Source organism: Humulus lupulus, chromosome 9, assembly GCF_963169125.1.
Source record: "Humulus lupulus chromosome 9, drHumLupu1.1, whole genome shotgun sequence".
NCBI lineage: Eukaryota > Viridiplantae > Streptophyta > Magnoliopsida > Rosales > Cannabaceae > Humulus > Humulus lupulus.
The window spans coordinates 3462918-3535006 of NC_084801.1; the positions used below are offsets into that span (position 1 = coordinate 3462918).

The 72089-nt window shown below is 32.4% G+C and overlaps 2 protein-coding genes and 4 long non-coding RNA genes across 6 annotated transcripts in view; 5 read left to right on the forward strand and 1 right to left on the reverse strand.

Moving 5' to 3' along the window:
• Window positions 1-13902: 13902 nt before the first annotated feature.
• LOC133802067 (uncharacterized) lies at window positions 13903-15389 on the reverse strand. Its single transcript, XM_062240302.1, has 3 exons — window positions 14737-15389; window positions 14320-14462; window positions 13903-14234 (listed from the first exon to the last, which is right to left on the reverse strand). Exons 1-3 carry the CDS (start codon window positions 15387-15389, stop codon window positions 13903-13905), a joined length of 1128 nt encoding a protein of 375 aa, XP_062096286.1.
• Window positions 15390-30278: 14889 nt separating this feature from the next.
• LOC133800819 (uncharacterized) lies at window positions 30279-31371 on the forward strand. Its single transcript, XR_009876626.1, has 3 exons — window positions 30279-30331; window positions 30474-30514; window positions 31216-31371. It is a non-coding gene; the product is annotated as an uncharacterized LOC133800819 (long non-coding RNA).
• A 7570-nt stretch (window positions 31372-38941) lies between these two features.
• Window positions 38942-40369, forward strand: LOC133801729 (uncharacterized). Its single transcript, XR_009876926.1, has 2 exons — window positions 38942-38998; window positions 39934-40369. It is a non-coding gene; the product is annotated as an uncharacterized LOC133801729 (long non-coding RNA).
• A 6632-nt stretch (window positions 40370-47001) lies between these two features.
• On the forward strand, window positions 47002-48553 carry LOC133801697 (uncharacterized). Its single transcript, XR_009876914.1, has 3 exons — window positions 47002-47116; window positions 47701-47771; window positions 47880-48553. It is a non-coding gene; the product is annotated as an uncharacterized LOC133801697 (long non-coding RNA).
• A 2097-nt stretch (window positions 48554-50650) lies between these two features.
• LOC133801251 (uncharacterized) lies at window positions 50651-52195 on the forward strand. The gene is made up of 4 exons (XM_062239430.1): window positions 50651-50958; window positions 51043-51148; window positions 51240-51882; window positions 52006-52195. The coding sequence occupies exons 1-3, from the start codon at window positions 50681-50683 to the stop codon at window positions 51879-51881; spliced, it is 1026 nt and encodes a 341-aa protein (XP_062095414.1). The 5' UTR covers window positions 50651-50680; the 3' UTR covers window position 51882; window positions 52006-52195.
• Window positions 52196-71620: 19425 nt separating this feature from the next.
• LOC133801692 (uncharacterized) overlaps window positions 71621-72089 on the forward strand; it is a 930-nt gene continuing 461 nt past the window's right edge. Inside the window, exon 1 of the long non-coding RNA XR_009876912.1 lies at window positions 71621-72089. This exon is cut by the window's right edge and continues 101 nt beyond it. This is a non-coding gene — a long non-coding RNA (uncharacterized LOC133801692).

Genomic DNA, 72089 nt, shown 5'->3' on the forward strand with positions numbered 1-72089 from the left:
TATATATAAAGTATTTGGATGTAACCAAGTACGCGATTTAGATAGTTCGGACATAACCGAATTATCAAAAACATAAAGTATTTGGATGTAACCAAATACGCGATCTTAGATAGTTCGGACATAACCGAATTATCAAAAACAATGTATTTGGATGTAACCAAATACGCGATCTTAGATAGTTCGGACATAACCGAATTATCAAAAACAAAGTACTTGGATATGACAAAATACGCGAGCTTAGATAGATCGGATATAACCGACCATCAAGAACCTAAAACATTTGGAGTTACCCAGATGTGCAAACACAATAGGTTTGGAACAAACCAGCCAAATTATCGATCGATGATAAATGGGAGCCTAAACCTATTGCGAAATCTGTCGAGATCGAGGCTGGAATATCTTAAAGAAAAATAGTTTCGAACTCATAACCTCGGAGGCAAAATACTGAGGATGAGGAAAAGTGACTAAAAAGATAACCAAATCATTCATATTACATACCATATAAGTACTTTCGAGTTCATGGTTAAAGTAATATCCGACCTTGATAAGTAACGAGGTCGGAAGCGGATAATTCGAATAAACTATGCATGAATGCATCGAATTTCGAGCCCAAGTCAAAACTATGTTTGTATGAATAAATAAACATAACCGGTTCATCAATTTAAAAATATGCAAAAATATTTCGAGCCAAGAAATGTAAAGCATATAAAAGAATGGTAAAAGAAATTGTATCAGCCCCGTGGGCATATATTAAAACAGTTACAGAAATAAGGGGACGCAGCCCCGATAACTGATCTCCCCGAGGTCAGATTCAAGAGAGAGGAGTCTCCTTGGCCTTCTCAGCATCAGTGGCACCGGACCCTCAGGACGAATAGCATGGCTATCCTCCTGAGCTTCCTCCGAAATGGTGCCCGGAGCAGCCTTTTCCTTCTTGAGCTGCTCAGCCTTCTCCTTCTCAAGCCGTTCAGCCTCTTCCTTCTCGAGCCGGGCATTCCATCGTTCAAGAAGCGGCGCCTCGTGGGGACCCAAGAAGCTGGTGTCCAGCTCTTCGTTATAAGCCCACATCCGGTACATGGCTGAGTCGACCGCCTTTTCCTTCTTTTCTTTGTACTCGGCAGTAAGGCGAGCTTTGACATCCTCTATGAATTCGAAGGTGGCGGCCTTGTCCTCTTCGAGCTTCTTATTGGTCTCCCGAAGCTGGATGTTATCTTTCTTTTGCTCCTCGAGTTCAGTTTTCAACTTTTCGAGCTCCTTGGCCATTTCCTCGCGCTCCTTAACCACTGCCTCGAGCTTAGTATTCGCCGCCTTCAGATCGTCGTTCGCTCTAAGGTGGAGGTCCCTCTCCTCTTGAGCATGAGTCTTGCTCGAGTGGATCTCGTTGTTCAGCTCGTAATTGAGCTGGGCAGTGAAGGCAAAAGCCTGAAAAAAGGAAGAAACCTCCATTAGCCTCAGGACGGAGTGAATGTAAGCAAAAGGAATATAGAAGGATACTTACCGCGGCAGTGTGCTCGATACTCTTCTCGTACAGGACAGTGCGATCTCGGGTGCCAGTCAGGCACTGCCACTGAGGAGCCTCGAAACTGCCGTAGCTCTGGCCGATCCGGGACATGACATCCGAAATCAGCGTAGATCCATGAGGTCCGGCAGCGTTATCCACCACATATGAGTCCATATGGGTCGAGATGGTTAGCTTCTGAGCTCGAGAAGCAGAAAGTCTCTTGGCAAGCTGAGCAGAAGACGTTTGACCCGCCACAGGAGGTTGGGATTCGACCACGACAGGGATACCATCCTACGAGGCCGGTGCCATCGCAGAGACGACGGCCTGCGAGGAAGGCATCGTCGTGGGGGCGCTGATCTGGACAGTCGACGTAGCAGCAGAGCTCGAAGCCGGCGGGGGAGGAGGAGGCATTTTCTTAGATCTCTTGGAGCCTTTCCCCGGCTGGCTGGTCTTCACCGACCCTGCTCTGGGGCGTTTGCTCCTCTTGGCGCCTGCATTGTCGATAAGGGCGTCGAGGTCGGAGTCCATCTCGCCTGCACAAGTCACAACACTGAGTCAGTAAAAGAGAAATTTATAGCAAGTAATTTCGGTATCAGACACAGAGTGATATGGAGGAAACCTAACTGGAACTCTCCCCCGAGCTCGAGCTTGGGGACCATGAAATTCCCCCGTCTTCAGAGGAGGCGGGGGGAGTGCCTTCCCTATAAGTAGGGGATAACCTCGAGAGGTCCCTATAGTCATTGGTCCCGTACTGCACCGCTATCCCATTCCACACCTCGTCCGTGGTGTACATGGTATCATATTTTCCGAGCCCACTATCAAACCTATGGACACAGTCTTCTACCCAACTCCATATGTAGAAGTGGTATCTATCCTGTGGGCACGAGACTAACCTATTGGGCCTGTGTTCTAGTAGTGTGAGGGACCACATCCTCGAGGTAGGGAGGACTTTACCTTCATCTGAGTCCGAGCTCGAGGCTTCATCATTGGCCTCATTCCCGGACCGCGGACTCCTCAGACGAACTGGGAGTGTTGGCCTCCTCTCTCTCCTCGGAGGAAGGGCGCCTGTAGGCAGGGGCACCTCCTCCCAACGTTCGTATTTTTTATTAGACCAGTCAGAGGTTGACTGGCCTTCTCCCAACAACCCACAGGCTCGGAGCTTGCCCTCTTGAAGAAGATACGAAAGAGACCTCCTGCCATAAGGAAGTCGGAGCAAGGCCTCTCTGTGCTCCCCCATTGCCTTGGTGGGGGAGGGACGCTTAAAATTAGCTGAAAAGCGAAACACATTTCAGCTAAGTACGGTCTTAAGGGCTAAAATTCCGAGCTAAAAAAATAATAATAAAAGTAACAAGAGTACTTACGAATCCGTCTGAACGATCGATGTCGAGACAGGGACAAACCGTCTGTCCAGAAAAAAGCCTTTTTGGAATCAGGAGGGTGGTTTGGAAGATCTTCAAAAATCTTCGTCTCTTTGGGGTAGCTCGAAAGATAATAAAAACCATCTCCTCCCCAAGCTCGGGAGGGGTTACTTTTCAAACAAAAGAGATATAAGATCTCTTGAGGTGAAGGTCCTTCCCACCCCAGCTCGTGGAACAAGGACCTCAGGGCAGACAGCACCCTGTATGAATTGGTGTTGAGTTGGAATGGAGCCAACCCAACGAAATCAGTGAAGTCTCTGAAAAAGGATTTCAAGGGCAGCAGAGCTCCTGCCCTTATATGTTCCTGGCTCCAGGCCGAATATTTCACACTGACGTCGCGACCCCCAGGGGCGAAACAGCTCCGTTCATGACTAGCCGGAGCTCGACACTTCAGGGTGTCCAACGAACTAAGGCCATGGAGGGCCAAAATGTCAGTTATTTGGTCGGCGGTGGTAACCGAGCTCTGGTAGAACTCGGCTTCGAACATCTCTCTCCGAGGCTGCAAGGACGAAGGTTCCGCCATTAAAGAAAATTGGAGTTCCCCTGGATGATATGCAACCGTGACTTTTAACGTAGGGTCGAGGGGAATTGGCCTAGGTCCTAGGTTGGGCTCCGGATAGATGGCCTCCCGAAGAACTCTTCTCTTCTTTTCAATGACCTCGTCTATCTGACGGTGATAGTGGGCTCGAGTGTCCTCTTGCTTACGCGCAAGCTCGTATTCTTGTATCCGACGCTGATTCCGGACGAACAGTGATTCTGGGCTCGGAGATTTAGGCTCGTAAGGGATGGCTCGCAATGACCCCCATCGTCTTTCCAGATTCTGTGACATCTAACGAGAAAGAAAAAATGGTGAGGGCCATGCATGCAAGAATCACGACCTCGATGGTATGAGCTCGGGGATTTAGGAACAAGAAATTAATTATTGAGACCCTTACTAAAGAGTCAGAGCGTGTGTTCCACGGGAGAGAAAATGAGCGTGGAAGATTTTTTGAAAATCCCGAAATTCAAGGGAAAGAAAGGTGGCGGTTAGCCAGGAAGGGCATTCTCGGTTTTCGTGCATTTGTCAAGGACAAGGGTTTTTACCCGAAAACTTATTAGACAAGAAACATGGCCTAAAATTTTCAAAACCCAGAAAATTGAAACTTTGCTCAAACGTTAAAACTGGATATAAACCAGTGATGCGAAATCCAGCAGGGGAAGTCTAGGAAACTTGAAAGCCTATCGAAGTGAAACCCCCTATCTTATTATGCTAAGAACATAAACTAGCATACACAGCAAAAACAGTATAAAAAAAAACAGAAATGGCATACTTACACAGTGATGGTGATTGCAGAGAAATCGTCGACTGAAGAAGAGGTTGCAAGAAAGAACTCACTGACTCGAACAGACCAGGATTTCTTTGTTTCTTGGGTCGAGAAAACATGCGCAGGACAGAAGCTTCTTAGGAGAGTCTGGTTTTCTGGTTGTTTTTCTTTTCTTGCTTACGATGAACAAACGTGAAGAAGAAGATGAAGAGGGTCTTGTATATATAGGTGGAAAAATGGAATTAATCAGGAGCGTCGAATGAAATCCTCACTAGATCGAACAGATGGGGATCAATGACAAGAAGGTGCCGAAAAGTTGTCAGACGGACGATCGTGGGCATGTTTCCAAGGTACTCAAGTGCCTAAAGTGAGCAATACCCAGCTGACGCGTGTCCATTTTCAAAGGTGTGACGGTACAGTTCTCAGAGAAAGTAGTTCAAAAGTTTCCTTCTCTTAGGATTCGAACAAATACTTTTGAGGGGGCAAGATGTTATACCCAGATTTCGAGCTATAGTAAATATGACCTCGAAAGCTGAGTTCGCAATAAATGGTCTCGTGAGGGTTAGGGCATGCTCTAGGATTGTAAATCGAGCCTACAAAGTACGATACACGACCTCGAGTATCGTGACCTCGAAATGATCTCGATCTCGAAAGGGAGCTCTGAGAGCACCCTCATCTTCAGGAACAACTTCGGAGCAGGGGTCTTGAGCTCGACGTACTATCTCGAAAGCCATGTTAGCTCGGGAGATGTCACTGGCTCAGGCAATGATGGGAAACTTGGGAGGCAAGAGCCTTAGAGATACGCGATCGCCGCTTTGAATATCAACAAGTATTATAAACATGAGATGTAATCCTCATTTATTAATGTAAATCCCCAAGAATCGTGGGATATTATTTAATCAGTTATGCGTTTCCTGGTCTTCAGGGACGTTTCCTTTTATATCTGATTATAGGCATTTAAAGCCATTTATTTTATTCACAAAAGAGTAACTACTCAAAATATGTGGGATAGTATTCTGCATCCTTCTCTATAAATAGAGAAGCCATGCACCATTGTAAAGGACCGAAATTCTGATCCTTGAGAGAAAACTCTGGAGAATTCATGCTAAAGAATTTTTTTAGAGATAATCTTGAGATTAATAACAGAGACTCGTGGACTAGGCAGATTTAACTGCTGAACCACGTAAAAAATCGTATGTTTGATTTGTTTGTTTCGTTTGGCCAATGTCATTTATTGTTTTTGTGCTCTTCTTTTATCTGTTGACGAAAAACGGCGTCAACAAATGTCAAGTTTCAAATTTTCAATTTCTTTTGCGAGTTCACTAAAAAATCGTTTTCGTGAAGTATCATCCACTTTTAAAAATCCCAAAAAATATTCTTCCATTCTTATTGGACTAGTTGAGATATCTACACACCTCAATATAAGAGACATTTGTTCTTGATGACTTAAATCAGGAGTACAATCAAGTATAACTGAAAAATATTTTACTTCTTTGACTTTTTTCAAAATTGTATTTTTCACTTCACTCGCTAATAATTGAATCAACTCATTTTGAATTCTATGTCCCAAATAATGATTATGAATTTCATTATTTTGAATACGTCGAACATGTTCTTGCATAATTGGATCGAATTTAGCAATCATGTCAATTAAACTAAAAAAATTTCCATTGTTCTCTTGGTAGATCTTTTCATTATTTCCACGAAATGCCAAATTATTCTTTGCTAGACTTTTTACAATAGCAATTATTCTTACTAAAACATTCCTCCAATGTTCCTTCTCCTTATTAATTCGTTCTTGCACACTTTTATCTATTGTTTTATTATTTGCAAGTCTCAATTCTAAGTCAATCCAAGCATTCATGTTAATAATATGCTTATTACTTGTTTCATGTGTTTTAAGCCTAGCACCAAGATTTTTCCATTCCTTAATTCCTTCATTGCCTAATTGATTCATATTATTAGTATAATTAGAATGAAATAATTTGCAACAAAAACAATACACCTTGTCAAAATCCTTAGAATATACCAATCATCTTCTATCATATGTTTCTCCATTCGATAATTTTCTCATGTAATAAAAAGTGGAAAAATGCCTAGAATTTTCATCTTTTGGAAAAATTATATCATTTATTCTAATTGGACCTTTTTCTACTAACAAATCTCTTAATTTAGTATAAATAATTTTTCACTATCCGGGATCATAAATATTATAAGAAACATCACTACTCAAATTATCTTGAACATCTTTTCTTTCTATATCAACTTCATTTTCATTAATATTTTCTTGACCATCTTCATTAACAATTACATCATCATTCTCATTCTCTAAGTTCTTTTCTACCATAATTTCCTCATCTTCTAGTGATTTCAAATTATTTTTTTCAATTGTTTCACTACTCAAATTCAATGCATCATTCTTGCTACTTAAAATAAATATCAAGAGCTCCTTTTTGTGATTAAACTAAACTTTCTATTCTTTTTTTCTTTTTTAGTTCCTCATAACCTGAAGCATGTTTTCGATTATACATATTTTTTCTGACTCTAAAACTATTACATATAGAATAAGCAAACTAGCAAGCAAATCAAAATAATATAACAAGATAGAAATAACAAAACAACAATAATAACAATATAAAATATTATAAACAAATGAGTAAGAATGATATAACCTAGAGGCTGGAGATTTTTGCTTTCTAGCAAAATTATGAAGAAAGATTTTGATTCTTGAATCCAAATGCTTAAAGAAAGAATGCAAATGAGAGAATTTCACTTTTAGAGAATATATAAGAGAAATAAAATAGTGTATTATGAAAATTGTAATAGGAATATATATACACAAATATGTTAAGGGTATATTAATAAAATTAAATCTATCAATTACCAAACCAACGGTATAATTTGAAATGTTAACCTATAATTAATAACAATTTCTATTAACAAGAAAAAAATAATGTTAGAATATATATATTGTTATTACATTGGAAATGAAAAATAAAATAAAATAAAGTCAAAAGAAGTTAATCAGTACCTAATTTTTCTCACTAAACTGTATAACTCATGACTCACCACTTTAAAGTTTAAAAAATACTTTTTTTAAAAAAAACTTCATGAGTTAATCGTGTACAATAAATATCTTAAAATTTTAAATATATTTAATATATGTATATGATGGTATGAAAAAATGGGCCTCTTATATTTTAGGCCTTAGGCAGCTGCCTCACTAGCCTTGAGGTGAGGCCGGCTCTGGACACCCATTTATCCTAGTTATACAAAATTTCAGAAAATGATCCAGTTTTGTAAAATTTGACCCAAAAAAGAAAATCAGTCTTGTACAATTTGAAAGCTAATAATTTGGTTGTACAATAAATATATAAAACGAATTATTCAAAGAATGTTTAAGAATTATTGACGGCAAAATTACTCAAGTAGGTATTTATCTGCAAGATTTTGTATCTACTTGAGTAGTTTTGCCGCCATAATCTCATATTTATACGTGGAAATTAGATCCTGTACCCATTTTAAATGATCCACTTTAATTTTTACCCACTATTTTTAACTTTTATTTTAATACCCAAATTTTCAATTGATGTACCCATTATACCCCTTCAATTACATGTTTTTTTTTCTCAAACACATTACAATTATAATGTATTTCCAATTTAACTATAATATGACACATATAATACACATTACAACAACACTTAGAATCATGTGCTCAAATAAGGGTAATTTGGGAAATCTCATGATAATAATGGGTAAAGTTCAACTAAATATATTTAGTGTCTAATTTTAGTTAACTACTTTTAAAATTGGGTAGTTCTCAACTTTTCCCTATTTATACATGTATGTAAATATAAATTACATTTTCTTTGGAAGAAATAAAAAAAATTACATTAAATTAGATGCATCAAAATTACATTTATGGGCTTGTTTGTTAAACAAGATAATTGTCATTTATATTAAGTGGTACATATCACTATTATGCTAAAGTGACAGGGAAGGGGACATCAATTTATTGGCATAGAAAATTTGGTATGACACTAATATTCTATTTATATTAAGGCTTTATCTTAATGAATAAAATGAGGTTGATATTGAAGGGTTCAACACATTTGATTTGAGACACACATAAAAGATTTTTCTTTTTAAAAAAAAAGAAGGAAGAAACCGTTCACCACACATAAACTTATATATAATTGATGATATACATTCTTCTAGACGATAAGATAATTGATTATTGGTTGAAATTCTTTGATCTCCTTCTCTCATGTCAATAATTATTACAAAGGGATTCACATACCTTAAATATCCATCCGCCTTATCTTGTTCATACACAAACACATTAAACACATTGTAGTTGTGTAAATCTATTATTATTTAATGCAAAACATATATAGAAGTGAAAAGAATGTAAATTAATATGTTCAATTAAGAATTATCTATATATATAAAGGAGAGCTTCAAGAATATTATGTGGCACTCTAAAATCTCTTCAAACCACTCTTTTTATTTTATCATTTAATCTAATTTTTTTTATTCATTTTCTATTTTCTAAAATATCTTAATAATTGAAAATATCAATATATATACATATTAATTTGATTAAAAATTTATTTAGTTAAATATCTTAACTACTTATTTATTGATTTTCTCATTTAATCTAATTTTTTTATTCATTTTCTATTTTGTAAAATATCTTAACAATTGAAAATATCAATATATATACATATTAATTTGATAAAAATTTATTTAGTTAAATATCTTAACTACTTATTTATTGAAAAATACTAAAAAAATTAATTAAAAATTACGTAATAATTTTCGATTATCTATACATCTATTTTTCTTATTATATTATAATTATGTTTTTTTATTCCAAAGTGAAACCCTTCAACAAATGTAACAGAATTAACCAAATTAATACACATACTTATAAATACATTGATTCTAATATAGTCATACGTAATTAGTTATCCAATAATAATAGCATGAAAGAGATATCAATGAGAATGGTCACATATGGTTTAACTAAACAGTTATCACAATTAGATTTTATTATATCATTTTATAATTAACATTTTACAATCTAAAGTATCTAATTCTTTATTTTCTTTAATATTTTATTAATTTTTTCAGTTTTAACCCATAAAAGTATGCCGTTACAAAATAATATGTTGCTTTTGCAGGCAGTTTTCTTCCTTAGAAAGAGAACTACCTTGATATTGGTAAGAACATATAATACCCGAATATTAATGAGAATTAAAATTTATTATCGGGTGTTGAATCGCTTGATGCTGTCATTTTTATTTAAAATTCTAATTATTATTGTTTTCACTAAAGAAAGTAAACTCTGAGTATATCGATTTACACTATATATATGAATTTTAAAGAACCTACGTACCAAATTTTCAATTTTTCTTTTCGCTATGTAATTCAGTAAATATTAAATCTATATCTTTATATCTATATCTATATCTATATATAAAGGAGAGTTTCGAGGAGATTATGTGAGACTCTAAAATTTATTCAAAGCACTCTTTCTATTTTCTCATTTAATCTAATTTTTATTCATTTTCTATTTTCTAAAATATCTTAACAATTAAAAATATTAATATATATATATACATATTAATTTAATTTACTTAAATATCCTAACTACTTAATCATTGAAAAATACTAAAAAAAAATAATTAAAAATTACATAATAGTTTTCGGTTCACTATATATCTATTTTTCTGATTATATTATAATTATGTTTTTATTCAAAAGTGAATAGTTTTACAAAATATTATAATTATTATCATCAATCATAAATATTTATAATTGTATTTTTCTCTTATTTGATATTTTACTAAACTTGTGAAAATTAGATATTACTAATGGCATTCTTTGGATTTGTGATTTGTTTTCACTATAATAAATAAATATTTTATAGATTGTAATTTTAGTGGACATTCCCGCAGCAACAAAAGATGCGGAGGTTGATGTGAAACACGAAAAATTCTTTTTAGAAATAAGGAACACATTATGAATGAAAAATAATATAACTAAAAATAAAATAATGCACAACAACAAAAATAATAAATGTTTATTTAAATTATTTATGTTTTTTTAATTTAAATGTAATAGTTTTACAAAAATATATATTAACAAAATGTATAATTTAATTTAAATTTGATTTATTTCAACGATATATATTTTGAATTTAAATTTGATTAGATATTCATATAAAGAACATGTTGTACGAGTAGGGTGAAAAAAAATTCATATCATAGCAATCTCCTAAAAGTATTTTAAAATATGTATATTTTGTAATAATTACAAAAGACTGCGCGAAGCGCGGTTATGTTTTCTAGTAATGTTATATTTGGAAGCTTTTTATATTTAAGAGAAAAGAGTGTTGTTAATCACCTTAAATACTCAACACACTATGAAACTTGTATTTAATATAATATTTGACACCGATATTAAATTATACCAATTATGGTATGCCATATATATATAAAAAAAAATGTGGACACTAGGAACTAATTGCAGCTAATTGTCCAAAAATTAAATGATACTTCAATTTCCACGTGTAGGGTTCATGCATTGATTAATATTGCTAGTAAAAAAAATTATTTCTAATGATAGCTAAATTTTATTTTTCTATGGCATTTCGTATGTTTGGCCAAACAGGCCATGCATAACTTCTCCCACATTTCGTGCAGAGGATATTATTAGCAGATTTCCTCTAGGTCAATACAATTTGTAAGCTTTTTTTTTTTTTTTGTACCAAAATTAATTCTGCAAAAAATAAATGGAGAATTCATAATGAAATCATTTTTACGATTGCAACACTTGGTTCTTCATTTTCGATAACACAAACATGTGAACTAGTTAGATAGATTTAACTACTTAATCATTTAAAAATATTGACATACTTGTTTTCATTTATCTTATTTAAGCTTTATTTTTTTTTTGACGAAAAACTATATTTGCGTTCGCAGTCTCCAATCCAAATTATTTTTGTAAAACATACACATGCAGAGGACTTACAAGGATTATGGTAACCACCGACTTTTTATTCTTACCCGCCATATTCTTATATCTTTATATATATTATAAATATGATTTTAACGGAAGTTTTTGGTTTTCATTAGATTTAACACTTTTTTATTGTTTTCTAACACCGTTAGTTTTAAAATTATCTAATTAAGGTAAATAACATAAAAATAAAAATAAAAAAGTAATAATGAGTCATAATAATTTCTCATCACATATTTTAACATTTCACATTAAAGTATTTAAATTGCTCTATCAATTATGTTTTGAAAACTATAACCCAAAATTATTTATGTGTTTAAATTTATTATTTTCTTTATTTTATTAATTATTTATTTTGTCACTTAATGTATTTTTTTTTATTCAATTATATATATGACATAAAACATGAATATAAATATTTCTTATTTTTTCGTTTAATTTTTTTAATGAGTAATTACATATTTTAATTGTTTTAGCCACTAATATATATTATATATATAACTTTTTATTCACTTTATTCATTTTTAACTAAATATATAAAATTTGATCAAATAAACTTCTTAAATTTATAGTTTTAATTTAGAATTTCTTAATATTTTATTATATTGAATATTTGTTTCTAAAAGAAAATTAGAAACAAATATTTAATTTCAAACTAGAATCACCATATATAATATATAAATCAAAATATAAAAAATACAAAAATTTAAATTATTAAGAACACTAAATTTCAAACTTATAATCAAATAGTTTACTTTAAAACTAGAAAACATAACATATAAAAAGTGTATATCTAACAGACTCTTGGTTGAATAGTTTATTTTAAAAATAAAACTATCATATTATTTATTTATATTTAAACTATAGATTATATTTTGGCTTAATTTTTTTAATATGTCTGTGTCATTCTTTTATAATATATAGCATTATTTATTAATTTGAAATTTATATGCAATCCTAAGAACTTAATAAAAATAATTAATAGTTTTTTTTAATAAAACTAAGCAATCGTGCATTACAAATTTGCTTGCATCTAGTATATTAGACCACTTGAAAGCTGCAAAGAAAGTTATAAGGTACCTTCAGGGTACTAAGGATTACAAACTCATGTTCAGAGAAACCGACAACCTGGAAGTAGTTGGCTACTCAGATTCAGACTTTGGTGGTTGTACTGATTCACGTAAATCAACCTCTGGTTACGTGTTTATGTTTGCCGGTGGAGCTATATCATGGAGGAGTAAAAAATAGACCTTGACTGCTACTTCTACTATGGAGGCCGAGTTCGTTTCGTGTTTTGAGGCTACATCGCATGGTATATTGCTAAAGAGTTTCATTTCAGGCCTTAGAGTTGTAGACTCCATATCTAGGCCATTGAGAATGTTCTGCGACAATTCAGTTGCTGTATTCATGGTTAAGAACAACAAAAGTGGCAGTCGAAGCAAGCACATCGACATAAAGTACTTAGCCGTGAGAGAACGTGTTAAAGAAAATAACGTGGTCATTCAACACATTAGCACTGAATTGATGATTGCTGATCCTATGACGAAAGGCTTGCCACCCTCATAAATTCAAGGATCATGTAGTGAACATGGGACTTTGTTCCCTTATGTAAATTTATTGTACAAACTGAAGTTATTATCAATGAAACTCTTATATTGATGTTTTCTCATATTTATGCGCATTTTAATTTATGTGAGAAATTTTTATAGGACTTGAATAAACATAGGGTTTGTTCGTTTAAATACACAGCCACATAAATTACATTGTTATGTAATAAATATATTGTAATACATGGAAGATAATACTCGCCATAAAAAGAGGACCTATCACCATGATTCATGTGTTTATTATCTAACAGGGATAGTTATCGGGCCTAAGTAATACATTAATTTAAATGCTGACCAAGTGGGAGAATGCTAGAATATTTATTTATATGGTATATAAAATCAATTTGTTACAACTAATTTATTTAATATATCAAAGTCAATATTTTATTTATTGACAAATATTTTTTTTATGTGGTAAATCAACAACTTTGAATTACTACAAAAAACAATTACAAATAAAAGGCAAAAGCCCAACAATTAATTACAAGCTCTTAAAAGAGCCTCCACCCAATCTTGATCTACCCTATTGAATTTGTTTAAATTCATGTAATGTAATCTCACACACATAGTATGTATAATATTCTTCACAATTAATAACATCAATTGTCGGAAGTTTTTGGTCCCAAAAAACACTATTTCGACTATGCCAAATGAAATAAACCATAGCAGAAACAATGCTGAAAGAAATCTTCCTTCTTCCTTGCGACAACTTCTTTTTCACCAGCCACTTAAAAGATTTGTAATCACTTTTAGAGAACAAGAGGAGGTCATCCACAAAGCAAAGATGCATGAGCTTTAAACTCTTGCGTCTCGGATGAAATTTAAACTCAGCCTCCTTAGCCACCTTGAGCATAATCCTTGACAAACACTCCATTCCTATAACAAACAGAAGGGGGGAAATTGGGTCGCCTTGTCTTAAACCTTGTTTAGCTTGGAGGTAACCATGAAGAGTACCATTCATGGAGAAAGAAAACAGAGGAGTGGTAACACACTCCATGATAAGGTTTACAAATTTTTGAGGAAAGTTTAGAGCTTCAAGCATCTCTCTAAGAAATTCCCAGCAAGCATATCATAAGCTTTTTGAAGGTCAATCTTGAACAAACAAGCTGACTTTGCACTTCTTCTATCATATCTCCCCAAACCATGTCTTGACAAATCATAATATTATGTGCAATTTTTTTTCCTTTAACAAAACCACATCGATTCTCTGAAATGATTCCTGTAAGAACTTCCTCTAATCTCTTGCAAATCATTTTAGAAGCTATTTTATAAATCACATTGCAGCAAGCAATGGGTCTATAATCACTCATAGATTCCGGGCATACCGATTTAGGAATCAAAGTCACTATTGTAGCATTTATCTCTTTAAGTAATCTTCCTGAGTTAAAAAATGACAGAACAGCTTAAGTCATTTCATTTCTTGTTATCTCCCAAGTATCTTTAAAAAAAAGCACTACTATAACCATTTGGTCCCAGTGCTTTATCATCAGGAATTGAGTGCAGGGCATCTTTCACCTCTTCTTTAGTATAATCTTGCAATAACCAATCAGCTTGTCTTTGAGTCACCATTGGCCCTTCTTGAAAAATTCTCTTGTGAACTCTGGTTCTATTAGTAACACAAGATCCCAACAGAATGTTATAAAAATCTAAAAAAGCTTTGATAACACCCTCTTGATCATCAATCTATCTTCCAGTCTAATCTTTGATGGAGTAAATTGTATTCTGCTGCCTTCTTCTTTTAAGACTTGCATGAAAAACTTTTGTATTATCATCTCCACTTTTTATCCAAGCTACCTTGGCTTTTTTTACTAAGGTAACTAATATAATTTCTGTGAGACTCTACATAAAAGTGTCGAGGCCTAATTTCAGCCTCAATTAACTCTGCATTTCCAGGGTTTTGCTGCAAGCTTTGTTGAATCTTTATCATATGTTGATAGCTTTCATGTTCTTGAATCTCAACATTTCTCTTGCCTTGTCTATTCAACACTTTTAAACAAGATTTGAGCTTCTTCAGGTGAGAAACAAGACAAAACATAGGATTACTAATTGTCCTCACCTTCCAATTCTTATTCACAGTATCAATAAAACCTTCCAAGTTCTTCCAAAAATTAAAGTACCTAGAAGGCTTTTTACTATTTTGCATATTCGGGTAAATAGAAAGGAGGCCAGGAGAATGATCAAACTCACCTTCAAGGAAGAAAGTGACCTCAGCTGTAGTATATTTGTCCATCCACTTATGATTTGCTAAAAATCTGTCCAATTTTGCATAAACCCGATCTTTGCCTTCTTGTTTATTATTCCAAGTGAAGAAGTTTCCATTGAATTTGATATCTTCTAAATCACAATCTACTACACTATTCTGAAATGGAATCATCTCATTGGCATTATCCCGGTATTGAAGCCTTTCCTGAGTACTCAATACCGAATTAAAGTCCCCTCCAACGATCCAAGGGAAATTCGTACCTTTTGATAATTGCACAAGATCTTTCCACAGTTGGTATCTTCCTTTACTGTCATTGACTGCATAAACCATTGTTATAGCAAAACAGTCCCCTCTTTTCGGCTTTAACACATAGTGGATATACCAACTAGTAGCCCCTTTTATATCGACATCGAAACTATTAGGATTCCACTCAATGATAATCTGTCCATTAGGATGATGTAATGACCCAACTACTCTAGACTTTGGACCATTAACGAAACCTATACATAGACACTAATCCCTAATAACACTTACAAGTGAAAAGATCATAACTTTATTAAAAACTTGTAAAAACAAATGTTAAACTTACATAAAACTCAAAGTAGGATATGGGATCCCATTGTTTTAAAATCAAAACATAACATAATTGTATTTAAAAGAGATTACATAAATAAGTGCGGAAAAATACACATAAAACCATAAGTAAAGACTTCATCCTCGAATCGAAACTCTCAGCTCTTTGAATCCATTCCGCCTCAATACACATTCCCCAAGCTTCCAAGAACCTTTCCCGCCACTAAAGCTATTTTCCTGCACATATAAACAGAAAGGAGTGAGCTTAATGCCCAGCAAGGAAAATCTAACATATAATCATATACATAAATTTCATAATGTAACATAAAACATATCATAACACTTATGTCACATACATACTATAATAGCCATTATTACTTGGGGTTCCATAAACTAAACAAGTCATATGCCCGTTAGATTAGTGGGACTTGCTAGCTAAGCAAGTCATATGCCCATAATCTATTTGGGGCTTGTTAGTTGTATAGGTCATATGCCCAAGTCTACAAGCATACTTAACATAGCATTTTACATAACACATATTCATAAGATAAGATAACAAATCATATAACACATAAATCCTATCCTATTTTCCTTACCAAAATAACCGGGATATGAGAACTGATTTGGGACCTTGGAACACTCCTAAAAACCATTTATAATAGGGTGAGTATATTAAAGAAAAGGGATGAAAGTGATGAAGGAACTATACTATCAAAATATACATACCAAAAACCTTGTGCTCAAGAACTTAGATTTCCTAACCAAGAATAGGAATAAGGTTAGAATACTGAGTAGAAGACTATGAGAACTTTAAAGAAAATAATACAGAATGGACTAGAGTTTGGGATACCTTGAGTACTTCTATGACCAATCTAAACCTTGAACCAAAATGTGAATAGAACCTTACTTCCCAAGTGTTTGGTAAGCTTATAGTGATCAAGCTTATAATTCTCAACCCAAGTGTTTACACTCTCACACTAACCTAGCAACTTGCAGCCTCTGAACTTAGCTTAATAGATGAATAAATGGCTGGGTACTAGGTCCTATTTATAGAGTGTAGGAATGAAAAGATCTTCATTTAACTTGAATAAAAATAATGGCTTTTTAAGTGAAAAATGTTTGAATTATCGTTCAGCAGAGGCTAAAGACTCGTTTAGAAAGATGCTGGACTTATTAAGAGGTTAAGGATTTGAATGAGAACATTTTTGAAAACTTTCAAAAACACACTGAAGGACCCGATATATCACCTGGGCTAGCATGCCCGAGGCAATCGTGCGACTTTTCGTGTTTTTCGTATCTTCGTACTACGATATATCGCCTCCTATAGCTGCGATATATCGCCATACGCTGAATATTTAAACACGAAATTACACATTTTTAGCTTAATTTGAATTGAGTAAACAATCTTGACTAAGCCTTCTAACGTTTTCATAGCTGCTGACTGACCCTAGGATATTCAAATTTTAACCTTAATAAATTTATTCCTCAAAATACTTAATCATTATTAAACCTATACATGACATGTGCTATTATCTTATTGGGTCTTATCTAAATGTTATAATATAATAAATATTACACTCAATATCAGTCATATTAATCAAACCTTAGGTTAAAATTAATATTCCTAAACTATAAGTTAAACTTAGAAAATCTACAAGTGTACTATGAGTGTCCAAATAAATCCCGGTCTGAACCAAAAATCCACAGTCATAAAGATAATACTATTATTACTATTATATTACTATCTAACTTAGCTAAGTAAAGTTCTTTGGAATCTATAGATGATGAGCCAAATTATTAGTAAAACACTAGCCCTTAAACATTTTAGGTATAAGGCTCCTATTCTACGAGCCTTAACCTTTGTCTCAAGGAGCCCAACAAATCCTATTTGTTTGTTATGAATCATCTTCATAACACCAGTTTTCTTAGAGGATTTGTTGATGCCCCTTACATTCCAAATAAAAATTTTATCCATCTATTGGTGGAGGGTCTCCCCCTCAATCAATAATGGACCTCATCTCACATAACACCTCTCCAACCTCCACTTCATTAACAGAAACATCCTCTAACACATAAAAAGAGTTCCTAGTCTTCACTTTGGGTGGGATAGCTATCATAACGTTCTTCCCTTTAACTTCCTTGAAATCTTGATTATCTTCTGTTGCAGTTGTTGGTATCTATTCACTCTGAACCCCTGAAGCCTCCTTTGGTTTCCATAGCTTCCTACTTTGCTCCACAATTTTCACTTTCTTACACACATTACTGGTATGACCTATGCCCTTACAAATCTCACATTAATCTGGCTTCCATTCGTAAGAGACTTCGATATAGATCATCTGCCCTTTTTCATCTTCAAATTTTATTTGAGTTGGAAAGCCTTTTGAAACATCTATCTCTATTAAAACTTGAGCAAATTGGAGCTTATCCCTATTCATTGTAGCCTGGTCTTGCTTGATCATTCTCCCTAAAGTGCTTACAATTTTTTCCATTTATCTCTCTCCCCGGTATTTTAATTTAAGTTGTCTCAATTATACCCAAACTGGAACTTTCCAAACAACCTCTTTAGTAAATCTCACATCAGGATCCCAAGCCTTCATGATTAATAGCTTCCTATCAAAAAATTGATACCCCCCCTTAAGAATTCGATCTCTTTCCTCATCCGATTGAAATCTGACTAGGAAGATGCCATGAGTAAGTAAACTCACTCTATCTATATTCTGTTGCTTCCAAATTCTCCTAAAAAAATCCTTCAATCACGTGTATTGGGGGATTTTCTCCTAACACATAACACACAAGTGCAAAATTCCAGTATTGAATCTCATCAATTATATCTTCTTCTATGATTTTAGCATAGCCCCTACCTCTCCCATAACCTCCTTTCCAAAACGCAGAACAGGGAAAATCGAAGGAGTATTACCTGATCTGGTCTTCGCTGAGCTAGCCCCCATTACTTTTACAAAAGATGCTTGAGTTCCTGATCTCTGTATCAGCTCTTTCTCAGTTGAGTGTGGAGATAACATTATCCCCTCACCATCATCACCAAGAATCAATTTCATCACAATCATAGGTACACCAGGAATTGAATCAAGATCATGTTCAGAGTCTGAACATTGCAATTCCTCTAGTACCAGGAGTTAATCCATCTTTTTCGTTTTCTTTACTGGATCCGACGAGCTCAGACCTTTCTTCTTAGTCTTCAGAGTTTTGGCCGCATTTTTACGAAGTCTAGGTCTCCCTACCATAGCACAACCCTAGCAGAGCGTAGAGAGCCCTTTTATCTTCTTTTTTTTATTGACAAATATTCTAATTAATGGTCAACATTATTGTTATCCAATTTTGTTTGTTACCCAATTTTGCATATCTCAATCTGTGGCGGAGACTTTGATGGAATGTCCCACTCTATAAATATAGAGTACCGGTCCCCAAGCTTACTACTCATTATTCTGTCTTTCAGTAACTCCATCTAAAAGAGTTAGTGAGAGCTAGGAAGCCCGTGTACTCGTTCTAATTTCTCTTCTTTTCTTTTATAGATCTAGAGTTGTAGATTAAGATTATCAATAGCAATGCTTGGAGGTACATATATTCGATCATCTAAATTTTATAACAATCTATTTATTCCGCATTTGGATTGTTATGCATCTAGATTAAATTTTAATCCAACATATCGCTCATGTTTCGAGAGAGGAGAAATTCCTCATCCTTAATATTATAGAGGCGAACACCACAATTACCATGGCTCTGCCACCAGCTGCAGAAGAAGTAGATGGAAAAAACACAAGGACAACAACAACTATGCTCATCATTACCACAAGAACCACTGATTAATTTTTATTCTTACTCTCCATCTTCAGCTTCATATATATATATATATATATATATTGCAATATGTGTGATCAGTTTCTAAGACACTACCATTCTAGAATGATATCAAGGACATTAATTATTTCCATATCATTTTTAAAAAAATGATAAAATAAATAATTCTGTCCACATATATATACCTTAATAGTATAAGTTGTCTATTCCTCATTATTATTATAAGGTCATTAATTATTAATGCATGGGGACTAATTGCATGTATATTGTACAAATAATGGACCACTTTTTATACCTCAATAATATAATTAAGTGGTCCATTATTATTACTAGGAATGGACCACTTATATCTTTTTTATCATTATAAACCAAAAAATTAGGAGAAATATTCGGAGAAATATGCTAAATGATGGTTGGAATTGAAAAAATATGCCTCTATTTTACAATATTGGAAAAGTATTTTATAGCTCATCTTTTAATCTTCCTTGCGTCTGTCAGGAGATGATGATTCCATAATATTGGATAGAATTTATTGATAGATTGTAGATAAGATAGCAGCAGGGATAAAGTGCAATATACCTGGACAGAAATTAAAGCTCTCCTTAAAATTAAGAAATAGCTAATAAATAGAGATCTATATAAATAAATACCTGGACACCTTGCTTACATACATATAATCTCAACGTAATAATATGTATGTAGAATAATAAATTACTATACTCAACGTAATAAGTTTCATATGGTTCATAATATCAAATTTATATTTGTTATTCTTATCTTAAGTGTGAAAATATGAAAATGATGAATATTAGTGGATCAAAGAACACCTTTTCTTTTTAATAGGATTGATTCCATGGGAAGAAAATTCTTGTGACGTACTCCAAATCTGCCATTTGAAATTAATGGTGTGGATGTATATGCAAGAGATTATGAAGATAATTTAGATCAAATAATTGATGATAATGCACATTAATATGATTATCATTAATATGGATAAAATAAATCAATTAATAAGTTTGCAACCTTCCTAAATATTTATACACACAAACCAATTAACTTTAGTTATACAAACTTTCAAAAATATCCAGTCTTGTAAAATTTGCCCCAAAAATAAAATGAAAACAAAAATCTTGTACAATTTCAAAGCTAGCTAAACAATGACTTTATTTGAGAGATATTGTAGACTTTTATGTGATTGTGGGGGTCATTGTAAGTGTAGATCTCATGTCTCCCATTGGGAGAGGTGGGAGACATCTCACCTCTCCCAATGAGAGACATTGAAAGCTGTCCAAGCACGTAGACTTTCAATGTCTTCCATTGGGAGACGTGAGATGTCTCTCACCTCTCTCAGTAGGAGACATTGAAAAGTCTCCCAGTTTTTTTTAAATAAATTAATTAAATGAAAATATAATTAATATTAATTTAAAATGATTTAATAATTAATTAAAATGAAATTGATTTAATAATGAATATAATTAATATCTTCTTCTTTAGGTTCTGATTTTCCTGCATAATGTCCTGAGTTTGCTGCAAAATGGTGTCCATTTCAGGTGGCAATTGCCCGGACATTTGAGAAGTTGATGAAGATGCTGCCCTCTTTGTGCCAATTTCCCTCAACCTAGGAAACCCCCCAAACCCTTTCTTATAACACAAGCATGGCCCAAGGACATCCGTGACAATGTCCATATCAGGCGGGAACTGACCATCGACATTATCGCCGACACAAGAAGCATCAGATGATACATGCGCCGTACTCTGCGATGCTCGACGCTCAGTCATCTCAGTCTACACGGTAAAAACACATATATCACATTCCAATATAACATTATTTGAAAACCTAACTTAGAAATTTTTAATATAACTACATATAAAGTATAACTTTATTATCTATCTGCCAACATCCTATCATTAATGACTGCAGACCAGTGATTGCAAAAGAATGTAATTAATTTTTTTCTTGTATCAGGGAGCAAATGAGCTAAAGTTAACTAGGTCATGAAAATTCATATCTAAATCACAATAATGAAGATATTTTTGATATATACACTAAGAATAGTTTATTCCATTAATGAGGAATTTAGGTCTCTAAACACATACATGAACAATATTTGGTTGTTTGTAATGTAGATATGGATTTTCATGAACAAAATAACTTAGCCCATAAGCTCCCTAGTATGGGGATAACATTAGCTACGTTCTTTTTTTTTTTTTTTTTTATCTTAGTTCACAATCATTAATCATAAAAATATTGGCACATAGATTATAAAGATTTAATTGTTATAAATTTAATTAATAATTAATAAGTAATTACTGATTGACACCAACCAATTAATAATTAATATTTATTAATTATTTACTAAACTTTTTTAAAGTTAAATGATCATAATTAGTTAAGGTTAGGCAACTTACATGTTTTGTTGCCGCTTCATCGCTAATCCATTTATCCTATTTCTTGTGGAGCTGCTTGAATGTGTCGATCATGCTCGGAAACTGGCCAGTAGACGGGTTGATCTAAAAAAAAAATTATTAAAACATTGTTACCTTTATAATATTTTCGTAACTGTAAAGATATAGGTTATTATAATTTACGTGATCATAAACATGGACAACGATGGATTTGGAACCGTGTCCTCCTGGTATGGTCATTTTTGTTCGAGCCTCTTTATTTCTCTTCGATATACGCTTCAAACAGAAAATACTACTCATAAATCTAGATTGTAATTTTATAATTAAACATTAATGTAAAAAATAAGGTTTACATGCTGAGAATCAGGATGCCAAAAATCGCATAGAATTGCCCAATCAAAAGAACTAATTGAATTATAAGGTTTCGACTTCGCTCTCTTGTTGTCCACCTCTCCTCCAACCTCTACCCAATGTTTCTTCATCGTGTAGCGCCAATCACTCAGATGCTTTTGCATTTGTCTTACCATGACATCGTTGATTACTGGATTGTCTTGTGGATAAATGAATTTGTCCTAAAATCACAATTAAAATTGGAATTTGTTAAAATATTATGAAGATAGAAAAATAATTAATAGTGAGTTATTGAAGATTTACAAAATGCTTACAGATAACCTCTGCCGAATAACTTGGAGATCAGCTGGCGTTACTTGTTCCAAAGCTAGTGTAGTTGGGGGTATGGTGTCACGCATATAACGAGCCATGGAATTTTTGAACCACTTTCCGAACGTTTGAATAGCTTTTCCAGTTTGTGCATCAAACTCTACTTTCAGATGGCTAACTTTTTTGGTGACCAGCTCCTTCTCGATATTGGTACCGTAATAAGCTCCCCTGCCCCTCTTGGAGCCACCACCAGTGTCATTGCTTGGTTCGGTCATTCTACATTAAAATATTCATTAATCAACTAATTAAAATTATTTATGTCTATTGCTTTTTGTTATAAAATTAACATTTTATTACTTATGGTCTTTCCCAACCTACCTTATTTCGACCTAGTCATTTGGCCAAATTCGTGTAACTAAGTATGATTAGCGATTTAGATATTAAAATTTTTGGTTAAGATATAAGGTTTCACTAGAAGGTTTATTGTATACTTTGGGATCCCAAAAATATAATTTAAAAGTTTATTACAACAAAATATTTACAACCAGCCGATCTAAGCGGCAAAACAAGGTTTAACCCTAGTTCCTCTCCTTCAAACCTTGGCCGTGGCGGTCGAGCAGCTGCATATATACACATCGTCACCTAAGCTCTCCAACTCAAGGATGGTCAAACTTTCTTTTGCCTTTACCTGCACCACATAGCACCCGTGAGCCGAAGCCCAGCAAGAAAACTCAATATGCTCATGAACAAGTAATAACATGTTGCTAAATCATTATAGGCATGCCTAGCAGTAACAACCCTACTCATGCATGCAAGCAGGTACAAATACATGTTTGTGAAGTCCTGCGCTTTGAGTAGATGGCTAATAAGTCTCTCGCTCCGAGGTAGATGACTAATAAGTCATTTCTTGACTAGTTGACTAATAAGTCACTCTCTAAATAGATGACTGATAAGTCCATCTCAATCGGATAACTGATAAGTCTATCCCGGTCAAATGAATAATAAGTTCATCTCGGTCAAATGACTGATAAGTCCGTCTCGGTCAGATGACTGATAAGTCTATCCCGGTCAGATGACTGATAAGTCCATCTCGGACAGATGACTGATAAGTCTATCCCGGTCAGATGACTGATAAGTCCATCTCGGTCAGATGAATGATAAGTCTATCTCGATTAGATGACTAATAAGTCCATCTCGGAGGTCCCATACCCTCCTAGCCATGTGACGTGTAGGTCACCTTAGCCTTTCTGGCTCTGGCTCTAAGTAACTAGCCCTTAGATTAGACAAGTGCTTTTAGTTTTCATCGAACTTGAGGTCGATCCGGCATTGATGCTCATTTGAGTCATTCAATGCAGATGTCGATTAGATATAATCTTTTCGGGTTGCGTTGAACACGCTAATATCGTCCTTGACTCATAAATCAATGCTATACGACTAGTGCTCAGTACTATTGTTGATCTTAACTGATAAGTCACAACTTTACAATCAATACTGACACCAATGCCGATGCCTGGCTAATAAGTCAGTGCTTCCTCAATGAGGTAATACAAACAGACATATATCATATGTCAAATATTCAAATATAAGTTATTTAGCATGCTCATTTAGTAATCAAAAGCATAATTATAACCATGCACAATTACAGAGACTCAAGCTCTAATCAATCTCATAATCCACATTCATGCCATGCCCTAATCTCATGTATCTTATGCATTTTCAATGCAATCAATGTCCACATATAGAGCACTCGACATGCCTCACAAATAACCATGCATGTCACATATGGGGTGCAGTTTTCTTACCTTTGGTCCAAGCACAGGTTACCAATAAATGAGCCATAAGCACAATCCTTACTCCAAGCCTCTAGTGATAACCTAGTCACAACCATAAACGGTGGTCCAATGAGTTCAAGTTCTAAAACCAATCCCAGAACCAAGACTTAGCCTCCAAGACATCACATCCCATTAAACCGGGTATTAGGAATGATCCCGAGGCCTAAGGTTTGAGTTCCCATGACTAAAAACCCACTTTGGTCACTTTTCCTCTTTTGAGCCGCCCCAATCATTAGAGCCGCAGCCCCACTCAAGTCAGGCCCAAAAACTCTTCTCTGACAGCAATTAGAGCCGCAGCTCTACCCAATAGATCCGCAACTCAAATAGCCCATCAGCCCCAAACCACTAGCTTCTTCAAGCTTGAGTCGCAGTGCCCAAGAACAGAGCTGCGGCTCAACCTCGAACCCAGCCAAAAACCCTCAATTTCTTCATCTAAAAACCTTTCAAAAACATATCCAAACATCTCCAAAATCAAAAATCAAAAGTTCCCAAACATCCCCATGATCCAAAACCAACAAAACCCAAGTCTCAAATCACCCAAAAACACATCAAAACACAAAATCCAATTCGAGCTTAAAAACTTAGAACTTAAAACTTGAATTACCTCCGATTGAGTTGTTTCCCAACTAAATCCTCCGGCTAACAAGCTTCTAATCTTCCCTAGGATCGCTATGCCTCGATCCTCGCTTGAATTCGAGTCCTAGAACTCAAGTTTCCTTCAAAAATGCGATTGGGAGATGAAAGTGGAACTTAGAGGGAGAGAGAACGTACATAACGTTCTTTTTATTTCTTTAAAAGGTTACTTCAAGCTTAAGTAGCCTCAAACAAATCCTAACGCTCGGGGTCCCGAAAACATCCCCGGAGGCAAAATAGTCAAAACCTCCAGAATTTCTCCCCTGATCTTACTAACTCCCAATCTATCATCAAATATTAATTCTCATTACCCAATAACCCGGTAATGCTCTAAATACCCCATTGACTCACTCAGAGTCAAGAATAAATCCCGTTGTGACCGTCCCACTAGCTTACCTCCTAGGATCGTCTTGTGTTGGGTAACCCTGACATAACTAAATAATAATATAACACCACACACATATCACATATATACCAAATATGCCCCAAATGGACAAAATATGAAAATCACCAAATTACTCAGAAATGAGTTCACATGCATATTTAATACACATAGACATGCATATTATCATTTAATAACATAATAAATCAATTATGGCCCTCCCGGCCTCCTAATCGAGGTCTTAAACGTCATTAGGAAATTTGGGGCATTACATGTTATTATCTGTTCATGAGCATAATGAGTTTTCTTACTGAGCCTCGGCTCACGGGTGCTATGTGGTGTAGGTAAAGGCAAAAGAAAGCAGGACCATCCTTGATTTGGAGAGCTTAGGTGACGATGTGTACAAATGCGGCTGCTCGACCGCCACGGCCAAGGGTTTAAAGAGGAACTAGGGAAAAACCCTATTTTGCCGCTTAGGTCGGCTGGTTGTAAATATTTTATTGTAATTAATCTTTAAAATATATTTTCGGGATCCCAATGTATACAGTAAACGTTTTAGTGAAACGTTGTATTTTTAACCAAATTTTTTAACCCTAAACCGTTAATCATACTTAGTTACACGATTATGGCCAAATGACTCGGTTAGCGAGCCTATCACTGTTTAAAGTGCACAACGTAACGATCTTTGGGTAGTAGGGCGTTACAAATTCATTCTTTCGTTGTAAGTTACTCAATTACTTTCCACTGCCCTACAAATGATATTTTACTTTATTTCGTACCATGATATTTATGGTTGTTTCATATTCCAAATGTCTTTGATTACGATTTTAATAATGATTGGATGAAATATTTTATATTATGTGCTATATATAAAATGTTTTATCTTTCTTGTTTGCACATACTATATGCTTATTGAAATGCCTCTAAGAGATTGATACAAAGAATGTCAAATTTGTTCTTGTTATGTAATTGATTTTGTGTTTATATTTTGGTTTAAAGTTCTTAGTTTACCTAATCTATTTTTGTTAGAATGCAATGCACATTAATATTCCAAGCTTATTTCTCTCTACTATCAAACTCTCATCATAAAATTTGGGCTCCATAATCTATTTCCTTTGTCACTATTACGTACATATGTTTGGATAAATAAAATAAATTAAATGATAAAATAAATAATTAATAAAAGTAAGAAAATAATAAATTTAAACATATATATAGTTTTTTTTTATTATAGTTTTGAAAATATAGTTGATAGAGTAATTTAATTAATTCAATATTAAGTTTTAAAGTATGTGATGAGAAATTATTATGGCTCATTTATTATTATTTTTTATTTTTAATTTATTTACCTTATTTAGATGACTTTATTAATTTTTTTTAGTTTATTTACCTTATTTATATGACTTTAAAACTAACAGTGTTAGAGAACAATAAAAAAATGTTAAATCTAATGGAAACCAATAATTTGCGTTAAGCTCACATTTATAATATATAAATATATATATATACTAGTTAAAACCAACAATGCAATATATGTTTATTTAGTTTTATTTAGAAAATATTTCTATTTATTTTTATTCTGTTTTTTTATCATATAATTTTAAATAAATAAACTTTGTCATATATTATAAAAAAAAATGATATAAACATATTAAAAAAACCATTTAACAAAGATTTCGCTAGACACAAACTTTTTATATATAAATATATGATGCATTTTAGTTTTAAAATTATATAAATATTTATATTAGAAAGAATATGTATGAATTCTAATATAATAAAATATTAAAAAAAATCCAAACTAAAACTATGAATTTTATAGTTTTTTTTATCAAATTTTAATTACTTAATTTGCAATATTTTTAAGCCAACAAAAAGTTATATTTTAGTATATATTATTTAATTAATGGCTAGAGAGCAATTAAATATAAGTAATTTCTCACTAAAAAGAAAAAAAGTATATTTATGTCTTATTTTACAATTACACACTTGTGTAGATAAACAAAATAAGTTAAATAACAAAATAAATAATTAATAAAAGAAAGAAAAAAATGACTTTAAGCACATAAGTATTTTTTTGTCACATTTTTTAAAACATAATTGACATAGTAATTTAAATACTTTAATATGAAAATTTTAAAATATCAAATGAGAAAATATTATAGCTCATTTATTACTTTTTTTTTTAAATTTATTTACTTTATTTAAATAATTTTATTAATTTTTATTGTTATTAAAAAAAAAGATAAAATAGATAATTCTCTCCATATATATATATATATATACCTCAATAATATAAATGGTCCATTCCCCATTACAAACAATGGACCACTTTTTATACCTCAATAATATAATTAAGTGGTCCATTATTATATCTTTTTACATATCTCATCGGACGCGTGGATCCTCTGACCATTATTATAATAAATTCTGATGATAAGAAGATATATAATAAACCAAGAAATAAGGAGAATTATTCGGAGAAATATGCTAAATGATGGTGGAATTGAAAAAATACGCCTCTATTTTATAATATTGGAAAAGTATTTTCCCCTAAATAGAATACTACAATGTCAATTTTCCTAAGAAAAAACAAAACTGATTTTGATACATAACTGTGTGACGTGACAATTGAAGGAAATAAAAACAATAAGTGCTGTGACTGACAATTGAAGGAAATAATCATGGGACATGCGATTTTTATTCATTTTGCAAACAAAATAAAAAGCAATTCCCACATGCTTTTAAATATGTGGATAGTACAGAAGCAAACAGAAGAAGTAGAAAAGATATGACAAAAAATTTGGAGCTTATTGCATAATTCCATGAAAGACATAAGTAATAAGCATTGTAGAATAACAAGTGTTTTAAATAGGACAAAGATTTTTTTTCCTGCCCCTCTTTTTTATTTCCACCACATATGTACATATCTATCTGATATTTTCATTTATTTCCAATTATAGAGTTTTTTTTTTCTTTCATCTGCTTTTATTTTTGGACCCTTTTAAATAATTTCCTAAAAGAAATATTTAAGAAAAATTATATTAAAAAATTAATTAGGTACAAATATCAACCTCATATCTTTATTTCTTAATATTTATAAATAATGTTTTGATAACTAGTATTTTCATTATTTATTAGTAATAACTTGTGTCTAATTACTTTTTTGTTGTAATTAATGGTGACATTAAATAAGAAATAAAATAAAACAGTGTATCTGTTGTCACTAGAAAATTGTCAAAAATATGTGTCTATTTCGTTTCTTCATATTGATGATTGAAACTATTTAGTTTTGTAATAAAGAAAGGTAAAGTACTATTAAGTGTGTGTACATATGTTTGATTAAAAATATGCCATTGGCATTTGACATTTAGTAATCTTTGGGAATAGATGGAACCAAAGCATTATATAGTTTTGGACTATTGCATTAATTACACATATCATGGCCAATTAAATAATGACACCATTTTTTTTATAGAAAAAATCATGACCAGTGACCATGGATATATTATTTTCAAGTGCTATAAATACAATGTTAGGGTGTTAGGAACTGATACAAGTGAGATCGAATCCTATACATATTATTATATGATGAAAATGGAGAAGAGTACTAAGAATACTAGTGTGGTGATGATGATGAGCTATGTTATAGTTATAGCTCTTGTGTTTCTTCCATCCACTAGTTTTGCAGGTGGGCGAGCTCTGAATAATCTTCAACTTTACTCCTCAGATCATCCTGGACAGGCACAGGTCACTCTCGTTATCGAACCTTCTCTTTCGGATATATTACTGAAAGAAAGTTCAGAAAAGGATCCTCAATGCATTGGTAAATTTTGCGCGCCTTGGTCACCTTGCCAATCTGGATGTGTATGTGTTGGAAAGACTGGTTTCGGAATTTGTGCTCCAATTGGATTCTAATATGTATTCTATGTATTGTCGATTGACGCCTACATATATATGAAATAATGTCAATCATATATATAGTGCTAGTAGTAATGAATAATAATGTTACACATGATATGATGACATGAGCAGGCATATTTACGTACGGTGTAAATATGCATGCATGTTATTAGTGTAACTTAATTTATGTATGCCTTTAATTCCTTGATAAAATGGAATGCTATTATTAATTAGTCTTGTGTTGTGTTTTGTACGATTTACTTATTATCCAAACTATTACTTCTTTCAAATTTGTTTGTTTTTTTTTAGTCTTGTTCACTTGTGTAAATTTGTTAAGATTGAGTGAGTCTTAGTTTAAGGTGTTAGTCTAACGTGAATCAATTTTGAATTATCACTACAAGAAAATTAGGCTCTAGTGACGACATTAAAATTTTCGTCGCCAGAGGTAATTCAAGAGACAGGTGCGCATATCTTTCCTATTTCGAGCGAAACTAAATAAAAAACCCCCAAAAACTTATTTTTCCCCCTGTAATTAATCTTTCCTCTTAGACCCCATACCCCGAACAACCCCAAACCTCACAAACCCGAAACCCCACTCTCTCCTCTCAAACCTCAAACCTCAAACCTCAAACCCCAAACCTTCGATCATCCTCTCGGCATTCACATGTATATATATATTTATATAAATATTTTCGATAGGCTCGATAGTGGCTCGATAGGGTTATGTTATAGCTTAATAGAGCTCGATGACAGTGTTTACTTAGTTTTCTTACCAATTGTTTTCACGTGTAGATGCAGATGCCGAAGTTGCTTTCCGTTTCAAGATCATGACTTTCCTGGCCGAGTCACATATAGGGTTGGTAGTGTTAGAATATTTATTTATATAGTATATAAAATCAATTTCTTACAACTAATTGATTTAATATATCAAAGTCAATATTTTATTTATTAACAAAATATTCTAATTAATGGTCAACATTATTTGTTACCTGATTTTGTTTGTTACTCGATTTTGCATATCTCAACTGATGGAGAGAATATCTCAATTTGTGGCAAAGACTCTGATGGTAGGGCTCACTCTATAAATATAGAGTACCGGTCCCCAAGCTCACTTCTCATTCTAACTTTAAGTAACTCCATCTAAAAGAGTTAGTGAGAGCTTAGAAGCTTGTATACTCGTTCTAATTTCTGTTTCTTTTTCTTTTGTAGACCTAAAGTTAGATCGAGGTTCACCAAATCAATGGCTGGAGGTATACAATTTCGATCCTCTCTTCGTATATGTTCAATCTATATATTTATTCCGTCTACATGTATAAGATTGTTCATATGCATATATTTCATTTAATCTAACATTTGGTATCAGAGCCAGATTATCTATGCCTTGGTAATTTTATCTGCATATATATATTTATTTGTTTTATATATGTCTTTATATTCATCTTCATATATACACACACATATATATATTCGTATCGAGTATGTTTAATATTTTCGAATGGTAATTCCAATTTGTTTCTTAATTAAGTTATATTAGAAATATCTGGCACCTCTTTCTAATGATTTGTTGCTTCATGAACCTAGTTTGCATATAATGGAAACAATTTTTTTTTGAATTCCCACACGTAAGAACCCGAAAGTTTATAAGTTTTTTGGTTTTTTCATTAAAAACTATTTTTTTTAATCTCAATAACATTAGAAACTCTTAAACTTGCATTTTCTAATGATTTGGTTTGAATCAAAATTGAGTTTTGAGAAACCAAAATAGTTTTGAAACCTTCATGAACCCGATAATGGCAAAACGTTTATTTTGATATTGATGTTCGATTTTTACTTATTTTTTATGCATAATATTCATATGAATCACTTCATAGAAGGTTTTATAATTGATATGGGCTGAAAAATCATTAACATCGACGTCGGAATCAATATTTTCAAATGGGTTTCGAAACAGGTTCGCGTGACCCACGTGCAGAAAAACGGGTCAAAACGACTCGGTTCAATAGAGAAGACAAAGCAAACGACATGTCGTTCGCTACCCTTTAGCGCAGAAAACAACTTGTCATTTTGACAAGTCCCACGGCACAGTAAGGGAAAAACGACATGTCGTTTTCCCCAGGGTAGATTCAATTTTTTTTATTAATTAAAGAAAAATTCATAAAAAATCCGAAAATTACCTTTTTAATTTATTTTTGGAATTTTATTGTTTTCTTCATTTTAATGCTTATTTAGACAATAACTTTCATTTTTTAATTTTTTTCCAATTTCATTAAAACATATAATTTTGGTATTTTATATATTTAGAAATTAATTAAAATGTGCAATTACTTGATTATTGGTGTATTTATTGCATGGTATATTTCTTTTATTCATGCAATATTAGATAATTGTACTATTTTAAGAATGTAATTACATTTTTTTTACAATTAAGTTTGTGTAATTATTTTATTAATTCACCAAATCATTAAATAATTTTATTGTCTTATTTAGCATAGATTTTTCTGCCATTAAGTATATATATGGAATTATTGTATTTATTTTCTACATATATATAATTATGCTAATTTGTATGAATATTTTGTTCTTATTCATGCAAAATTTATTCTTGGTTTAATTATATTTAATTTTATATGTATGTCATTATAATTTTAAATGTTATATATTCCATTATTGTGCTAGATATATTTATATTATATTTAAACATTAAGATATGTTGAATAATATTTAGCACACTTATATTCATAAAATATTTAGGGTGAATAAAATTATGAATGGAACATAAACAATTTTGTGGTTGACATAAGAACGCATGAATCTGAGACAAATGCTCAATCTAGACAGTTTTTAATGATCTTCGGACTACCACACTAGGAGCACTACTCTCTGTGATTGCCTATTATGTTATAACGAATTTGTAATGTCTAGTGAACCATATAATTTTAAATAATTAGGGAGTAGCCACATCTTTAATTATACAAAATTATATATTAATTTGAAAGGATCATATAATGGACATAAATTGTGATTGATTATTTAGATATAATAATATTACCCCACAGTGATTTTATTATATATATAATTAATTAGGATAATATATTAATTTAATTTTATTAATTTACCCACAGGAGTTATGATAATTAATTTAATAGTGTTATCATAAAGTTTAATAAAGATAGAAGTATCAAACCTTAATTTATCCAAAATAATTCGTTTGAATAATCTATCATCCTATACATCCACTTTTATTAAATTAAAAATTTAGCCCACTAAGCAATTTTTTGTTTAATAAAATTTCATCCTTAAGCATGTTATACATTGGTAAAACATGACTTCATTAAGCCACAATCTTTAAAAATCTAAGTTTGCAATCCTATTCATGCAACCTCTTCATCCTCATCTAGTTTCACTGAAATCCTTACCGAAATTCCTAAGCTTAGGGGTGACAATTTCAAAATCTGGAAAGAACGAGTTCTTCTTCATTTAGGTTGCGCCGATATGGGCTATGCAATAAGGAAGGATGAACCTGCTGCAATCACTGCGACTAGCACCGCTGCTGAGATCGCACTATATGAAAAATAGGAGCGATCCAATCGCCTCAGCATCATGTGCAGCTAGCACTGCTGTTGAGATCGCACTATATGATCGGTGCAGTTCGAAACTTTAGACAAACCACTTTACAACAACCTCATCCACCAGTTCTCATCCACAAAGCTCGCTGGTGTCAAAGGAGTTAGAGAACATATCTCAAAGATGAGGGTCATTTATGCTCAACTGAAGAAGCTTGATGTAGTCATTCCTGAAACCTTCCTGGTCCACTACATCCTTAACAATCTTCCACCTCAATACGGGCCTTTCAAAATTTCCTACAACACACATAAGGACAAATGGAGTATAAATGAACTGATAACCATGTGCGCTCAAGAAGAAGCAAGGCTCCTACAGGTTCAAGGTGAAAGTGCTCACATGGCCACCCAAGGAAAGAAACGCAAACCATCCAAGAAGGACAAGGGGAAAAATAAAGTGCCTCCCCAAGGCGAAATAAAGAAGGATTCCATAAAGTGTTTTTTCTTCAAAAAGAAGGGACATGCGAAAAAGGAATGTGCCAAGTTCAAGAAATAGATGGACGATAAAGGTAATCAAATTTCATTCGTATGTTATGAATCTAATATGACTAATGTTAATATTAACACATGGTGGATTGATTCCGGATCAACAATTCACATTACAAATTCCTTGCAAGGTTTACAAAACATAAGGAAGCCAGTGGGAATTGGGAAAAACATCTTATCTAGAAACAAGATGGGCTCACATGTGGAGGCTATTGGAACGTGTCATTTAGTTTTAAGTAGCAGTTTTGTTTTAAAGTTAGAAAAGACATTTTATGTACCAAGTTTCTCTAGAAACTTGATTTCCATTTCAAGACTTGTACCTTTCGGTATTTCCTTTACATTTTCAGACAAATATTTTAATTTATATAATAAATCTGAATGTGTTGGAAATAGTATTTTGTATGATGGTCTTTACTACCTTAATTTACAAAACAATACCGCTTAAAATACTGAGCACGTTCACGCTGGCAATAAATGATGTGTTATGAATGAGAATTCCTCTACATTATGGCACCGGAGATTGGGACATGTCTCCATTGATAGAATTAGAAGGTTAGTGAAAGATGGGGTACTCAATACCTTAGATTTTACTGATTTTGATACTTGTGTGGATTGCATTAAGGGAAAGCATACCTCCAAGTCTAAGAAAAGTAGTGTCCATAGGAGTTCCGACCTATTAGAAATCATACATACTGATATATGTAGTCAAGACATGGAATCATATGGGCAGAAATACTTCATCTCCTTCATAGATGATTACTCACGCTACATGTATATCTACTTACTTCATAACAAAAGCGAAGCGTTAGATGTCTTTAAGATATTTAAAGCTGAAGTAGAGAAACAATGCAACAAGCAAATTAAAATAGTGAGATTAGATAGAGGTGAAGAATATTATGATAGATACACTAAAGATGGACAAGAACCTGGACCTTTTGCAAAATTTCTTCAAGAAAATGGGATTGTTGCCCAATATACCATGCCCGGTACACCCGAGCAAAAGGGTATTGTAGAAAGGAGAAACCGAACATCGATGGACATGGTGCGGAGTATGCTTAGCAGCAATCCTAAACTTCCTAAATCCTTGTGGACTAAAGCTTTAAAGACATCCGTGTACATATTAAATCGAGTTCCAACCAAAGCAGTCTCAAAACTCCGTTTGAATTATGGAAAGGTTGGAAACCGAGATTGCAACATGTACGCATTTGGGGATGCCCATCTGAAGTTAGGGTATACAATCCACAAGAAAAAAAACTGGACCCAAGGACCATAAGTGGATAATTTATTGGATACGCTGAAATGTCTAAAGGTTACAAGTTTTATTATCCATCTCATAGCACTAGGATTGTGGAATCAAGGAATGCAAATTTTCTTGAAAATGCCTTGATTAGTGGGAGTGATCAATCAAAGGACTTAAGTTCTACGAAAGATCTTTAGAACCCTCCACCTCAAGAACAAGATTGATTGTGGTTGATAACACCCCTGCAGTCCAAATGGATGTTGAACCACCACAACCAATTATTTAAGATCCACAAGTCAATGATGAAGTTCAAATGGATCAAGTTGTTCAGGAGTTGCCTATAATTGTTGAACAACTGTTATATTATTTTATAATATAATGTACAATTATATTATATTATAATATAATGTTTTAGATTAAATAAATGTGACAAAGTGTGTCACGTGTCACATATTGTAACATATAATAGAGAGTTACAATATTTAGATATATGAGATATATCCAAATAATGTAACATATTTGGTGTTACAAATTTGTAACTTCCAAATATTACCCTTTATTGTGTAAATTGTTGTTACACAATATTGAGATGAATTTCATAAAGCAAATGTGATATGGCTGTTAGAGATATGATTTTAACCCCAATAATGTGTTTTGGGAGTTACAAAATTATTTGGGACGGTTTGGAACCGTTTGGAAAAACAGCACAATTTTTTGTCCTGAAATTGGTCAGTGGCTGCGGCCACCATTGTCTTTGCCCGCAGCCACAGGCCAAAAAACTGACCAATTTTCAATTTTTTCAATATTTGTTGAACGGCTCAAAAAACCCAAATAACTCCCAAATCTCATTTTTAATTCCATATTAATCCAATTAAACATTGATAACAGCCATGGGGGTTGGTGGAATTTGAAATTCAAAGGGTGTCTCTAAACTCTATAAATAGGAATTTATAGCTCACTTGTAAGACACAACTTTTCTATCCACTAGAGTACTTGGCTAGAAACACCTTGAGGCTTGATAATTCCAGAAAGCTTTTCCAATATCTGAGAGAGATCCCTTAGTGCTTGAGTTAGGGGGAAATAAGCTTTTGGACAAAGGTTTTAAACCTTGTTCAAGTTGGTGATCCTCAATCCTCTTCACTTAGGTTGTGTAAGTGAGAGTTTGATTGTGTTTCTGTTCTTCTTTTTATTCTATTGTTTTTCTTCTTATTCTCTTGTTCTATTTACTTGTATATTGTGTTTAAGAGTTGTAATCTTTTCATTTGGTCTAAACACTTTATTTTACTTGTAATCTTTTGCTTAGAGTTGTATTCTCACTATTCTCTCCTTCATCATCATCTTCTTCCTTTCTTTAGTTTATTTGTATTTTCAGTTATAGAGTTGTAACCTTATTTAATCAATCTATATTTACTTGTAATATTATTGTATAGAGCTGTAATATTATAATCATTTCCATTGAGGCAAAACAATATTTTCCTAACAAAGCTGAACCACCTGCTCCCCAAGAGCTTGCTGGTGTAGCTGTAAGAAGATCCACTTGGACAACAAAATTGGCGATACCTAGTGACAACGTTGTGTATTTGCAAGAATCTGACTACAATATTTGGAGCCGAAAATGATCTATAAACATTTTCACAAGCTATGAATAGCAAAGAATCAAAATTATGGTACAATGCCATGAATGAAGAAATGAATTCTATGAAGAGCAACGGAGTCTGGGATCTTGTTGAGTTGCCTAATGGGGCGAGCGCTATTAGGTGTAAAAGGGTCTTCAAAACAAAGAAAGACTCATTAGGAAACATTGAGAGACACAAAGCGAGACTCATTGCTAAGGGATTCACTCAAAAAGAGGGAATTGACTACACAGAGACCTTTTCTCCGGTATCTAAGAAAGATTCCCTCCGAGTTATCCAAGCATTAGTTGCTCATTTTGATTTAGAGTTGCAGCAGATGGATGTGAAAACTGCCTTCCTAAATAGTGACCTAGAGGAGGGGGTGTATGTGAAACAACCAGAAGGATTCTCCTCTAGTGATGGTGAGCATTTGGTGTGCAAGCTTAAGAAGTCCATCTATGGTTTAAAACAAGCATCTCGCCAATGGTATTTAAAATTCCATGATGTCATCTCTTCCTTTGGATTTGAAGAGAATGTCATGGATCAATGTATATACCAGAAGGTCGGTGGGAGTAAGATTTGTTTTCTTGATTTTATACGTGGACGATATTGTTCTTGCAACCAATGATAAGGGCATGCTACATGAGATGAAGCAATTTCTCTCAAAGAACTTTGAGATGAAGGATATGGGTGATGCATCTTATGTCATTGGCATTATGCACTAGATACAAGCAACGTGCATTATGCACGTTTGCTTTGTTTTGTGTGTAGAATTTGTTAATTATTTTTATTAAATTTATATCAATGCCATATAAATTTCAAATAAATATTCTATTTTAATTAAATAATTTATTTATTTTTGTTTAAGTTTATGTTTGTTCTAGTTTTTAAATTTGGAAGTGACAACAAGAGATTATATATTATATATATGTTTAATGTAATATTAAATATTATACGTGTATTTTAAATTTAAGTTTCTTGTTAGTTTTTTTTTAAAAAAACAATTTGTTGCTAATTGAGAGTAGATTATATTATTATTCTAATAAGTGAGTTTAAGTTTAAGTTTAATTAAATTTTATTTAACTTATAAAATATATGATTTTGTTATTTTTAAATAATTATCATTATAAAATATCTCAAAAATATCATATTTTAATTTATTTAATTATTTATTATTTTGTAAATAATTATTATTGTAAAATATCTCAAAAATATCCTATTTTAATTTAAATATTCTCTTAAATATAAGAATATTTTGTTAAATATAATAATATTCCGTTAAAGTTAACATTAAAAAAAATAAAAAACCATTAAAATTAAGAATTTTCGTTATCTACAAACTTATTATATTATATATGGAAGAGATATAAAATATTTATAGAATTTATTAATGATAAATTTCTAAGAAACAAACGTTCTATTTAAAATATTTAAAGAAGTAAATCAGTGCTGAGTAGGAGTTTCAAGTCATTAATTATTTCCATATATGTGTATAAGTTAGGTATTATTATTTTTTTTTTAAAATAATATAAAAATAAATTCCTAATAAAGATGTTGAAGTTTATCTTCTGCCCAAACCTCATTGATATAAGTGGTCTATTCCTCATTATTACTAGGGTCCTTTATTATTAATGCATGGGGACTAATTGCTTATATATTTGACACCTCACATCTCTCACGACCCTCACCTTATATATTTGAATTAATAATTATATATATATATGTATGTGGATATGAATCCATGTAATTAATATTGATGACACGATGATAAACAAAATAAATATGTAAACAATATTAATTGGATAATAATTGATAATGATAATTTTTCACGCATATACAAGGTAGATGGAATATAATTATGCTAAGAAATACAAATAATATTGACATGTAATAAAATGCAAACTATGATAAGATGATAAACGATAATAAGAAAATTTTGAGGAGATATGCTCAATTAAGGTTGTCATAGAAAAACTATGCCTCTATTTTACAAACTTTGAAAAAAAAAATGTTTACAACTCAATTATTTCAGACAGAAAAGTAAAAGTAAAAGACAAAGAAAAATACTTATAAGTTTACATAAAGTAACACTAGAACCAGAAAACATGCATACGCGGAAAAAATCTGTTCCAACAAATTATTTTTAAGTCACCTCAATTATTTATAGTATTAATATAATTGGGAAAAGAAAAAATTATAAATAATTTGAATATATATTAAATAAACAAATAAGATGTCTTCAAATAATTAGTGGGATATTCACTTTAGACTTTCTTATTTTTCCAGACTATTCATCATCTTTCTCCTTCAGTCACGCCACCACCTCTAGTCGACGACCATGTTCCACCAGGCCGCCACCTACATGCGCTAGCCAGGGACAACCATCAGCCACTCAAGGCCCCTGCTCGCCAAGCGGCAATGCCTCACTCGTTGCTAGCTGTCCGGAGATGGACCATCAAAGTCCCACACAAACTTCAACTCAGTTTCTGGCTAGCTTCGATATATGTTTGACAAGTCGTTTACACTGTTGAACTCAGCTCGTTAAGGAGAACGAAGACCAACAACCCAAACTTGTCATCTTGCCATCGTTCTTGGTGCTCTGTTTGGCCAACCCACAACTTTTTGGAGACTTTCTGGCGATTAATTCCAAGCACTGTTGCACTCGCATGATCTACTCGTTGAGGTGGTAGTTTTGATATATAACACACCCACTTTCGTTGATGTTGCTGGTGCACCACACCCTGCCACCACCAACCGCCGCCATGCATTGTTTGGGTGAGATTTCAAACTTGACATTTTAAATATAGTCACGTTATGTCGTCGGGCATGGTTTTTACTATGGATCACAGTGATGATAATCATTTGTTTATTTAATGCTACTTGTATTAATGATATTATATTCTAAGTGAAGACTAATCACTCTAGGATGATCCATCAAGCTCAGGACGACCTCATCAGGGAATTATTAAATGATCAAATTTAGAGGTAGGGAGAAAGAGTTTTCTTTTCTCGTGGATTGACGTTGCTAGTCAAAATAGCGAGAAGCAACTAGAATCCGACCAACTTAACTAAAACGTACGAGACGAGAAAAGCCCTTTTGTAGTAGTGGGAAACAAAGAAACCTATAATATTACTAGTATTTGTTTTCTATATATAGTTAAAATTCATTTTGGATGGCTATGTTTGTTGGCAAAAACGAGACTTAATTACCACTGATTATTAGTGACACATGTAATTATTGTGTTGAAGTAATACGGCAGCTATTTGGCAGATTAAGGTGGCTAACATCGCATGATTTGCCAAATCATGATTGGTTGAATTTAATATCGAGTTTCACATATTCAAATTTAAAATAAATTACGTGAGATTGAATATTAAGCTGCACTAATTGGAGTTTGCTGCAACTAGACATATGATAATATCACTATATTCATAATATAAACATAAATATATAGTAAAGGGCATACATAAAGTTTGTTATGCCAACATAGATATAAACATAGGAGCACATGAATTCAAGACAGTACGAGCACATACAATAAAAAGAAATTAAAAACAAAACATATATAAGAGCACGCATGCATATATATATATATCAACATATCATTTATTAATTAGTAGCTACTATACTTAAGTTCAATTTTATTTCATTAATTTCTATCAACGACAGCTTCCACTAACCATTCCTGTTGAAAAACATGTACATCCAGTAGGGCAAGAAGAAGAAAAAATGCATACTCCACGGCATTGAACTCTTTGTGAAGGTAGTGTTCCTCTCAACACAACATCTGAAAGAGAATAAGGTTCATCACCATGATGAGGATTATCATTCATCAAGCCTCGCCCTGCGGAACTGGTAGTGATAAAAAGAAAGAACACAACAACTATGGTGACCATCACAACAACTACTAACTTCTTATTATTATGCCTCTCCATTTTTGGAATATATCAGTTTCTAATTAGACGCTTTGTATTTATATATAGAGTGTTGCTATTCGGCACCTTAGGGTGCCCAATACCACATGAGGTGTCGGCTCATGATTGGTTAGCGATACTCCATAATTCTTATTAAATTCAAATAAGTGGGACCCGATATTAGATTGCACCAATAACGATATGCCATCTACTTGTGGCGTTGGGCACCAATGAAATTCCTTAGCAATTCTCTTATATATAGCACTAGAAAGAATTATGCCATCTTATCCTTTCCGCCCATTAAAGTGGTCCAATCCTTAATTGCATATCTATCTAGATAGGGTTTTCAATCGATTTTTCATAGCACTGATATATAGGGCACTATATTTATGGTATTCCACCAATTACATTGATTAAATTTAATAATTTTTAATATTAAAATTATAAATTATATGTATATTTATACATTGCCAACTCCAGTAATGTTAGTATAAACTTATACTACCTCATAACATCAATCAACTTTTTATTGTCATTAGTATTTGTTTTGACATTCCACATATACCAATAATTTCTCTTATATAGACTTATAATTAAGGTTATTGCTCAAGTGGTATCCAATATATCAAAGAGGTATATAGTGTTATTGAGTCGATTTAATATTGGGTCACATATATTTTAATTTAATAAGTAATCTGGATATTGCCAACAAACTATAATTAAGATGTCAAATACTTCTCATATTAAATAACAATACTCTATAATTAATTCCTGTGAGTAAAAGCGACCCACCCTCACACTGTCCATTCTTCAATTAAATCCATCTAATATAAAATCTCACCCACACGTGGTGTCATGTCAATCTCATTAATAAAATACCAATTTGATCCCAATAGTTTAATACTCACATTAATTATAAAAACTTACTATTTTGTGACAACTTCTAGTACAATCATTAAATTTTTGTGAGTAAATTGTTAATTTTAGGCCCAACAAAAATTACTTATACAATTAGTCACAAATTATAACTAATCTAATTTTAGTTATAACAGATGATGAAAAAAATTGTGATTAAAAATATATTTAGTCTCAATAAATTATAACTATTATGACTAATACTTTTAGCCATGAACTTTTTTAGTCACAAATTTTATTATAACTAAAAGTAAATATTTTTTAGTACGAGTTACTAAATAAATAATAATCTATATTTGTTGAATTAATAGTAAAAAATGACACCTTATATAATAATAATAATAATAATAATAATAATAATAATAATGTTATCTTTTGCACGTACCTCATTATTATTATAGGGGTCCATATATAGATGAGAACTAATTAATTGCATATCTGTTATGCATATGGTGGCTTTTGAAATATATATATATATATATTTATATATATTATCGTTATTCATATTTATTTTGATATTCCACATGCCTTTACTTTATCTATTATAGACATTTAATTGAAGCCATCGCCAGTCGCCACCCTGTCCAATTCTTCAATGGCGGCTTCTATTTATATACTATTAGAAATTTATAAAACGTGTAAGATTATATATAATTTAGAATATAATCAGAAATTGAAAAAATAATTAACCACACATACTTGATTTTTTCATGATAGTAACTGAGAATTGCTAGTACAATACTAACTAATTAAGTCTTCGTCCCTATATTTCTAAATCAGAAGTAGATCAAATAGATCAATCAAATATCGTCAACGTACAATTGTGATGAGACAATATGTATTTATAAAGTTAGAAAATGGACTTAGCTACATAACCCTAGTTGGGCTGGACCTTCTCATTAAAGACTTCAGTCAACTAAAAACCCACACTTCTGCTTCAACTAGATTTCACACAGATGCTAAGCCTTAACTATAAATCACTAATTGTATGGGCTAATACAACAAAGACTTATCTAACAACTCATATTTTAATAAAATAATTAAAATGTTAATGTAAGCCCAAATAAAAGTCTTACATTCTCCCACTTGGGCTACATTAATTTTTTTAATACATATATATTAACATAATTTTATTTAAAAACGACTCATAGGTTGAATAACAAGAAAACATTTGTGGCCACTTTTAAAACAATAGTTCTTTGATAGTATTTCAAACAACCGGTCCAGTTTAATCATTGATATTGAACTATGACAATCACTTTGTTTCTTAATCAACAAAAGATATTCATAATCACAAATACCAATAACCAAATCGACATGGTCGACAAGTCTAGTAGTGTGATAAGAAATTATGTTTGGCATGTGATCAAATATAATAATATAATCTCCTTATCAGTCGTCAATTTCACTGATGTTGTGACACTTAATAAATAAGCCATTGAAATTAACCATTGCCATTTGCTTAATAAATACGACAATGTAATATCATTATATATGCTTAAAAAATTAAGTCAATATGATATCATTGTCATTAAGCTAATAAACTCAAAACACAATAATAGTCACAACAATATGAACCAAATGCTTTCAATTCAATCATTCTCGAGAATATAACAAAACATAATTGAAAACATAACCATTTAATAACCAAATATTGAAACACAAAATGTAGTCCATACTTCTATTAGAAAATTACAAAAAAAAAACATAATTTCTAACAACCAAAGGAACCAGAAAAGAAAAACTCCCACTAACCCAAAAGATCGAAAGATTCTAAAATGTCTATATCAACAACATGTTTATTAAACAATGAGGCACTTAATCCTGTGGTGAGAGGATCTGCTAACATCAATTCCGTCTTGCAATTTTCTATAGCAATGTCTCCTTTCTTGACTAAGTCTCTGACAGTAAGATACTTTATCTCCATATGCATTGAAGCACTACTTATCTTGTTATTCTTTGAAAAGAAAATTGATACACTATTATCACAATAGATAAGTATACGTAAGGAAACAGAATCAACTACTCGTATCTCTGAAATCATATTCTTTAACCACAAAGCTTGTAAAGATGCCCCATAACATGCTACAAACTCAGCATACATAGTAGATGACATAATCAAAGTATGTTTAACACTTTTCCAAGAAATAGTTGCACCGGCCAAAATGAAAATATATCCAGAAGTTGACTTTAATTCATCCACAGAACCACCAAAATCTAAACCAGAATAACCAACAACTCAGAGACTCTCGACATGCTTATACACAAGCATAAAATTCTTGGTTCTTTGCAAATATCTCATAACTTTCTTGGCTGCAACCCAATGATCATGTCCAGGATCAGATAAATATCTCCCAAGAACATTGACTACAAAAGCAATATCAGGTATAGTGCAAACCTGGTCATATATCAAACTCCTTACTACACTTGCATATGTGATGTTTTTCATTGCTTCTCTCTCGTTCTTGGGACATTGTTGCTTACTAAACTTGTCCCCTTTCAGAGTAGGAACAGAGCCAAGCTTACATATATTCTTGTTGAACCTTTTGAACACACAATTAATGTAAGCTTCTTGAGATAAGTTAAGAAATTTTTGATTCTTGTCATGATGAATCTCAATATTTGTTGATTTTGTATGTGTAACAACAAATATTATTTTTTTGCATTTTTAGCTAGCTAAAACATATTATATATACATTTCGGTTTTATTAATGAAAACTCACAATTTAAATTTGCATATAATTTAGATTTTTTAATTAATATATTTAATTTCATTTGAAAATATATATAATTAAATAATCTGAAAATAATTATTTAATTAATTAATTATTATTTTTAAAATACAAAAACCAATGATGACTCCCAGAGAGAGACGTTGAATGTCTACAAAGTTTCCCCTTGGGAGTCATCATAGGTACCTACAATGTCTCCCACGGGGAGACTTTGTAGACATTCAAACACATGTATTGTGTATTTTGATTGATAAAAAAAATACATTAGACTTTATCAAATTCTAATTACATTATTAAATAATAAATTGCTTTATCAAATTAATGTAATTAAAAATAATTTGATTGCATTTTGAAAATGTAATTAAAGATAATTAGATTACATCTTTAAAATGTAATTAAAGATAATAATAAGATTACACCGTGAAAATGTAATTAAAGATAATAAGATTACATCTTCAAAATGTAATTAAAGATAATTAGATTACATCTTAAAAATATAATTAAATGAAAAAAAAATATACTTAACATAAAGAATCATAACATCTAGATAATGTACTATTGACAATATATAACACCAAAACAACGTTATAATAGTCTATTTAATAGCGTGAAAAAAATGTAATCAAATGGCAAGTCTTTTAATAATATGGGCAGACTTAACACTTGCTAAAGTGTTATAAATTTCATTTGATAATACTTTTCGAGACTTATTGTAAATGTTTTTTTTGTAGTGTCAAGAAGAGTTTTGAATTGACGAAAAAGTTCGGGAGGCGCGATTTGAAGGTAGTAATTAATATAGTGTAACGACCCAACTATTCTAGACTTTGGACCATTAATGACTACTATACTAATCTTAAGAAAACGTACATATGACATAACCATAACTTTATTTAAAAACTATAAAGTAAAGGTTAAATACATAAAAATTCATTTAGGATATGGGATCCCATTGTTTTGAAAACAAAACATAACTTAAATAAATTGGTTACAAAATTAAGTGCGGAAAAATAATACATAAAAATCATAACTAAAAGACTTAAAAACTTCATCCTCGAATCGAACGCGCAATCCACCGATTCCATCCTGCCTCAATACACATCCTCAAGCTGCCAAGAATCTTTCCGCCGCCATAACTATTTTCCTGCACACATAAACATAAAGGAATGAGCCTAATGCCCAGCAAGGAAAAACTACTAACCACATAAACATACACATAAAATCATATCATAACATATACTATATAAGACTATACTAATAATGGCCATTATGACATGTGATAAACCATCTACGTCCCCTGTCTAATATTTGAGGTAGGTTAGATCACATGTAGGTTTATGATAACCCATCTACGTCTCCTGTCTAATATCTGAGGTAGGGTAAATCATAACCATGAAACATAAGAAAATATAACATAACATACTATAGCATAACTTATCATAACATATCAACATAACATATAAGCATATAAAACTATCCTATTTTCCTTACCAAAATACCGGGATGATGAGAACAAGATCAGGATTTTGGAACACTCCTAAAAACCATTAATAGAGATGTGAGTATACTAAAGAAAAGAGATGGAAAGAATAAACTACACCATCAAAACGATACTTACCAACGAAAACCTTAAATTCGAAGAACTTAGATGCCTAACCAATAATAGAGAATACGAGTTAGGATTTGAGTAGAGAATCTATAAGAACTTAAGGAAACAATACAGAAAAGGAACTAAAATAGGAATACCTTTGAAATTGCTATGACCGAACTACACCTCGAAACCGAAATACACTCTATGAACCTTACTTCCCAAGTGTCTAATAAGCTTAGAATGACAAAGCTTATAACCCCAACCCAAGTGTTTATCACTCTATAGTCTCACTAGCACCTAGAAGGCTCTGATCAATGCTTGAAGAATGAATGAAAAATGCTTGGTGCTAGGTCCTATTTATAGAGTTCTACGAATAAAAATCTTCTAATTATAATCCAAATTTAAATTTAAATTTAAAATAGAATCCTAAGGAATAAAAATCTTCTCCAAATTTAAATTCAAATTTAAAATAGAATCCTAAGCAATAAAAATCTTCTAACTTTCTAAATCCCGTAATTCTAAACTAACCTACCGTAAAATCAATATATCTGGAGCTGTAGGACTCCGATTTAGAATATCTTTATACCGTTAGAAAGATAATTAAATTATCTACAACTTTTTAGAAATACTATTTTTCGAAATTCATAACATAACTGGGTCAAAAATAGGTCAGAAGTTACAGTACTCTAAAATTACGAAAAATCTATTTAATTATCTAAATCACAAATAAATAAAATATCTAAATCACAAATAATTAAAATTGTGAGTCTAAATATCTAAATAAATATCATGCTCCTAACAGATTCTAGTGAAGACTAAGTCTTATATTTCCCTTATTAAAATAATGACTCCTTAATAATCATGCATATGACAAGTGTCATAATCCTATTGGCTCTATCTAAACCTTAGGTTATAATAATCATCATATTAATAACCAGCAATATTAATCAAACCTTATGTTATAATTAATATTCTTAAACTATAGGTTAAACTTATAAAATCCATAACTATTGCTAGGAGTTTCCAACTAAGTCCCGGCTTGAACCAAAATCCACAGTAATGAACATACTATAACTAATACTAGCTATTACTATTACTACTACTATCTAATTAGCTAAGTAAATTCTGGGACTCTACATATAGTTCGGGGGCAAAAACTGTATTTATTCTAGTACGTAATAAGAAAATTGTACACAACATATATAACATAACACAACAGAACATGTATTCCATTTGATTAAGGAATTAAAGACATACATAAAGTTACACTAATGACATGCATATACATCGTACGTACGTATACACTACAACAAATTCTACTTTCAATGACTCCCTACAATGTCTTACACCATTGGTGTAAGACATTAAAAATTAGAAGGGATTTTAAATGGCTAATGGTGTAAGACATTGAAAGTGCATATTAATGGTTACAATTGGAAGACATTAAAAATAGTGGAAGACGTTGGAAATAGGCTGGTAGTGATTTATGGGTACATCCAACGTCTCCCACTGGGAGACGTGGGACACGTGGCACGTCTCCCAGTGGGAGACGTTGGATGTGCATGGGAGCACATCCAACGTCTCCCACTGGGAGACGTGCCACGTGTCCCATGTCTCCCAATGGGAGACGTTGGATGTCTCCACTTATAAATCACTACCAGCCTTCTTCTTCCTCACACGAACCCGAGAGCAAACCAGAGAGAAGAATTGGGCGATTTGGGGCTGCGTTTTTAGGGTTCTAAGGTAAGTTTTTTTTTTATTTTCTTGATTTTTAGTTAATTATTTTGCAAATAAATTATAGGTTTTGCATTAGGATGAGTAATATACATGATTTTGTGTTAGTTTTACATTTTTATGCATTTTTTTATATACATTGTATGTTTTTGTGGTTTTTCAATGGAAGTTTTTAGGGATTTATGATTTTTTAGTTTTTTTTTTAATTTAACCTATCACATTGTATATATTTCATTAGAGTATATATGTTCATGATTTTTTTAAATTTTTATCAATTTTTATTTCGAAATTTAGATATATTTTTGTATATTTGAATTTTTTTTTAAATTGTAACTATTTTGTTATATATATATAGTTATGTTAAAATAAATTTATTAAATAATTTATAAAATAGAAATATATTAAAATTTTTATGTTTTTGTTTATTATTAAGTTTTTAGGTTATGAAATTTTATATTGATTTTTTGTTGAAGTTATAATTAGCGGCACATTGAGATTTTTTTTATTTGTTTACCAATATCATTTACTATTATTAGATATTTAGTGATATTTGTTTAGTAATGTTTAACATATTAATTAATTTAATTTCATAGGTTGTGATTTTTGTGGTGAGATTTTAGAGAGTATTTTGCATCAAAATTCCAATATCAATCACACATTTGAGGTAATTAAGTTTCTAAAATTACAATAATACGTTATATATTGCTAGATATTTAGTGATGTTTTATTTATTATTTATTAATTTAATTTTATTGGTTTGTGGATTTTATAGCGAATTTGATTACTAAGTGAAGTAACTTTGCTAGCTTTTGGATTAAAGATTGCAAGAGGTACATATATATTCTCTTACTTCTACTTTTAATATTATTAAACAAATGTTAGAGGAGTTTGAATATCTTAAATATTCATCCATAGTGAAGTAGGTTCTGAGATTAAAATTGTGTGCTGCGGTGATAACAGAAGGTTGAGAACTTGTGTGTATTAGTGAAGTAGGTTCTGATAAATTTTACTGTGTGCTGCGGAGCTATAAGGAATAAACTTATTGTGTGTTGTTTGAATTGTTTGTTTTGCTATTCACATGCAGATGGTTAGGTCACTATTATAGGGGAAATGCTGCCCGATTTTATCTAGGATAAAAAACAATTAGTTTTATATAGACATTCTATAAGGAAGAAACTTATTGTATGTTGTTTGAATTGTTTGTTTTGATATTCACATGCAGATGGTTAGGTCACTATTATAGGGGAAATGCTGCCCGATTTTATCTAGGATAATAAAAAATTAGTTTTATATAGACATACAACTTTATCACGTGCTTATTTAGTGTTGTTTCTTTTCTTTTCCATAGACATAGAAGAATATATGGATAAACAGTGGATGTCAGCAAATAGGTTATCTGCGGAATTTAGGAATGGGGTTGATTTGTTCTTAAGGTTTTGTTCGGAAAATGTGAAAGACCCAAATTTTACTTATTGTCCATGTCTGAAGTGTGGAAATGTTAAAAAGATGGATCTTAAAAAGATTAAAGAACACTTATATTTCAATGGGATCGACAAGAGTTACAGAATTTGGTATTACCATGGGGAGATAGCTCCGATTGCTCCAACTCTGCCAAGTAGACCAAAAGGAGTGATGAGGAATATAGTGGAGGAGAACTGGGATCCATTAGATGAAATGATTGACGACGCACATTATGGATCAGGAGTAGACCCAAATAAGTTTGAGACACTCCTTAATGATGCCGAGAAACCAATTTACCCTGGTTGTACAAGATTTACAAAATTATCTGCGCTTCTTAGGTTGTACAATATAAAAGCTAAACATGGCTGGAGTGATAAAAGCATTACTGAGTTATTTGGTTTCTTGAAGGAGTTATTGCCTGAAGTTAATGAAATTCCAATTTCATTTTATGAGGCAAAGAAGACATTATGCTCATTAGGCATGCAGTACGAAAAAATTCATGCATGTCCTAATGATTGCATATTGTATCGAAATAGTTTTGCAGACGCAAAATCGTGTCCTACTTGTGGTGAGTCACGATGGCAAATGAAAAGAAATGGTGACGATGTCAAGGAAGGAGTACCTGCCAAAGTTTTGTGGTACCTTCCGCCAATTCCTCGTTTCATCCGATTGTTTAGAAATGCCGAACATGCTAAAAGTTTGTCGTGGCATGCTAATGAAAGAATAAAGGATGGTAAATTAAGACATCCAGCTGACACCCTTGCTTGGAAGAGAGTTGATTTGAAGTGGCCTTCTTTTGGAAATGAATCTCGTAATATTCGTCTAGGTCTTTCGACTGATGGGTTTAATCCACACGCATCCCTTAGCAGTAAGTATAGTTGTTGGCCTGTTATGCTTGTTATTTACAATCTACCCCCATGGTTGTGTATGAAGAGAAAGTTTACGATTTTGACCTTGTTGATATCAGGACCTAAACAACCTGGTAATGATATTGACGTCTATCTAGCTCCTCTTATAGATGACTTGAAAACTTTGTGGGATGAAGGGGTTAAGGTTTATGATGCATATAGGCAGGAAGAATTTAATCTTAGAGCGGTCTTATTGTGGACAATTAATGACTTTCCTGCTTATGGAAATTTATCTGGGTTTAGTGTGAAAGGATATAAAGCTTGCCCCGTTTGTCAAGAAAAAACATGTTCTGAATACTTGAAACACTCTCGGAAAATATGTTATATGGGACATAGGAAGTTCTTGCCTAATACGCATAAACTTCGGACTTGGAAGAAGGCATTCAATGGTAAACAAGAGTTTGAAGAGGCTCCTGAGCCATTGAATGGGATCCAAGTACTTGAGAAGATTTCTAAAATTGTGTTCAAGTTAGGGAAGCCCAAAGTTCGTACACCTACAAAGATGAAACGTAGTCGCAAGGCCAAGGTTGTGGAAGAGCCAAAAGGGTGTTATAAAAAGAAATCTGTTTTCTTTGAACTTGAATATTGGCCTTTCTTACTTATACGTCATAATTTAGATGTTATGCACATAGAGAAAAATGTATGTGATAGTTTGATTGGCACTTTGTTGAATATTCCTGGGAAAACTAAGGATGGAATTAAGGCTAGACAAGACTTGGTTGCAATGGGTATAAGGGATGAATTGACTCCAAAACCAGATAAGAGACGAACATATTTACCTCCTGCAGCTTACACTCTTACTAAAGAGGAAAGAATGGAAATTTGCAGATGTTTGTTTAATATAAAAGTTCCAGACGGATATTCCTCAAATATAAGGTCATTGGTAGACATGAAAAGTTGTATTCTGACTGGCATGAAATCTCACGATTGTCATATTCTAATGCAACATTTGCTACCAGTGGCCATTCGATCTGTGTTGCCTAGGAGAGTTCGAGATGTAATCACAAGGTTATGCTTGTTTTTCAAGTCACTGTGTTGTAAGGTGATTGATCCGCTAAAGTTACCTAAGTTAAGAGATGAAATTGTTGAGGTATTATGTGAGTTGGAGAAATATTTCCCGCCGGCATTTTTTGATATAATGATCCATTTGACAGTTCACTTGGTTAGAGAACTAAGATATTGTGGCCCAGTTTATTTAAGATGGATGTATCCATTTGAGCGATATATGAAGATTCTTAAGGGGTATGTTAGGAATAGAAGTCGGCCGGAAGGATGCATCGTCGAATGTTATATTGCAGAAGAGGCAGTTGAATTTTGTTCTGAATACATGACTGGTGTACAGAAAATTGGGTTAAATGATGTTGAAAATGTTGAGATTCAGAGTCGTCGTGGTAGCGTTGTATGCACAGTAAGTCGAGATCTTCTAGATGAAGCGCATCGTCTTGTGTTGCAGAATATAAATGAAATTCAACCTTATATCGAGTGAGTTATACTCATATAATACATTAAGTTTAAGTTGTGTAATTTCGTATATTCAATTGTTTAACAACATATTTATAATTGAAGGGAACATTTTAATTGGATAAAGACCAAATTTCCATCCAAGTCAAGGAACTCAAAATGGTTACAAGACGAACATTATCGAACTTTTAGTAGTTGGATAGAACAAAAGGTAAATTGTGTTGATTATTGAAAGTTGTCATTAATTAGTACTTAATTACAAGGTGACATTTTTTGTTGTTTTTGGTATGTTGATTTGATAGGTTGTGTCAGAATTACAAAACACATCAAATAAGGTTTCAGACATTGTTAAGTGGATTTCTCGAGGACCTTCAGTTAATGTCATCAAGTTTTCATCATACATGATTAACGGTACTCTATTTAACACTAGGGAGCGCGATAACAACAGAAACACACAAAACAGTGGTGTTAGCCTTGTTGCTAAAACTGTGCAAGTCTCTAGTGCAAAAGATAAAAATCCAGTTGAATGTGATATGACTTTTTATGGAGTAGTTAATGAAATTTGGGAGTTAGATTATATCACAACTCGAGTACCTGTTTTCTTTTGTGATTGGGTGAAAAGTGACAGCGGCATAATATATGAAGATTTTGGTTTCACATTAGTTAATCTAAATCGAATTGGGCACAAATCTGATCGATTTATATTAGCTTCACAAGCGAAACAAGTATTTTATGTGAATGATCCTTCAGACAACCAATGGTCAATTGTTCTTCCAACGCAAACAAGAGAATGGAACATTAAAGATGGTGATTTACATGATATACCTCTCGGAGAAGAACTTGTCACATTCACCGCAATAGAAGATAATGACGAAGTTGATGATGATTGTATTTGTTTCCGTGAAAATGGTGAAGGATTGTGGGTTGATGATAATGGGTCTTGAGGTACCATTTAATAGGTTTCATATGTTTATGATATGTGAAATTCTTAGTTGTTATCACAATGTGTTTCATCTTTTGATTATGAGTGTCCAAAATTGTTATAATAATGATATTTATGTTTCACAGATGGAGGCTGATCCTTTTGGTGGTAGTTCTGATGAGGGAGAGCAACGCCCTAATTCTCAGTCAGTGGAGCAAGAAAATAAATCTGTGAGAGGACGTACATGGATGTCTAGAAACACCAAAAAAAGGAGTGAAGGACATCTTACTCCTGTTGAATACAATGAGTATGGTCAACTAGTGGGTGGATCTAGAAGTAATGTTTCATCACAGCTTGGATCAGTTGTTCGAGCAACTGTGTCCATCAACATTAACAGTTGGAAAGATGTTAGTGTGGTGGATAAAAATAAAATATGGGACACAATGAAGGTATATTTTTATTAATTATATTTCAGTTAATGTTTTTAAAATATATATTATTTTGATAATATGCTTCTTATTACTTTCAAACTTGCAGAAAACTTATGATTTGGACCCCAAACAAAAGCAACAGATGTTGAAGGATGCGGGAAAGTACTTCCGAAATTGGAAGACTAATCTTACTAGGGTACACGATTACGACGCTTTGAAAAAATACCCAAATGAGTTCCCGCCAGCTTTGCCATTTGGATTTGAGAATGTCATAACTCCGGATGAATGGTTAGCGTTTGTGAACTCAAGATTAACTCCCGAGTGGCAAAGAAAGAGAGAGGAGATGCAAAATTATCGAGCACTGAATAAATACAATCACAACCTCTCTAGAGGAGGCTATGTGCGTATTGAAGAGATGTTAATGGAACAAAGTGGGAAAAGTCTGACTGAACTTGATAGGGCAGATTTATGGAGCATGGGTCGTCGGAATGCAAAAGGAGAGCTAATTGGAGAGGCCTCTGAGATTCAAAAAAATATTGTAAGTGCTCATATTTAATAATGTTGATATGTCAAATTATTAGCTTATATATATAACTTTCTGTGAATATTGTTTAACAGGATCATTACCGGCAACTCCAAGCTGAGGGTAAATGGGCACCTGATGGCCCTGATGATGTGCTGACGAGGGCGTTGGGCACTCCTGAGCCTCGAGGACGTGTTAGGGCTGGAGGACACGGTGTGTCCCGCTCAGTATATTGGAATACTCCAACACCTACCTCAACGAAAAATAAATCAAAAGCCTATTCTTCAAATGACGACATTAGAAAGGAATTTGAAGAAAGATTTCGAAAACAAGAAGAAGAGCATCGTCAACAAGCACAACGCCTAGAAGAGCGCCTTCAACAACAAGATGAGCTCTTGAGAAAATTATTGGCCCAACAGAGCGGGTCAGGATCTAACGTTGGAGTCCCACCAGCACCATCATCATACTATGTGCCCGACCCACCAGTGCCACCAGCGCAGGCGTCCTACTATACTCCGGACCCAGTAGTGCCTCAAGCAGAACACCACATTGTTGCACTACAACCGCTTTTGCAAGAGGTAATTAAACTTTCTTGAATATTATAAAACCAAATAAATTTATTTACTGCTTCAACATGATTATTTGTATATAATATGTTTCTTATGCAGGGCCGAGCATGCCAATTAGCAATTGGTTCGGTTTCAAACATTGTTGCATCAGGTACACTCATTGAAAGAGAAGCAGGCAACAACTTCCAAGTTATGATTACGAGTGTTCTTAAGCCAACATGTCCTCTCCCTTTTGCATATCCTGATTTGGACATGTACATAGTTGCTCAGGCCATTGGGACGCCAATAGCGTGGCCTAAGGATTTTGTCATTATATCTGAAGATGTAACTCATGAGGTGATGCCATGTTTTTACATAATTATCTTTACAATTCTATATTTGTTTGTAATTTTTTTAATTGTTGATATAATTGTATACAGACTCCCTCTACAAGTAGGACCAGATCACAACGACCAAGAGCTCCATCAACACAACAACCTCGAGAAAGAAGACGACAACAAACTCCTCCAACACAATTGGCCCAAACTCCATTGGAACGATTACAGAATATCGTATCTCATTGGGATGATGGCGAGTGTGTCAATCTAGGCATAGAGTCTGAAGTTTTTGATCAGGATATGTCTCACTGTTATATATTTAAGGATGACATACTTCAGTTTGCTCGAAAGGAGAAGATTGGACAAGCAGTACTCGTCAGCTACATGAGGTATATATCTGACAAATAAGTTTGTTCATTTAATTTTCTAATTTGATTTATTCATTCATATAACAATTTTTCATATTTTTGTATTAGGTTCATTTACAGATATGTGGTACAACAAGGTCGCCAAAATAAGTTTTTATTTGTCAATCCTAATATCGTCGCCACTCAAGGGAGTTCATTCGACGATCGTGTTCAGAATCTGTTCAGACGTTGCAATGACGTAAAATCAAAAGAACAAGTTATGCTTGTCCCTTGGAACCATGGGTAAGTTTAAAAAGTTGTCATTTTTCCGACCCATATCAATAATTTCATTGTTTAACATTTGAGCTATAATTTTTTTGTTTTTCTTATACAGTGAACATTGGATGTTGCTTATTTTGGCACCATATGCATATCATGTTTATTGTTGTGATCCGGTGAATTCAGAGCTAAATAACCGTGAGGAGATTGTATCAGTGATCGTCAGCGCTTTCAATCTTTTTTTCTCTATGAATCTTCCTGATGTCGAGATCCCTGATACTCTACGCATTAAGCAACCTCAGGTAAGTAACTTTAGCAGAAATTTTTGAACATTTGTAATAATTAAGTAGAATAATATGTATGCATTTTTTAAAAAGTTTCAATTTAATAATAAATTACTCATATTTTTAAATAATTAGTGTCCACACCAACCGGACAATGTGGCATGTGGATACTACTTAATGAGGATGTTGAAGGATTTGATTGAGCATGCGAGTCCTGGGCATTACTTGAGAACGGTATTATTAATTAAAATTTACAAATTATTTTTGAAACTATAAATGTAATCAAATAATTAATTAATATATTTTACTTTATATTTCTTGCAGCTAACAAGCACATCATATACAGAGGCACAAATTGATGAGTTGCGACAAGAATGGGCGACATATATGTTGCCGATAATCCAAAGTTACCGACCTCGTTGATAGGTTTTTTTTTTTTAATTTTTTAACTCTTTCTTCATACACAATGCAATATTTGTTCATTTTGAATATTTCTAACAAATATTGTATTTCTTGTATATATCTAACAAATATATTTTTTTCTTCCAATTTAATTGATTATTAAATTAATTTAAATTTAGATTAAAATAATTTAAATTTAAATTAATATTATTTCAATTTAATTAATTATTAAATTAATTTAATAATATTAAATTAATAATATTAAATATTAAATTAATTAATAATTAATATTAATTTAATAATTAATTAATTATTAAATTAATTTAATAATATTAAATTAATTAATATTAATTATTCAATTTAAATTAATAATATTAATTATAAATTTATTTAATTTATTTTTTTTAAATGTGGGAGACTTTCAATGTCTCCCATTAGGAGAGGTGGGAGACTTTCAATGTCTCCCAATGGGAGAGGTGGGAGACGTGGGAAATCACTCACCTCTCCCAATGGGAGACGTGGGATGTCTCCTATGGACTTCCCACGTCTCCCATTGGGAGAGGTGAGTGACTTCCCACGTCTCCCAATGGGAGAGGTGGAAAGTCAACATTTGACTTTCCACCTCTCCCAGTGGGAAACGTGGGAAGTGAGGCACGTCTCCCAACGGGAGACGTGGGATATATACCTACAATGACCTCAGCAACAACGTCTCACTAAGTGGGAGACATTGTAGACTTCCAATGTCTCCCCATTAAAGTCATAAAACATCTATTTTGTTGTAGTGATATATGCATGCGCATGTATAACATAATTATTCATTTATAGTAGTAGTAATATAACATAGACATATATTTTTCCAGATGGGCAAGGTTGCATAATCCGAAACCAGCCGGTCCAATACATATTATTCATAATCAGAAACCACTTGGTCAACCAACACAAGCTCCGAAACCCACCGGCCCAACACATACACATCCAGATTGGCAAGGTGACCAAGGCGCGCAAAATTTACCAACGCATTGAGCATTCTCTTGTGACGTTTCTATGAATATATCTGAAAGAGAAGGATCGATAGTGAGAGTGACCTGCGCCTTTCCTTGATGATCAGAGGAGTAAAGTTGAATATTAGTCAGAGCTCTCCCGCTACCTGCAAAACTAGTAGATGGAAGAAACACAAGAACAACAACTATAATATAGCTCATCATCATCACCACACTATTCTTAGTACTCTTCTCCATTTTCATCATATATATAATTCGATCTCACAAGCTTGTATCTCTTCCTAACACACTAACATTGTATTTATAGCACTTCATCTATGATGAATTAATATATTTTATATATATCCATTTATGAATTAATACATTATTTGATGAAGTGTTGATGATTATTTTTTCTAAACAAGATATTAGTTATGTATTCATGTCTGATCCTTCCCTACCTAATTTTAATTGTTACATTAATTAAATATTAACAAATACATTAAATATTAGTCCATGCGCATATGTACCTGATTTTTTAGAAATATTTTTCTTAATAAAATAATAAATAAATATATCTATATATATACAACTAGTCTGAGAAGAGACATTTTATATATTATCTTTGTTTTGGTTGTTGATCCCATATTGTATATATGCAAAACTCAATATACAATATTACTCTACACAACACATGCACATTATAAAATTTTGAAAACGCAAATATGGAACTCAAATCCTCAATCCGATGCCATTTTTGTTAAAGAAAAGAAAATCCAAATGATGTAATATACGGCTGCTTTCTATCATTGATCATTACTTTTTTATTTGATTTTTTTCTCATTAAGTTTTTAGATTTTATTGAGGATTGACAAGAATTATAGGGTTCCATCTAAAATTCAATTAGTGATTAATGGAGTTACGTACTCATGTTTTTATTAATGACTCAATATTCTTACACTTGTTCAATATGTGACACCATGCTCCAATATCCTCAAGATGGTGGCCATTTTTTGCCCACCAATCTCGAATCACTGGATCTCAGCTCGATTATTTTTTTTATTTCAAGTGTCTTTTTGCACTATGCAGATCATGAGTCTTAGCATGCTATTTGGATCTCAAGTGTCTATGGGGATCTCATTTTTTTATTGATTCGGCTAACTATTTGGATAGGTGTGGATGAAATGCCCCTTAAGGATATGGCTCATGATACCATGACAAGAATCAGGGGTTTCATCTCAAAATCAAGATATATATATCCATTTATGAATTAATACATTATTTGATGAGGTGTTGATGATTATTTTTTCTAAACAAGATATTAATTATGTATTCATGTCTGATCCTTCCCTACCTAATTTTAATTGTTACATTAATTAAATATTAATCCATGCGTATATGTACATATTTTTCCTTAAAAAATTAATAAATATATATAACTATATATAGCTAGTGTATGAAGAGATATCTTATTATCTTCGTTTTGGTTGTAGATCCTATCTGAGTAAAGTCAATGGACCTGTACAATATACAATATTATTCTCTACAACACTCCATCTTGTTTTAATATTATACTCATAATGATTTTACATGTTCACATGCACCGTAACTAAAATTATTGGATTAAGGGCATATTATAATTTATTATTACAAATTGGGAGATCAAGATTGAAACCTTTTTTTTTTTTTTTTTTTGTATATATAGGACTGATCATATGTTTCACGTTTGCTACTTTTGTGTGAGAATTTTTTTTTGGTAAATAAGAATCATTGTATTGCACAAAACCAAATCATGTACACTTACAGGTCTTCTAATACCCCTATTTTGACTTACAATTCATGTATCTAACTTTACAATTTTTGAAATCATTCTTTATCCCTATTTCTTGTTTTCCTTGGCATTGACAAAGTCAATCTCAATTTGAGTTCTCTTTTAATGACCTATACAATATGATTTACATGTCAAAGTTTAGATGACCACAAAACATCATTACGAGCACTAACAACAAAAATTAGTATTACAGGCGGAGGATTCCGCCGGTTATAATCGGTCGGTATTAACACAATTACCGACCGACTGACACACCCGCTGGTATTGTATTAATACCGGCAGATTAATGGAGGCAGGACTCCGCCGATAACGTGTAACGCTGTCAACCTCGTTTAACTCGTGTAATACCAGCGGGTTCCGCCTCTATTAATCCGCCGGTAATAAAATACTAATATTAAAATATAATAATTAATTTTATTTTATTTCTTAATAAATATACATATAATAATTATTTAAAAATAATAATATTTAGCATAAATTATAATTAATAACACAATTAATATTCATCAAACAAAAATAGCATTATAATTAATCATAAAATTAACATAATAAAATACCAATTGTCTCATTTTAATTACATATGAACTAATTATAAAATAAACATAATAAAATTTCAATTGTCTTAATATAATTAAAAAACGTAATCTAATTATTATTGTTTTGTCGGGCCAACTAGGTGTAAAATATTCATTAAGGTCAATATCTTGATCACTAGTATTAGGGCGCGGCAACAGTGGTGAAGCAAACTGTGGTGCTTGTGGAGAGTGCTGCTGCGAAGATGATCTAAATTGTCGAGTATGTGGTCGCGCCAAGGGAGACTGATGCAAAAAACTCTCAAACTGACCATACCTCTGTTGCTGCGACGAACTCACAAATTGACCATACATCTGCTGTGGATGCTGCTGCTACGATGAATCCCCGTAGTCACGAAGCCTAGGATGTGACGTCTGAGATCCTGCAGGGACGTCGTGGTAATAAAAAGGAGGGGACTGGGAGGAGCGTCCATACATGTTTGGATAATTCTGTTGAGGTGGATACAAATGTTGTTGTTGTTGTGGCATCGACCAAGGAGGTGGACTTTGAGAAGATATACCACCTTCAGGTTGTGATGGTAAATATCGTTGCAGAATGCTTTCAAACCGCGACTCAGTTTCTGTACTGGTATGCTGAGGATTACCAGATGGACCTTGTTGAGATTTCAACATCCGGATCTCTTCACGATTGACTTCGTCATTTCTGCCATAGTAGCCATGTCTTCCTGAGGTGTATGAGCAGGTTGGGCTTGTGACTGACTTTGACTTGAGGAGCTGGAAGCTGATTTTTTCCCTTTGCCTTTGCTGTAACCTACTCCTCTTTGAAAGTTAGACCTCTCCCCAAGTACTTTACTCATAATCTCGTACTGATCGATCGACAAGGAATCAGCAGCAGATCCAAATTCAGATCCCTCCATCGGTCCTTGAGACTGGCTTTGAAGTCATGCCCTCTCAAGCTCTTCCGTCATTTTTTCCTGTTCATAAAAAGTGTTAGAAACACATCAGTAACATAGTTTAATGAAAATAATATCACAAAAGTTTCTCGAGCTGTGTCGTTGACAAAAACTTTTGTCGATTTTCTCAAATGGCTATCTTTCCAAGTATCAATAACATGTTCATCAGGGTTCGCCTATACAAATGTAGAGATAGGAAGTTAGAATGTAAAATTTTGTTAAATTAAATTAATATTCTTACTTACAAATTAGTGACGCTTAGCTGCCATCGATTTTGTGCCTTGCATCGATGTATACTTCATTTCTTTTCTGTTTTTCTTATTTTGGTTGGATCGCTCAATAAATTTTGGGCTAAAAAACAACTGAACAATATCTTTCCAACTCTCCTTGGAGCAATGGTCAGGTGGGGCAACTAAAACACTCTGCAAATCTTCCGGATTAGAGTAATATTTTTTGAAGTGAGTATGTCTAATGTTCTTTCTCTCAGAATATCTTTTGCACATCTCTGTGTAGATAGTATTCATAACTCTCTCGGGTTCTGGATGACCATCAACATTATAAAAATGCTACATTAAAAAATAACACGTTAGTTTAGTTTGTAAATGATTTTAATAAAAAATTTATACCACAAGACTTGTTCTAAAATTTTACCTTCATCCTTTGTACAACTTGTTCCTTAAATTGTTGAGGTACATCAGCGAAATCCAAGTAATGTCCTGGCAACAACAAGGTGACTTGGAGGCCTATCTCGCGGACAAAAGCTTGGTCCTCCAAGCCAACCACTTTGTCCATCCTAGGATCAAGCTGAAGATCTAGTGGTGTACTGGCATTTCGCCTTCGAATTTCAAGTGGTATGTTATTAGCCAGGCCACGACCCTTTCTTCTCGGCACTTCAGCTATCCACATTTTCAACAATAACCAAAATTTGAAATATTAATATATATTAAACATTCGTTGAGCTTGACTTTCAAGCTATGAGCAAAATTTGAAAATTATTATTAACCTGACTCGCAGGAAGAGGGTACTCTACTAGGATCTGGCGGGTCTAGACCTCCACCATCTCCGCCGTGAGAGGTGGCTATATCCGCTGACATTGTACTTAGGAACAAAAATGATTAGTTAGTATTAAATTATTAGTTAGTATCAAATATCACCAATGGAAATGAACAAAATGATTACAAGTCCCATATATTATATTTTAAACGATTGTCTTTATTACAAAAATATAAAAACTAAGTAGAATAATCACTATCACTTTCATCATTAATTAAACCAATGGCGAAAATTTTTCTTGTGTAAAAGATTATGATCACCATCTAGGTATTTCAGTTTGATCTCTACTAGGTGTTCGCTGTAAATTTGAATGCTTCGACTACAATAGATAAAATAATTTGGGATGAACATAAATTTCAATTTAAAGGGAATAAACTTACTCTAAGTAATTCTGAATTTCAGGTGAATTGTCAATAATGAACCATTCATCCATTTCACGAGTCGCAAGGTCGAGAGGCTTGAGAGTTCCCTTTGTCAGGGGACGACATTGAGATTGAAACACAGTAAGGTGTAGTGGGACATACACCTCATCTTCATTGCAATCAAGACGATTAAATTTTGTTTCAACCCCTTTGAAATACATCGAACAAAATGCCATAGCCTCATCAGCGACATAGCCTTCAGTTATTGACCCTTCAGGACGAGCTTGATTTCCCACGTAGTTCTTCAATTTTTTCATGTACCTTTCAAAAGGATACATCCATCTCATAAATACCGGTCCACCCAAAATTGCTTCTTCAGGCAAATGTAAGACCAAGTGAATCATTATATTAAAAAAAGCCGGAGGAAAAATCAACTCCATCTTGCACAATATCAGAACAAGGTCTTTTTGTGCTTCCTCCATATCTATAACATTTATAGTCCTCGAACATACTTGCCTGAAAAAACTACATAGTTCAGGGCTCTCTGCTCGCACTACAATCTGATTCTCTCTGGTTTAGCTGCTTTCTACAAAGGTAAGCAAGCAAACTCCATTTTCATATTCTAATTCTCAGATTAATTTGTTAATTTAGATTTTAAATCTCTGAGACTATTTAAGCCGACTGAGATTATTATTTGAACAGATTCTTTTATTATTATTTTTTTGTAAAAAATGCAAATATTGATTGATATTATTAATAATGATTGCTTTTTCCATGGAAAATGTGTTGATATTTGTCTACTTTTTACGTTCATATTCCTTGTTACACGTATTAGTGTTAGATATTTTATTTGGTGCTTCTTAGATTTTTTTAAAAATTTTGCTCATATATGTTAGTGAGACAGCTATTGAGAGATTTAGGAAAGGTCTTATTCTCCTATCTCTTGCACTATATTTACAAAAAGAAGACACGAAAAAAAAAGCTTTTGGAACCTTTCATATGCAACTTAATGTTTAGACTGTAGATTTTGTCGGATCTAATCTATTCAGAGCTTCCTTGTATTAGTTCTTCTCTTTCAGCTTATTTATTTTCTGTGAAAATAGAAACTCTATATAAAAGGCAAACACCTTTTCCTTCCAGTTCGGTGAAACCATTTTTTTATTTTATTTTAATTTTCTGTCTTTTCTACTCGTTCTATAAGCTCCTTTGAAATAATGTCATGTTGTTGGTCACCGACTTGCTATTCTCGAATCTCCTTTGTAATTTTGTTTTGAATATCCTCAGTGTATCAGCAAAAATTGGACCTTTAATGGAGCCTTCACTTGACATTTGAGTGATTCAGTCTTTCGACCTCCCCCTTTTATTTATTTATTTAAAATTTCTTATAACTTTTATTGGGTCTTCGAAATTGGTCTCCGTTTGATATTTACAGCAGAGGTATTTATCAAGAAAGAAAAAAAAAATAGTGAAGGTAGGCGCTATAAATAGTAGATGGACTGTTTAATCTATATATATATATATATATGTGTATGTGTGTATCACTGAGTCTGAGAGTAGTACTATAGTGAATCAGGCTGTCATTCTCTTATAATATTCCAATTATCAGGATGACATTAATTAGTAATTGGGTTTAATTCACTGCTATATTTGTGTGTTTTATTATACTTCATCTTATGTAAAATGTTATCAGGATGACATTAATTAGTAATTGGGTTTTATACAAGGATTCTTCACTGCTAGTAATATGTAAAATGTTTTATTATACTTCATCTTCATTATTATTCATGCATATGTGTTTATCCATTCGAAACAAAACCCTTTGTTAAAATTAGTGTTATCTGTGGCAGAGAGGTTTTATTGACTCAAGAGGGCATCTATTTCACTTTGGAGCCAAACTTCAAGTTTGTCGAGGTAGGACGTTTCTTGACAGATTTTTCAAATACATTGACTCTAATTATAGTGTTCTCTGATATAGCATAATATATATATATCATGTGTGTTTTGTTCTCCACATTTATTGTTGATTAAATGGTTAAGTAAAATTTGTATCACTCTTGTAATCTCTTTCTGTAGTATGTAGAAATTATTAATATAGTTTGTTAATTATTTTGTGTTTATAATTTTTATGTGAAATTTATTAATATTATAGAAAAATTAGGATGAATTTATTATTTTAATTTAAATCAAACAAGTGCATGCATTTTAAGCACTTGCAAAAGTTAGATTAATAAATTGCATTTTTTTATACTTAGTTTTATATTATTTTGGTTTGAATTTTTTTCGTGTATCTTTTGGTCTTAATTTTTTTTATCAGGACAGCGACACACCCACGACCCCGACACACACACGACCTTGGCACACCCTCAACAGGTGTGGATATATTTTTTGTAATTAATATCTTTTGTATTTTTTGAATAATTTATTTTGTATTTGTTTAGTGTATAATATTTGAGTTTTGAGTCCTTTAGTTAGTATCCTTGGTATGTAAATCTTGACATCTATTGTTAAGATATATGTTTGTTCTTACTTTATTTTTTAATCTTGGTATGTAAATAATTATAGGACTGTTTTAGTTAAAAACAAAGTTTAAGTGATAATTTAAATTAATTTATAAAATATAATAATAGATGATTTAGAATTAAGTAAAATATAGTGTTTTTGTTAATATTGAATAAAGAGGATTTAAACTTGATCAATCAGATTATTAGCACCCATATTTTCTTTATCACCATTTTCTTAATTATATAACATTAATTAAACTAAGTGCTAGAAAAATATACAAATTCAATTAAAATTAATTTAAATTTTAAAATATTTTTTTAATGTTTGAATCATTTTTAAATTTTAGTAATAAATTTTGAATTATTTTTTATTTTAAATAAATTTGTAATTATTTTTTAAATTAAAATTGAAACAAACTAATTATATCACGTCTGTGTTTCTCCATTGCCATTATTAGCGGCCACACCAAATTTTTTGAACTACTTATTAAATTTTGTCAAAAAAAAAAGTATTTAGTTAAATAAGTGAAAGCTTTTTACTACTAACTAACTTTCATCGCAACTTGATATTTTTAATAGGGAAACTAATTTTGTTTAGATTGTGAAATTTTTTGAAACAAATTTAAGATAGTTTATTTAATAAAAAAAGTGAGTATTGAAAAAAAAAAAACAACAATAAGTGCATATTATCATGTTATTTTGTTCTTTTTTCTCTTTTTTGCTTGAACATATGTTATTATTATTATTATAATTTGTAAAAATAGAACAAAAAAATTAATTAGTAGTTAATTTATTTTCTTAGTCTCGGTATGTTTGTGATTGATGGTTGTTGACTACAACCATCAATTACATGGATATCGGCACAGAAATGATAAGTTTAAAATATTATTAATAAAATTTATCTAATTATTTAAAAATATAAATTAGTCTTAAAGTCAAATAATAATTAATTTATAAAATTATTATTATTATTATTATTATTACAAATTAAAAAATTATGAATAAATAATAATTTATAAATTACATGAATATAGAAATTGTTAATTATATTTAATAAAAGTTTAAAAAATTAAGAATAAATAATGATATCAATAATAATTTATTTTTTAATTAATTTATAATTATTTAATTAATTAAATAATAAAAGTTAGATATAATATTTAATAAAATTTTAATAAATAATAAATTTGTTTATAAATAACATTATCAAATAAAACATCATAAAATAGCATAAGATATTATAATATTACATAAGATTTCCAAAATGATAACAAATCTCCTTTGTTATCCATTTCTATTCACATTACTAAAACTCACACTCTTATAACACTTTTGATGGCGATTGACAAGACTTGGACAACATTGAGAAATCATGGTTGTCAAGAATATTGGAATGGTCTGCAAGCTTTTTTGAGGATGGCGTCGGAACATAAAGATTCTGATGGAAGAATTAGGTGCCCGTGTGTGAGATGCAATAATAATAGATTTGAATCTTTGGATGTAGTTCGGGCACACGTATTCGATAGGGGTTTTCATCAAGCTTATGATAAGTGGATTTTTCATGGTGAGGTGGAAGAAATTGGTACTGATGAGGTGGTTGATGAGAATGAAGACGATGAGATGATTCACGTTGTGGAAGACTTCCTTTTACCGACAACTGAGGAAGTAGAAAGGGATCCCGGTGGGAGTCAGTATTATGATGAGTTATTTGAGGAGGTTGAAGCGGAGTTGTATCCTGGCTGTGATTGGATTTTATCCCTGAAATTTTTAGCAAAGTTATTGCATCTAAAAGTTTGAGGGAAGATGCCTAACAACATATTTGATGAATTGCTGAAGTTGTAAAAGCTTGCATTTCCTAAGGAAAACAAAATCCCTGGATCGTACTATGAGGCGAAAAAGAGATTGAAAAAATTAGGGTTGGGATACGAGTCCATTCATGTGTGTCAGTATGATTGCTGCTTATTTTACAATGAGCATGCATCTAAAGAGACATGTCCAGTATGCGGAAGTAGTAGATGGATTACTTCTGAAATGACGAAAGGAAAAAAAGTGCCACACAAGGTGATGCGTTACTTTCTGTTGACCCCTCGGTTGAAAAGATTATACAGTTCAAGGATTACAGCAAAACACATGATATGGCATCACGTCGGGAAATCAAAAGATGAAGAGGTGATGCGACACCCGGTGGACGGCTCTGCGTGGAAGGACTTTGATGCCAAGCATCCTGATTTTTCAAGGGATCCCAGAAATGTTCGTCTGGGCTTAGCTGCTGATGGATTTAATCCATTTGGCCACATGAACCTTGCATACAGCATGTGGCCTGTGGTGTTGGCAAACTATAATCTACCACCTTGGTTGTGCATGAAAGACAATTATTTCATGTTGACCCTCCTTATTCCTGGGCCAAAATCACCCGGTAAGGACATGGATGTATTTCTGAGACCATTGGTGGATGAGTTGAAGGATCTGTGGGTTAACGGAGTTGATACAGGAGATAGTACGACCAACAGGATGTTCAAGATGCGGGCAGCCCTTTTGTGGACAATGAACGATTTTCCAGCTCGCAGTAGTTTGTCTGGATGGAGTGGTCAGGGATACAAAGCTTGTCCTACGTGTAATGAGGACACAACTTCCATCCGAGTGATCGGTAAGACATCTTACGTTGGTCACAGAAGATTCTTGCCAAGTACTCATCGAATGAGAAGAGACAAAGAGTTCGATGGAGAAGTTGAGAGAAGATGTCCTCTGAGACGGTTTACTTGTGAGGATATACTAGAACAAGTTAATGCTCTTGCAGCGCAAGTTCCAGGAAAACATGTCCAGTTTGGGGGTGTGAAACGTAAAAGAGGAGTAGATGAAGGTAATTGGAGGAAAAAAAAGTATTTTTTACGAGCTTGAGTATTTGTGTACAAACAAATTAAAATACAATATAGATGTCATGCATGTTGAGAAGAATGTGTGTGATAGTCTCCTTGGCACCATCTTAGACAGTGATAAATCTAAGGACACCACTAATGCCAGACATGATTTGAAAAAGATGGGTGTGAGAGAATCATTGTGGATTTATGAAGATGAGAATGGGAAGCTGATGAAGCCGCACGCTCCTTATGTGTTAACTCCGGCGCAGAGGCAACAGTTTTGTCAGTTTATAAAAGGAGTTAGATTTCCAGATGGCTTTTGTTCAAATTTGAAGAAGAAGGTGTCCGAGAATGATACAAATATTCTTGGGTTGAAGTCACACGATTGTCATGTGATAATGCAACGATTACTTTCTCTCGCACTACAAGAAATCTGATCTTTACCTACCAATATTTTACCTACCAATATATATTAGCAGGGAAAGTAATGTTTTGCCTACCAATATTTATAGGTAGATAATATTAGTAGGTAAATGCTAGTCCATTATATTATATTTCGGAACATAGCTTTACCTACCAATAATATCAGTAGGTAATGATCTTTACCTATGTATATTATGGAGGGAAATTTTTTAACCATTCCCGCTCAATTTTCCCCCCATTATGGGAGTTTTATACCTTAGTCTCTTTACAGGATGGTGTTTTACATCAAATTCTGCTCATCATCATAATTTCCGAATTGTTCTTCCTTGGAATTCGCTGAGTTCTGATGTGGATATTCGTGGTTGCACCAGTCAATATATTCACACTATTATTAGAACCAAAAATGCGGATCCGTTTGAGGCGACCTTTCTTTACGCTTCGAATGATTCAAAAGAGCGAAGTGGCCTTTGGAATGATCTTATGGTAATTTCTCGAACTCAAACTAATCCTTGGATGCTCTTAGGGGATTTTAATTCTGTTATGTATCCGGAAGAACGTGTTCATGCTGGTAAGCCTACAAAAGACTTTAAAGCTCTTAGAAATTTTGTGGAAAATTGCAATTTATCATATGTGAAATATACATGGTGCTTCTTTACTTGGAATAATAAGCAGGAAGGCAATTCTCGGGTCTTTGCTAAACTGGATAGAGCTCTTGCTAACCAGTTGTGGTTGGACAGATTCACTAGTGCTGAAGTTCATTTTTTCCCGGAAGGGGATTTTGACCATAGCCCTCTTCTCTTGGCTGTTTATCCTACTCATAGCAATTGCTTAAAACCATTCAGATTTTATGACATGTGGTGTTCTCATCCGGACTTTAACAAGATGGTTTTGGAGTGTTGGAAGGAGCCGATCATTGGTAATTCCATGTATCGCTTGTGTGTGAAGCTGAAGTGTGTCAAGTCTATCCTTCGTGAGCTAAATAGAAAAGGGTTTGGTGATGTGGAAAATAAGGAGGCTACTTCGAGAGAGCATCTTTTGGAGTGTCAACTTGCTGTCAACAAAGAGCCCCATAACCAAGTCCTTATTGAGGCTGAATTAAAAGCTAGAGAAGAGCATAAGGAGGCTCCTAAAAAGTGTTCTATCTATATCATGGTGATAGCATATTACAAGTGTAAATTATATTATTACTAGGACTTTTAACTCTATACTATTCTGGTGAATATGGATGAAATTTTTGACCATGTCATATTCTTTTTTTGCAGGCTTGCATAACTTGGTCATGGTTAATCTAGATAAGATAAATCATGTGTTAATATTGGTTTTGGCTATATAGTGATTGGTAGGGAAATAAAAGTTATTGACTCTAGCAATAAATCAATAAATCAGTATTCCTGACTTTAGATTTTTTTTAATATAAAAAAAAATCTAAATGCGCTAAGGTGGTAAAGTTTGGATTGGTTAATATTTCATTGTTAATAAGTGGATTGTTGGACTTTGTTATCCTAATAAGTTTTAAATGATAAATCATAATATCAACAATTTATACTTAGATTTGTACCATTTTTCTTGTTTATTAGTAAACCTAAAGCACAAGTGTAAGTTTTGAGTATTGAAAGATGATTTCATTAAATTTAAATATACATATATATATGAATATAAAATATTAATTTTTGCCTTTCTACTGTGAGGTTATGAATCTGTTGAAACTGATTATGATTGCTGACATGTGTAGGTTGAGGAGCTTTTCAACGGGAGCTTCTCTTTTAATTTTATTCATTGGTTGTTTTGAATTAAATATATTGGATTCAAGAAAATATTTTGTAAAATGTTGTATAAACTAGATTCAGGAGTTTTGATTTTTAATTTTTTCTTGAGAAGAGAAATTGGATTATTTAAAATCCAGTTTTTCACACATTTGTTTATTTTAAGGTATTTACAAGATTTTATTTATTTACTTCGGTTTTTATATACAATCTGAAGTAGAAAGGTTTAGATAGGCACGTGCGGCCAATTGTTCAAACCTTTCTACTTCACTTTTCTGTAAAAATCGAAGTAGAAATCCCACTTTCTACTTCGGTTTTTACATAAAAACCGAAGTAAAAGATCTATTTTCTTTTTCGGTTTTTATATATCTACCTTTTACGTCACCCCGAACTACTGTGGTACGTTCCGAATTTATGTGAAAACAGAAGTTAATCTACCTTAAAAACCGAAGTAAAAGCCTCTTTTTCTTGTAGTGATTTCTGGTCGTACAATTAACAAGGGTTTGGTTTTCTAACCATTTTTTTCTCCTTTTCTGACCAACTTCCATTTTTAGGATAAAAAAAATTCTTTGACAATGGGTATATTTGGAGTTCAAAAATGGGGTTTCCTACATGATTTTGATTGGATTTTTAGGGTTTAAATACGTTCATGAGCTTCAAAATAGGTATGGATCGTTCAATCTTTGGTTGTATGATTCTGTTTTTAATTTTCTATATTTTTTTTCAGATTTTTTGTTTTTATATATAATGTGTTGTTTGTATATAGGTTTAGAGTTGATTTTGAGCATTAAGGAATGTTTGAATCCAAAAAACTTTGTATGTATTATATATATATCATTTCGAATTCATATTTATTTTTTGTAATATTTTGTGGGATTTTCTATTTATTTATTTTTCTATTATATATATATATATCAATCATATATAAATTAGTGAATTTTAAAATTTGTGAGAAGGTGAACTTCCTATTTAAATATTTTAACCCCGCTAGATTGTGTTGTTGCTAATCTTATAACTTAGAGAACATAGAATACTTAGAATATTAGTAAATATTTGTTTTTGTTTTCTATAATTAGCTAGTTTGATATGTTGTTTGTTAATTATTTATCTTTTTTTTTTTAAATTCTTTTTAAAGTCTTGTTGATTTAGTGGCGAGCTTTGTGTGTGATTTCGGGTGACCTTAATCAAGAGTAATATTGGAGGTGTATAATTTTGTAATTTAAGTTATCACTATTACAATATTTATTTATCAAATTAGTGAATTAGGTTCTGAAAAATTTGTGTGTTGTGGTGATATAAGGATGAAATTATGTTTGTTGATTTTTGTGTTGAATTTGTAGGTAATTACAAAATTGGATTAAGCTATAAAAACAGGGGAAAGTTTGCCAAAAATTTTCTTAGGATTTAACAATTGTTATCTTCAACGTGTTGCCTAAAGAACTGTAGTGATCCTGAAAGAATTGAGTGTCCATGTGATTAGATTAAGGCATCCCTTAAACTTTAACTAAATCTCAGGACAATCATGAAACTAATATATGGCATTCTGCTTATCTGCTCTGTGATTTATTGAATATTTTCATAATAAATTAGAGATTTTGTACGGGTAGCAAATGCATTAGAAACCTTAAAAGACAAAATAAGTTTATTTTTCATAACTTATTTAAGTATAATATAAACTATAAAATAATCAATATTGTTATTAATTTATGTTTGTTAATTTTGCAGTTTGATGGGAAAAAATAATATTGTGAGATTGCAAACCGCTTGCCAATCCAACAAAAATGGTTAGGCCGATTGATGACTTACAACCTATTGTGTTTATAATAAGTTCATTTAGTTCTGTGTTTAGTTTTATGTCGATGTGAATGTATCAATGTTTAGACTATTTCACTTAAGTACTTATATCGATGTAGAAATTTGTACCAAAGTACTTATAACATTGTATAAATATTTAATTTAAAAAAAAATTAATTTCTAATTGATTGAGCCATTAAAAAAACATAATTAATTTCAATTGTAACAATATATATAAATTCGAAATTTGGCCATTTAAAATATCAGAATTAATTTCTAATTTTATTAAATTTGATTAAAAATAAACAAATAAAAAAATAAGCTTCTACTTCGGTTTTTATGTATAAACAGAAATAGAAAATGGGGTTTCAACTTCTGTTTATACATAAAACCGAAGTAGAAAGGATCACAATTCTTACCAACACTTCCATTCAAGACTTTCTACTTCGCTTATTATGTATAAACGACCGCAGTAGAAACCCCACTTTCTACTTTGGTTTATATTTTCACCACTTCTTACTTCACCTCGAAGGATTTGGGTTTGATTTTATGCGATAAACAAAGTCTTTCCACCTTAGAAACCGAAATAATAGCCCCATTTTCTTGTGGTGTCTTTAGGACAAGTCATGTTTGTAGCCATTGCAGTGGAATTCAAATACAATAGACTTTCTCCGTGCCCTTGGCTACAAGTAAATGGTACAAAACCCTAACAAAAAGTAAAGGTTACAAGTAAGAAATTGAAGGACGTCTTTCGGCTTAGTTGTGTCAGCAACCTATATATTGACGTCAAAATCTATGCTGATATAGAGGAAAGAAAAATGAAAAGATAGAAAAGTGTATTTATCTTATCTTGTTTTGTATATGAAGAAATGAAAGAAAAAACAACATGAAAACCAAATTACAATTTAATTATTTTATATGAATTATTTTTACTTAGCACGGTCGGTGTCAATAAGTAATTTTCCTTTACTCTTCTCTCCAATTTGAGAGAAAAATCTTTTGGTGGAACTCACTTATTATTTTGCTATCTATTTTTCTTGTCCATCTTTTCTTCCCAACCATACTTTTCTCTCCAAACTACTAAGTCCTCCCCTTTTCTATTTTCTTGTTTCGTACTTTCATCTAAGTTTTATTTTTATACATTATCCTCTGCAAGTTTTTATTTTTATTTTTTGACTTGATGTTGTGTAAAAAAAGAAATAAACTAGTAATAGAGAAGTACCTTCATATATACCATGGTTGCCGAATTCAATGGTGTTGAACAATTCAGGGCCATTTTTAGAAAGAAAAAAAAATCAAATGATGTAATGGACAACTGATTCTATAATTTATCATCAATTACTTATTTGATTTTATGTAATTTAAATGTTTGGATATAATTTTTGTAATTTAAATGTTTGGATTTGCGATTAATATATTTAATAAATATGAAAACTCAGAAATCCGTTTGCCATTACAGTACAACAAAAATGTTATTTACCGGCGGAAATATTACCGGCGGAGATAGTCCGCCGGTAATAATACAATCTTTACCGGCGGAAAACGAATTCCACCGGTATTAATCTTATTTTTTATTTTTAAAATTTTTTTAATTATTACCAGCGGACAACCCGCCGGTAATAAGTAGTACCGGAGACCGATTTCAAATTAATTTAATACCGGCGGGATCCCACCGATAATACTTAATACCGGCGGGTTAATACCGGCGGATCCGCCGGTAATAGTTATAACCGGCGGGTTAATACCGGCGGACCCGCCGGTAATATCGTAGTACCAGCGGGTTAATACCGGCGGACCCGCCGGTGATGTCTTATTACTGGCAGGTTAATACCGGCGGACCCGCCGGTGATGTCTTATTACCGGCGGAGACCCGCCGGTAATAATATTATATAGTCTCTCTTGGCATTTTTTCCCCATTCGTCTCCCTCACCCGTTTTCTCTCCTTCTCCATTTTCAGTTTAATTTTACAGTTCGTTCCCTCTTTCTCTCTTTCGCCATTTTCATACTTATTTTTCATTTTTAATTTT

Excerpts from the sequence above, each read along its gene's own strand:
- LOC133802067 (XM_062240302.1), bottom strand. The coding sequence starts at position 15,389 with ATGGTTTATGCAGTCAATGACAGTAAAGGAAGATACCAACTGTGGAAA. Across the intron at positions 14,463-14,736 it reads CAAAACCCTGGAAATGCAGA|AACCAGAGTTCACAAGAGAA; the intron begins GTTAATTGAGGC and ends TGTTACTAATAG. Across the intron at positions 14,235-14,319 it reads TAAAGCACTGGGACCAAATG|GAAGATTACTTAAAGAGATA; the intron begins GTTATAGTAGTG and ends TTTTTAACTCAG.
- LOC133801251 (XM_062239430.1), top strand. The coding sequence starts at position 50,681 with ATGTATCCATTTGAGCGATATATGAAGATTCTTAAGGGGTATGTTAGG. Across the intron at positions 50,959-51,042 it reads GAAATTCAACCTTATATCGA|GGAACATTTTAATTGGATAA; the intron begins GTGAGTTATACT and ends TTATAATTGAAG. Across the intron at positions 51,149-51,239 it reads GTAGTTGGATAGAACAAAAG|GTTGTGTCAGAATTACAAAA; the intron begins GTAAATTGTGTT and ends TTGATTTGATAG.